The sequence below is a fragment of the Coregonus clupeaformis genome, chromosome 40, assembly GCF_020615455.1.
Source record: "Coregonus clupeaformis isolate EN_2021a chromosome 40, ASM2061545v1, whole genome shotgun sequence".
Lineage (NCBI taxonomy): Eukaryota > Metazoa > Chordata > Actinopteri > Salmoniformes > Salmonidae > Coregonus > Coregonus clupeaformis.
Window position 1 is genome coordinate 13,849,614 of NC_059231.1, and position 72,089 is coordinate 13,921,702.

Sequence of the window (72,089 nt, forward strand, 5' to 3'; positions counted from 1 at the left end):
GAGAGGATCTGTATATATATATATAAAAAACGGAAATATCACATTTGCATAAGTATTCAGACCCTTTACTCAGTCCTTTGTTGAAGCACATTTGGCAGCGATTACAGCCTCGAGTCGTCTTGGGTATGACGCTACAAGCTTGGCACACCTGTATTTGGGGAATTTCTCCCATTCTTCTCTGCAGATCCTCTCAAGCTCGATCAGGTTGGATGGTGTTCTAAACACCTGTTTTGCTTTGTCATTATTGGGTATTGTGTATAGATTGATGAGGGGAAAAAACAATTGAATCAATTTTAGAATAAGGCTGTAATGTAACAAAATGTAGAAAAACTCAAGGGGTCTGAATACTGTCTTTGGACAGTATTCAGACCCCTTGACTTTTTCTACATTTTGTATATATCGGCTGTTAGATGTAAACCAAGCTTACTTTTACTTTGCTGCTTTTGGGTAAAGTTTGTCGACTTGACTATGAAGTTGATACAAATATTATTTTAAATTGTATTTATTTTTTACAGTTATGACTGTTATTTTGTTTTCATGGCTGTCTTCATCCATAATCGTCAGTTACATGATTATATAATTACCGTGGCAAGCTGGACTAAACCCCTGGGTGACTGGCTGGCTGAAAGTGTCTCTGAAGGGTTCCAACAGAAAGTGACAACATAACCCCGTACTCAGTGACAGGAAGTGACAACATTAACCCGTAACCAGGGTTGACTGTCTGGGCATGGAGTTGCCACAGCTGCCAGGCTGCCATTCTCCCAACCTCTCAATGTTTGCATCCCAAATGTCACCCTATTCCCTAAATAGTGTACTACTTTTGACCAGAGCCTATGGGCCCTGGTAAAAAGTAGTGCTCTATAAAGTGGGCAGTGCCTGATTCTAACAGATTCTAACAGACTGTGTTAAATATGAATCACCCCTTTGAGGCGATGGTGTTTGTTTCTCCACTTTTTGGACTGGATGGATCCGAAGCAGTTGTAAGGTATGATTAATCTTTTAGCAGTCTCAGTAGTAGAACCCTAGACAGCTACTTAGAAACTGCTCTATTTGTGTTGGTAAGTGGTTAAATTGTTGGAGAAGCTAATTAATCATTTAGAAGACGACCAGACAGTTACTGGAATAGAGGGAGAAGTTGAGATTTTCTGCTCTTGGTGTCATTTACTATTCTTAATGTTATGAATTGTGGTAGGCTATTTCTTCTTCACTGTCTAAAAATATTTGAATTAAGAGGAATTTCTGGCTAGGATGGATAAGGGTAAACTAAACCCTTTTGTTTTAATTTCCTTCTTTTGTTGCCTGCACTGGTGTTGGCTACTGTTTTTTCTTTTAATTCACCTGATACCACCTCATGTTGTTACAGTGTTGCAAGCGGAACATATTGTTGTTATTACAAGCTGGGCTACCTTCAGCACTTGAAAGGGGCCTTGAAACCCTTTAAACACCAATACCGGCTATTTGCTTTCTCCTGTCTGCTGGTGTGTCCTCCATCTCAAGTGTGTCACCTTGTGTCTGGGAGTCTGTTGTTTTTGAGTGGCCATTGTTGCTCTTCTGAATTTCTCATATCATGTCTGTTCATCTCAGGGTTGTGGATCCTGCAGCCTTCCATCTTTATACAGTCTGTTCTAGGGAAAGATATACTGTATATAAAGCTATTTCTTCAATATTCAACTGAAAGACACCTTTCAGATACCTTTGGTTCTAACGACCACATAGACTTTACTCAGTGCTGCTGTCTAGGGATGCGTCCCAAATGGAACCCTATTCCCTATATAGTGCACTACTTTTGATCAGAGCCCTATGGAGACTGGTTAAAAGTTGTGTACTATAGAGGGTATAGGGCGCCATTTGGGATTGACTCTTACAGGATGCTATAGGGCCTTCAGTAGATCCTGATACATATACACAGCCCTATACAGTTCTTCCAACCAGCCCAGTAGTAGTAGCAGACCTACAGTATCCCAGTCCTGTAGCATAGCAGAACCTATACAGTACTTCCAACCAGCCCAGTAGCAGACCAAGTGTGCATCCCAAGTGGTACCCTATACCCTACATAGTGCACTACTTTTGACCAGAGCTTATATAGGAAATAGGTTGCCATTTGGGACACAGACAAGTCAGACCTACAGTATCCCATCCCTGAAGCATAGCAGAACTTATACAGTACTTCCAACCAGCCCAGTAGCAGTAACAAAACCTATACAGTATCCCATCTACAGTACAGTGACTCCCAATCTAGCTAGAACAATAATGTGTCTGCTTTTCTATCAGCAACACAGAGGCAGGGGCCAAACGGCCAACACAACAGAGCCCAAACGCAGCCCGTCGTGGATCTGGAGATTGCTCCTGCGCCTGGTCTCTCTCTCCTTATATCTGTCTGCTGCACACAGTGTGACGTGGGCCCCCATGCCAGCCAAAGACCCACTGGTATACAGTACCTTCATCTACCAAGTTCCCTCTTATTCCCTCACACACACACTGTCAAACACAAGAGACAAACACAAACAACCCACAGGGCACACACTGGTTGAATCAACGTTGTTTCTACGTCATTTCAATTGAATTACGTTAAACCAACGTGGAATAGACGTTGAATTGACGTCTGTGCCCAGTGGGACATGTCAAATCCTGCCAGGAAGTGAAGTCCCCCTTTGACCCAGAGGTAATTTCACAGTACTCTGGTTGCTGATTTATCAAAGGTCACTGTCCGATGCCCTATTCTACCACCCCTTTATGTAATGGTAGAAAGGGTCTTGAACTCCACCTACCTGCTGTGTGCTGTATCTACTGACATACTGTATCATCCCTATAAAGACATGTAGCCTTCTAGTGAATCTCCATCCAGTGCTCCTCTGATCATCATCAACAATTGTCCTGCCTTCATACAGAGCTATCTGTCTGTCCTCTTAATGCTGTGCCTATACGTCCCTTCCATAACATATAAGCTAAGCATCCATCCTCATCCTCATTTAAATAGCCACATTATATCTCTGTATTTCCTCTAGATTCAGATTTTAAACAAGAAGCTGGACTTCAGTCACGTACAGTCAAAATGCGGATCCAAGGATAACATGAAGCATTCTCCTCGTGGAGGCCATGTATGTACCTCTACCTACCGTTCTGTTCCCTCTCTCCCTTCTCCTCTCTCTGGCCTAGTAGGCTACACACTCATGTTGAACAATTGATGTACTTATGGAGACACCACTAGGCAGGGTTTAAAAAATCTGGTAACTTTCCCCAAATTCCCTGGTTTTCCCTGGAATCTGGGGGAAGTTACCAGAATTTTACAACCCTACCACCAACTGTTGTGCAAACTTTGTTTTGCGGACAAACTCATCAGAAAATTTGTCAGTTGTACGGCCTGAGTGTGTACTAGGCCTCATTTTCTCCTCTATTGGGAGATGAGTGGACTGTCTCCCCCTCTGGCACATGCCCGTACAGGGGCCACCCCTACCCTCAGCCAGGGTTCAAATTACAGGGGGGTGAGGAGGGGACTGGCACCCCCGTAATAAATCAGGGTCCTCCCCATAAGAATTGAAATATCAAGAACATTTAAAAATCAAGCCATTGTATAATTCCACCCCTGCTCCTATCCTTCTGTCCAACCCCAGCTTCCAGTCCTAGGTCAGCTTGTCTGCCGACATGCACAATCTGGCCCTCCTCTGTCCACTACAATGCAGCTAGCTCTGAGTTGTACCAACTCCCACCTTGGTATGTTTACAGAACTCTCTGATTAGCCTATAAGTGAAGATATATCCTTGTCTCTCCCTTGAAAAGCAAACTTTAGACTCAGTTCCATTAATCTCGGAACCCAGCACCACATCTAGCTAGCTACTGTAATGGGAGTACAGTTCCATTGATATGTGCACAAAACCAAAAACACTTAAATCACAGACTCCCTTTCCTGAGCACTTTGCTTCCTGTATGGTTCAGTATCTTATCTGAACAGCCTGATGATCAAAACTGAAGTCTCCTCTTCTTGTTCGTCATTCAGTTGTAATATATACCCACTCTAATGATGGAAGTATATATATTCACATGCAACAAAACAATGATGGTGTTGATGCAGTTTATCAACAACACATGTGCATCTACTGTATGTATCTTCCATGCAGAGTTAACATACTCAAACAATCATTTGTACCTCTCTGTACCTGTTATGACATGGAACACAATATGGAAGATTTAAACCTTTTCTATAGAGAGAAGCATTAAAATAACTATTCTTCACAGTATTGGCCTTAAAGTGGCGTAGGCCTATAGAGAATATGCATATATGTGTATGTGTGTAATAAGCATACTGTACATGGTGTATAGAGAAGTACAACATGAGGGGATTTATCAAAATGTTTGTGTTGTTGTGAGAGAAATGCAGTGGGAAGAAGAATGTTTTCTACTTGTTGTTTTTCTGTGAAGCTCCAGCAGTGACCTCCAACCAGATGACCTATTTGCCTATCTCTCTCTTCTTCCTCTGTTCTTTCTTTCTTTCTTTCTTTCTTTCTTTCTTTCTTTCTTTCTTTCTTTCTTTCTTTCTTTCTTTCTTTCTTTCTTTCTTTCTTTCTTTCTTTCTTTCTTTCTTTCTTTCTTTCTTTCTCACCACTTAAAACCACTTCAATCCACTGATCACAGTTTATCTTCCTCTCTCTACTATCTGCTGGCTTATGACTTTCTTCTCAATTTTCTTCCCCACTCTCTGCATGTCTAGCGTTATAATGTTATAAATGTGTTAAGATGTTTTATACTTTGCAGCGCGACCAATCCTGCTATTTTATGTTTGTGTCTCAATCAAACTTACTTTGTCTCTTTACAGCTACAGCAGACCCTGGCCCAATAACTGTGACTGTTTTAGAAATAAATCCTGTCCCTTAGCCATTCTAGTTTACATCCCATATTCACAGTCTATGGATGCATCCCAAATGGCACCATATTCCCCTAAATAGTACACTACTTTTGACCAGGACCTCTAGGGCTCTAGAAAAGACTGCCTGAATAGTTCTGGCAGATTCAGCACCCTGTGTCCCTGTTGACAGGCATGCAGTACATACAGCATTTCAGGGGATGTTACATTAGATTATATAATAATATAATAATATAATAATATAATATAATATAATATATTAATAATAATATAATATGCCATTTAGCAGACGCTTTTATCCAAAGCGACTTACAGTCATGTGCGCATACATTTTTACGTATGGGTGGTCCCGGGGATCGAACCCACTACCCTGGCGTTACAAGCGTCATGCTCTACCAATTGAGCTACAGAGGACCAAAGGATGGGAATTCTATCCCATCCTTTCAGCAAACAGTAGTGGGAAGGCGGGAAAGCAGATAAGTGAAGGAAGGAACCCACTGGGCACAGACGTCTATTCAACGTAATTTCATTGAAATGACGTGGAAACGTTGATTCAACCAGTGTGTGCCCAGTGGGAAGGAGGTGTAACAGAGTTGTAGGATACAGACAAAATCTAATGTGGAAAAACATTTAAAAAGACGAAGGTCTTGGCACAGTCCTTTATAAACTACACTGAACAAAAATATAAACACAAAATGTAAAGTGTTGGTTCCATGTTTCATGAGCTGGAATAACATATCCCAGAATTTTTCCAAACGCAGAAAAAGCTTATTTCTCTCAAATTTTGGCAACAAATATGTTTACATCCCTGTTAGTGAGGGGGTGAGGAGGAGGTTCGGTCAATAATAAAGCCCTTTTGTTAGGAAAAACTCATTCTGATTGGATGGGCCTCGCTCCCAAGTGGGTAGGCCTATGCCCTCCCAGAACCAACCCATTGCTGCGGCCCTGCCCAGTCATGTGAAATCAATAGATTAGGGCTTAATTAATTCATTTCAATTGGCTAATTTACTTATATGAACTTTAACGTAGCAAAAGCTTTGAAATTGTTGCATCTATATTTTTGTTCTGTGTACATGACCAAAAGTATGTGGACACCTGCTTGTCGAACATCTCATTACAAAAGAATGGGCATTAATATGGAGTTGGTCCCCCCTTTGCTGCTATGACAGCCTCCACTCTTCTGGGAAGGCTTTCCACTAGATGTTGGAACATTGCTGCGGGGACTTGCTTCCATTCAGCCACAAGAGCATTCGTGAGGTCGGGCACTGATGTTGGTCGGTTGGGCCTGGCTCGCAGTCGGCGTTCCAATTCATCCCAAAGGTGTTCGATGGGGTTGAGGTCAGGGCTCTGTGCAGGCCAGTCAAGTTCTTCCACACCGATCTCGACAAACCATTCCTGTATGGACCTCGCTTTGTGCACTGGGGCATTGTCATGCTGAAACAGGAAAGGGCCTTCCCCAAACTGTTGCCACAAAGTTGGAAGCACAGAATCATCTAGAATGTCATTGTATGCTGTAGCGTTTAGAGTTCCCTTCACTGGAACTAAGGGGCCTAGCCCGAACCATGAAAACAGCCCCAGACCATTATTCCTTCTCCACCAAACTTTACAGTTGGCACTATGCATTCGGGCAGGTAGCGTTCTCCTGGCATCCGCCAAACCCAGATTCGTCCGTCGGACTGCCAGATGGTGAAGCGTGATTCATCACTCCAGAGAACACGTTTCCACTGCTCCAGTGTCCAATGGCGGTGAGCTTTACACCACTCCAGCCGACGCTTGGCATTGCGCATGGTGATCTGAGGCGTGTGTGCGGCTGCTCGGCCATGGAAACCCATTTCATGAAGCTCCCGACGAACAGTTATTGTGCTGACGTTGCTTCCAGACGCAGTTTGGAACTCAGTAGTGAGTGTTGCAACCGAGGACAGACGATCTTTACACGCTACGCGCTTCAGCACTTGGCGGTCCCCTTCTGTGAGCTTGTGTGGCCTACCACTTCGTGGCTGAGCCGTTGTTGCTCCTAGACATTTCCACTTCACAATAACAGCACTTACAGTTGACCGGGGCAGCTCCAGCAGGGCAGAAATTTGATGAACTGACTTGTTGGAAAGGTGGCATCCTATGACGGTGCCACGTTGAAAGTCACTGAGCTCTTCAGTACGGACCATTCTACTGACAGTGTTTGTCTATGGAGATTGAATGGTGTGTGCTCGATTTTATACACCTGTCAGCAACGAGTGTGGCCGAAATAGCCGAATCCAATCATTTGAAGGGGTGTCCACATACACTACATGGCCAAAAGTATCAGGACCAGGGAAGAGGAGGTCCATCCCCATTCAAGTCAATTGCTGTGCTCTGAGGGGCTTTCCCTGTTCTACTCATTGTATGTCTATGTTTATTCTAGCTCTTGAGGATCACGACTAGCCTGCTCAGTTGTAGACCCAAGGCACGAAGGTCACCGTGGTTACATGAAGAAAGCAATCACAAAGTGTCATCTCAATTGCATACTCCTCACGTCCTCTCTCCTCTTCTCCTTCTCAAAACCCATTGGAGGAGAAGGTCAGAGAGAAGGAATCTGTGGCTTTCTCATCCAATGGGTTTTGAGAAGGAGACGAGGAGAGAGGATTCGAGGAGTATGCAATTGAGATCTTCCCAAGGTCTCTCTTTGCTGATATTTTCTACCTGTAAAGATGTAATGACCATGATTTTGGTAAAGATGTAATGACCATGATTTTGGTAGCCATGGGGAAGTAAGAAGTGTCTGATGTCAGAGATGATCAGTGGTGTGTTTAATTCCATTTCAATTCAATCAATTCGGAATTAAACTGACATTTTCCTCTTCGACAATTGACTGAATTAAAATGGAATTCAAAACCAAACTCTGGTACTAATGTTATGCCCTGAGGTGTTGAGAGGTTAGAAGTCAGGGAAGCTGTTTGTCGAGTCATCTGGATGAAGCTCTGTGTCACAACCCCAATCCCTCTCCCGCCCCTCACCTTCACGTCTATAGATATAAACATGATATAAACGTTATATAAACTATCTCCGACTCCTACAGGTGCTTATTCCCAGTGTTAAACTGGACTTTAGCCATGTTCAGTCTAGGTGTGGCTCCCTGGACAAAAGACAGTACTCTGCAGGAGGGGGAAATGTGAGTCTCTTATCCCTAATACACTTGACGTCTCTCCTCATCTCTCACACACACACACTCCTCTCTTCGTTTTGGTATGGTACCCCTTTCTCTCACACACATTCTACCTCCTCCTCTTCCTCTTCTTCCTTCTTTTCACTCTCTCTCTCTCTCTCTCTCTCTCTCTCTCTCTCTCTCTCTCTCTCTCTCTCTCTCTCTCTCTCTCTCTCTCTCATTCTCTCTCTCTTTCTCTCTCTCTGATTCTCTCTCTCATTCTCTCTCTCTCTCTGATTCTCTCTCTCTCTCTCTCTCTCTCTCTCTCTCTCTCTCTCTCTCTCTCTCTCTCTCTCTCTCTCTCTCTCTCTCTCTCTCTCTCTCTCTCTCTCTCTCTCTCTCTCTCTCTCTCTCTCTCTCACACACACACACACCACTCGCCAGTCAGAGTTCCAGGGAGACGCAGGACTGGGGACTGCATGGTTCCTATCCCAGTCCCAGACTGTGTATAACGTCTCAAATGACACCCTATTCCCTATTTAGTCCTTTATGGCTGTGCTTTCTGTTTCTTGGAGGGGAAAAAGGTTGAACTTGAACGTTGGCTATCTCTCTCACCTCCCTCTCTCTCAAACCCCACTTATGAAAATTAAAAGATAGATGGATAGATTAGTTATGGAGAGGCCACCCAATTCACAACCTTTTTTTCACTGACACAAACCACAGCTCCATCTTCATGTTCACTAGCATTCTGCATGGTTAGGGAGGGTATAGTTTCTATCAGATACTGTTACAAACCTAAGCATATACAGTTCCTTCAGAAAGTATTCACACCACTTCCATTTTGTTGTGTTATAGCCTGCATTTAAAATTGATTAAATTGAAATGTTGTGTTGCTGGCCTACACACAATACCCCAAAATGTCAAAGTGGAATTATATATTTATATATTTTTTCTCAAATTAAAAATGAGAAGCTGAAATGTCTTGGGTCAATAAGTATTCAACCCCTTTGTTATGGCAAGCCTAAATATGTTCAGGAGTAAACATGTGCTTAACAAGTCACATAATAAGTTGCATGGACTCACTCTGTGTGCAATAATAGGGTTTAACATGATTTTTGAATGACTACCTCATCTCTGTACACCACACATACAATTATCTGTACGGTCCCACAGTTGAGCAGTGAATTTCAAACACAGATTCAACGACAAAACCAGGAAGGTTTTCCAATGTCTCGCAAAGAAAACAGTTACAGAGTTTAATGACTGTGAAAGGAGAAAACTGAGGATGGATCAACAACATTGTAGTCACTCCACAATACTAACCTAATTGACAGAGTGAAAAGAAAGAAGCCTGTACAGAATAAAAATATTCCAAAACATGCATCTTGTTTGCAATAAGGCACTAAAGTAAAACTGCAAAGAATGTGGCAAAGAAATTAACTTTAAGTCCTGAATACAAACCATTATGTTTGGGGAAAGTCCAGCACATCACTGAGTACCACTCTTCATATTTTCAAGCATGGTGGTGGTTGCATCATTTTATGGGTATGCTCGTCATCGGCAAGGACTATGGAGTTTTTTAGGATAAAAAGACACGGAATAGAGCTAAGCACAGGCAAAATCTTAGAGGAAAACCTGGTTCAGTCTGCTTTACACCAGACACTGGAAGACAAATTCACCTTTCAGCAGGACAATAACCTAAAACACAAGGCCAAATATACAGTGCATTCGGAAAGTATTCAGACCCCTTTACTTTTTCTACATTTTGTTACGTTACAGCCTTATACTATTTTTATTTGTAACTTTTTTTATCCTCGTCAATCTACACACAATACCCCATAATGACAAAGCGAGAACAGGTTTTTAGACATTTTTGTACATGTATTACAAATTAAAAACAGAAATACCTTATTTACATAAATATTCAGACCCTTTGCTATGAGACTCGAAATTGAGCTCAGGTGCATCCTGTTTACATTGATCATCCTTGAGATGTTTCTACAACTTGACTGGAGTCCACCTGTGGTAAATTCAACTGATTGGACATGATTTGGAAAGGCACACACCTGTCTATGTAAGGTCCCACAGTTGACAGTGCATGTCAGAGCAAAAACAAAGCCGTAGAGCTCCAAAACAGGATTGTGTTGAGGCACAGATCTGGGGAAGGTTATCAAAACATTTCTGCAGGATTGAAGGTCCATCATTCTTAAATGGAAGAAGTTTGGAACCACCAAGACTCTTCCTAGAGCTTGCCGCCCAGCCAAACTGAGCAATTGGGGGAGAAAGGCCTTGGTGAGGGAGGTGACCAAGAACCCGATGGTCACTCTGACAGAGCTCCAGAGTTCCTCTGTGGAGATGGCAGAACCTTCCAGAAGGACAACCATCTCTTCAGCGCTCCACCAATCAGGCCTTTATGGTAGAGTGGCCAGAGGAAACCACTCCTCAGTAAAAGGCACATAGCCCGCTTGGAGTTTGCCAAAAGGCACCTAAAGGACTCTCAGACAATGAGAAACAAGTTTATCTGGTCTGATGAAACCAAGATTGAACTCTTTGGCCTGAATGCCCAGCGTCACGTCTGGAGGAAACCTGGCACCATCCCTACGGTGAAGCATGGTCGTGGCAGCATCAATTTGTTGGGATGTTTTTCAGAGGCAGGGACTGGGAGACTAGTCAGGATCGAGGGAAAGACGAACGGAGCGAAGTACAGAGAGATCCTTGATGAAAACCTGCTCCAGGTTGCTCTGGACCTCAGACTGGGGCGATGGTACACCTTCCAACAGGACAACGACCCTAAGCACACAGCCAAGACAACGCAGGAGTGGCTTCAGGACAAGTCTCTGAATGTTCTTGAGTAGTCCAGCCAAAGCCCGGACTGGAACCTGGTCGAACATCTCTGGAGAGACCTGAAAATAGCTGTGCAGCGACACTCCCCATCCAACCTGACAGAGCTTGAGAAGATCAGCAGAGAAGAATAGGAGAAACTCCCCAAATATAGGTGTGCCAAGCTTGTAGCATCATACCCAAGAAGACGATGCTTTAATCCCTGCCAAAGGTGCTTCAACAAAGTACTGAGTAAAGGGTCTGAATACTTATATAAATGTGATATTTAACATCTTTTTTTTTTTTCAAACAATTCTAAAAACCTGTTTTTGCTTTGTCATTATGGGGTATTGTGTGTAGATTGATGAGGAAAAATAACTATTTAATCAATTTTAGAATAAGGCTGTAACATAAAAAAATGTGGAAAAAGCCAAGGTGTCTTAAAACTTTCCGAATGCACTGTACTCTGGAGTTGCTTACCAAGACAACATTGAATGTTCCTGAGTGGCCTAGTTACAATTTTGACTTAAATCAGCTTGAAAATCTATGGCAAGACTTGAAAATGGCTGTCTAGCAATGATCAACAAGCAACTTGACAGCGCTTGAATCATTTTTGGAAGAATAATGTGCAAATATTGTACAATCCAGGTGTGCAAAGCTCTTAGAGACTTACCCAGAAAGACTCACATCTGTAATCACTGCCAAAGGTGATTCTAACATGTATTGACTCAGGGGGTTGAATACTTATATAATCAAGATATATTCTTTTTTAGTTTTTTGTTTTTACAAATGTTAAACATTACAGTGTTTTGTGTAGATCGTTGACAAAAAACATGACAATTAAATCAAATTTAATTCCACTTTGTAACACAACAAAATGTGGAAAAAGTCAAAGGGTGTGAATACTTTCTGAAGGCACTGTACACGATTATAAAACATTTACATTGATGGTAGACCACACAGTAGGCATGTTCTATTAAATAATCTTGACGGATAAATCTCTTATTTTTCCTATGTTTCTTGATTTGTCACTGTCAGTTGTCTAATGCATATGCTTCTGTTGTACTTGCTTCCCACTCACTCACTCACTCACTCCATCACTCACTCACTCAATCACTCACTCACTCACTTACTTACTCAGTCTGTAGTTGCTGTGCCTTTTGGTTGTTTGCATAATTTATTCCTTCTGTCTTTCTCTCTTTCTCGCTAATTCTGAATGTGTATTTCTATTGGCTAATATTCTATGGCTAATATTCTGAATGTGCATTTTTATTGGCTAATATTCTATGGCTAATATTCTGAATGTGTGTTTTTATTGGCCAATATTCTATGGCTAATATTCTGAATGTGTGTTTTTATTGGCTAATATTCTGAATGTGCACTTTTATTGTCTTTTCAGATCTTCATAACTGAACCTGAGGGTTCTCGTTAGGCATAATAACAGTAGATGTTGTACTTCATATTAGCAGTAGATATTAGATATTGCTAGGATTGTGGAGAGCAACACACCATGATTCTGAGTTATTGACTCTCAGCCTATTGATCCTCCTTGGTTGGACAATGGGTTAATGGGTAGAAATGACCAGACTGGGCAAACTAAAACAGATCATACCCACAGGTGCAGATTCAGACCAAGAAGATTGACCTGAGTCACGTGACCTCCAAGTGTGGATCGCTGGACAACATCCGCCACCGGCCAGGTAACCTACCCAAACTTCCTGTAGACTGTGTGTACGGAGGTGGCTTGGCAATCTGATTCCGGCGTCTGATTTGATGCCAGCTGCAGATATGTCTCTTTACACTACAAAAATATGTGTAGTCGAGGGCAAGACGTCTCTTCGACAACGGTTTCAAACTAGCTGTGTGTAAAAAGGCTCAAAGTTGATCTCAATCATAATCTACCTGGGTCACCCCACACTGACAATTGAGAGATATGGGAGCTTACAGTGTATCCACAACACACTAGGACCATGGTGGGCTTGTATAGGAATTAGACCTTTACCTTACTGTAGATAAAGGAAACGAGTGAGAGAGCATCATAGGATATGTCCCAAATGCCACCCTATTCCCTGAATAATGCACTACTTTTGACCAGAGACCTATGGGTATGGGCTCTAGTCAAAATGTGTGCACTATAGGGAATAAGGAGCCATTTGGGATGCTTCCATACAGTGAGAGGATCTCATGTGTGCTGTGTGATGCGGAAAAATCCCCCCTGCTTTGAGATAGTGGTGATGACTACTGCGTCAGAGTCCTACACCGCCATCTCGTGGTCATACTGATTATCAGCTTCTGTCCAATAATACATTCACACTGCGACACTCACCCTGCATCCTAGAGGTAATGATACATTTCCAAAGCAACTATTACATTACATTTTAAACGACAGATATATCTGCAGGGTATGGACCCCAGGAAGACTAGCTGTAGTCATGGCAACAGCTAATGGGGCTCTTGATAAGGAATAAGGGTCTTCCTAGTCAGTCTTATAATCGGTTTGACTAATTATTGATAATAAATTATAATGATGTATTGGAACAAATGAGTGGGAGGATATCCAAGAGGATATTGCACTTCACTTACCGGTTAATACATTCCTGTCTTGAAGTCTCTTCTTCTTCTTCTTCTTCTTCTTCTTCTTCTTCTTCTTCTTCTTCTTCTTCTTCTTCTTCTTCTTCTTCTTCTTCTTCTTCTTTTCTCTCTCTCTCATTCACTCACTCACTCACTCACACTACCCCCCTCTCCCTCCACTAGGGGGAGGTAACGTGCGCATAGAGAGTGTGAAGCTGGACTTTAAAGACAAGGCCCAGCCCAAGGTGGGTTCCCTGGATAATGCACACCACACCCCTGGTGGAGGCCACATTATGGTAAGTCCCATCATACTGTAAACTCATCACAACGAAGATTGCTTGCGTCCCAAATGACAGCATATTCCCTTTAAAGGGCCCCATGTGCCCTGGTCAAAATTAGTGCTTGTTAAAGGGAATAAGGTGCCTTTTGGGATGCACACCTGATCAGTCGGACATCCGTCTCAGACAGACTCCTCCAAGGTTAGCACCCCTCGAACCATCCATATGACGTTTGTGTACAGTATGAATCACCCACCTGTGTGTGATTGTGCGTGTGTGTGTGTGTATCCCCCACCTGTGTATGTGTATGTGTACCCCTCGCCTATCTCACCCACCCTAACTCCCTGTAGATCGAAAGCCACAAGCTGTTGTTCCGTGATACGGCCAAGGCCCGGGTGGACCATGGGGCGGAGATCATCGTGACCCAGTCTCCGGAAACGGGCATGTCAGGGACGGTGTCTCCCCACCGCGACAGCCACCTGTCCTCCTCTGGCAGCATCAACTTGCTGGAGTCTCCACAGCTAGCCACTCTAGCTGAAGACGTCACCGCCGCCCTGGCCAAGCAGGGCTTGTGAGCGCCTTGACCCCCCTCAGCCCAGGCACCGGATCTCTTGACCCCCACCCTGCCTCCAGTCTCCCTCCAGTCCACCCCAGCCCCGGACACCTTCCCCCTTCCCCCTGCCTCCAGTCCACCCCAGCCCCGGACACCTTCCCCCTGCCTCCAGTCCACCCCAGCCCCGGACACCTTCCCCCTGCCTCCAGACGACTGATCCCAGACTCCTGACACCCTCAGCTTGCCTCCAGTTCAACCTGACCCCAAGCCTTGGACTCCCTCACTTGTCTTTAGTCCAGCCCAGGCTCCCTCATCATGCCTCCACCCAGCCTCCAATCTCCCTCCAGTCCACCCCCAGCCTTGGGTACCAGACAGCCCACACAAATCTCTGCCTCAACCCCACCCTGCCTCAACCCCACCCTGCCTCAACCCCACTCTGCCCCTGGACACCTTTCTTCTGCCTCCACCCAGCCTCTACCCTTCCCTGCTACCTACCATGCGGTCCATCCCAAACATGCCTCTCGTCTATCCCAGGCCCTGGACACCCTTACCCCACCCTGCCTCCACCCTAGCTCCTGTCAATCCCAGACCCTGGACAACCTGATCCCACCCTGCCTCCTGTCCATTCCAGGCCCTGGACACTCTCTTCCCATCCTGCCTTCAGTCCACCCACCCAGACTCCCTCACCCTGTCCCAGGCCTCTCGTCAACCCCAGCCCAGACACCAAGACCCCCCATCCTACAGCAGCCTCATACTCACCGCCTGATGGAGCTGCCTACCCCACCCTATGTCAACAAAACAAATTAAGAAAAAACAACAACCCTAATGGAACTAGAGACTATTTAGAAGGTACTTTTGGTCAATTGTTTGTTGATATTTCCATTCCAAGTACCTGTACTTTTTTTCTCCATCTTTTATCTGGTGTATTTCTTTAATGCTGCGTATAGATAGATAGATAGATAGATAGATAGATAGATAGATAGATAGATAGATAGATAGATAGATAGATAGATAGATAGATAGATAGATAGATAGATAGATAGATAGATAGATAGATAGATAGATAGATAGATAGATAGATAGATAGATAGATAGATAGATAGATAGTGTCCAAGCACTGACCCAAGATCAGCTTTTTGCACAACATAATCTGGGTATGGCCAGGTACAGGGTGGGCTGGTCTCTGTTCAGTTCTTAGGAGCAGCCTTTTCTTACACTAGGTAGGAAGTTACGTGGCCATGCCGATACAGTACTCTACCCATGCCATGCCGCCAGCACATCTTGTTTTGCTCAGTAAAGTGCATGGACGCCAGACTCAACATTCACCATACTTCAAGCATCCTTGCAGCTAGTCCCACATCCAATATATAATAAATATATAAACAATATATATTGAACATATGTATAAATATACCAGCTCTTTGTCTGCAACATCTCTTCAAAAAAACAATTTAAAAAAAGTGATTAGTCCTATAAGTATAACTTATACCTGTAAAATTGCATTATTTCAAGAACTAGATAATGGTATGATGAGCATGTATTGATTCTAGTTACAAAAAGAGGCTATTTTCTATTTCAAATAAAATGATTTTAGTAAGTTATTTCCTGAATCATTGGCTAGAAATATTAACACTTCATGTTTTTGTAGATATTAGTTGACTGGTATGTTATGCTTGTTGAAGTTGACTTCAGACAACCGTGCTGGTATTGCTAAGGAGTGCATCTTCCATGCCTGCAACAGAGTACTAAAGGCCCTGCGAATGACTAGCGCCCTGTCCTGGGGGTGTACATCAAGCTGCCTCCCATTACAGAAACAGGAGATAAGGTCCTGCCCCTATGGGCCATTCTGGCTCGGACAAGGCTTATTTTAATTACAGATTACTAACCAATGCTACTCTCTCTCTCTGGGAGTTGTTCTTCTAAAAGTCTGGTTAGCCAGTCCTAGTTTAGTTTAAGAGGATGCTGCTTTGATTCTCATCTCAAATATCTCAGTCCAAAAGAAACTTTGATATAGCTAGGAGCTCACAGAAGCTGTGATCCCCATCCATTCACCATGCTAGCAATAGGCATTGGATGGCTGTAAGATCTTTTAGTCCATAGTGTTCGATGAACAACCTAAGGCTCTCAGAGCAGGCTGAGAATGAACACAAGAGGGCTTGCAGTTGTCTGAACCATATTGTGGATAAAGCTATGACTATTATTTAAAGATTACATTTAGGAAGCAGCTGTGGAACTCTGGACCCTGTGTCTCTACAGTTCACTTCTGGATGCTAGGTTTGTTTTGTGTAAAACATTTAGGGGGGAAAAAGAAAGGGGGAAAATGAATAAAACTACATTTCATAAAAACAAACTTTAAAAAAAGGAAACTCAACAAGTCATGTTGCATCTGTTTGATAATGTGTTCCTCTATATTTTTTCTGTCGCCATTTTGTGGTATGTATTCCTCCTTCTTTTAGGATTAATGTTTGCTTCTGTGTTCTTTCTGCATCCCCCTATCCCCTACCCACTAACCCCCTATCCTATACCCCTATCCTCTACCCCTATCCCCTATCCCCTATCCCCTATCCCCTATCCCCTATCCCCTATCCTCTACCCCTATCCCCTATCCCCTATCCCCTATCCCCTATCCTCTACCCCTATCCCCTATCCCCTATCCCCTATCCCCTATCCTCTAACCCTATCCCCTATCCCTATCTCCTATCCCCTATGCTCTACCAACTAACCCCCTATCATCTACCCTATCCCTATCCCCTATCCCCTATCCCCTATCCCCTATCCCCTATCCCCTATCCCCTACCCCTATCCCCTATCCCCTATCCCCTATCCCCTATCCCTATCCTCTACCCCTATCCCCTATCCCTATCTCCTATCCCCTATTCCCTATCCCCTACCCCCTATCCCCTATCCTCTACCCCTATCCCCTATCCCCTATCCCCTATCCCCTATCCTCTAACCCTATCCCCTATCCCTATCTCCTATCCCCTATGCTCTACCAACTAACCCCCTATCATCTACCCCTATCCCCTATCCCCTATCCCCTATCCCCTATCCCCTATCCCCTATCCCCTATCCCCTATCCCTACCCCCTATCCCTATCCCTATCCCCTATCCCCTATCCCCTATCCTCTATCCCCTATCTCCCTATCTCCTATCCCTATTCCCTATCCCCCTACCCCCTATCCCCTATCCTCTACCCCTATCCCCTATCCCCCTATCCCCTATCCCCTATCCCTATCCCCTATCCTCTACCCCTATCCCCTATCCTCTACCCCTATCCCCTATCCCCTATCCCCTATCCTCTAACCCTATCCCCTATCCCTATCTCCTATCCCCTATGCTCTACCAACTAACCCCCTATCATCTACCCCTATCCCCTATCCCCTACCCCTATCCCCTATCTTCTCCCCCATCCCCTATCCCTTATCCCTATCCCCTATCCCCATCCTCTACCCACTAACCCCCTATCCTCTACCCCTATCCCCTACCCCTTATCCCCTACCCCCTACCCCCTATCCCCTAACCTTATCCCCTACCCCTATCCCCTATCCTCTATCCCAACCTACAGCAACTGTAAATGTAATTAAAAGTAGATGTACGCAGTTTTTCTCCTGTTGATATGATACTGATAACAAAATGCTCTTAACAATTAAAGACAATAAAAACAATGAAAACACTCTCGTCGTGAGTATTTCCAAACTTTTTGGAATTCATAGTTACCACCTATAATGTTGTGTGGGGGATTATACTTAAAGAAAGAGATTTAAGCATGTTTTAAGGCAACAAGAATACAATCATTTAGGCTGCTAGGCCACCATCAGTGTTTGTCTGTTTTCACCTCTCCCCTATAGCTACACTCAGGTTGGGTCCCAAATGGCACCCTATTGGGCTCTAGTCAAAGGTGGTGCACTATATAGGGATTAGAGTGCCATTTGGGATGCAGCCTCACTCTCCGCACTCTCCCGCAGAGCAAAGAATAAGAGCCGCGACACCGGAGGGTTTTTGAAAAGTTTATTATGTGAAATAGCAGAGGAGAAAAATTAATTAAGACTTAGGGGATAGATAGGGGAGAGTGAGTTTTGATGGCCAGTCCTGAGCAAAGCCAGTCACCTCTACTGGCCCAATCCAGGCAGCAAGTAAGGGATGGAATGGGTAGCTCATCCCTACCTTCTTTCCCTCACCGACCCACGGTGGAGAGGCATCCACCAACCCACGGTGGAGAGGCATACCCCGCCAAGATGGTGGGGGACAAGACAACAAGAGCATCTGCCGGTTGGCTGGAGAAAAAAAAGGACAGCTTCTAATGGAGGAGAATAGAGAGCAGAGAGTCGAAGGTCGGAGTCGGACCAAAAAAAAAGAATGAAAAAAAAAAAAACGGTTTAGAAATGACATCTCATAGTCCTTTATCCCCCTGTCTGTTTCTCAGGTGGTGGTTGACTAACAGTGGGGACTGGATGTCCTGACACCATTGGGTCTGCAGATAACATGTTAGCTTCCTCGTTAGCCACTGCAGCCGGAGGATCCTTAAATAGACATGATGTGCTTGACAAAGGCTGTAGGGGTGAGGAGGAGGGGGAGCGGAGAGCAGGGAGGGGAGAGGGAGGGGTGTGGAGGGAGAGTGAGGGAGGTGTGAGGGGAGGTAGAGGGAGGATGAGGGAGGGGAGAGGGAGGAGGAAGGGGGAGTGAGGGGAGGTAGAGGAGAGAGGAGGGGGAGGTAGAGGGGCGATGTGGAAGAAGGAAGGGGTAGGACGGAGGGGAGAGGGATGGGTGAGAATGGGGAGGGAGGGAGGGGTGAGGATTGGAAGGGAGGGGTGAGGAGGAGGTAGGCAGGGGGTCACAAGGGAATTAAAAAGGAGAGAAACAGAGGAGTGAGTGAGATAGTGAAGCGTTTTGATCTAAATTAAAAACAAAAACATCATACAATACAAATCTAGAACTACAGTATAATCTGAAATATGGCTCTATCTTATGTATAATATATCATAAGACCTGTATGATGTAAGACTATATTTGCTTCCCAAACTGGACCCTATTACCTACGGGCCCGATTAAGACCTAGGACATTTATGCCTTTCCCATGCACACCTTTCCTATGCACTTCTCAGTAGTTGGTATTTGCTCTACAGGTGTGTCTACCTTGAGCACACTGAATACATGTAATTCAACTGCTGAAAACCCTCCCACTTGCTGGACAGATTTTTTTGTGGAATTTTCATTCAATAGGGTTTACAGTACATTTATCTTAAGCCATCCCTTTAAATACGGTGTACCTTTAATTGGAATTTTGTCGACAGACTGAACAGAATAAATAAATTGAGAGAACAGGTTCAGAATATAGGGATCAATGAAAGAAAGCCATCTAAATATATGCATATTTGTCTCCGTTTCAGCACCAACTGGTAGATTTTAAAATACTGTAATCTTGTAGATTATTTAGGCACATTTTAGGGTTAGGAAAGTATGTATGAATCATAAAAAACTGGTTTGGAGAGCCTTTACGCACAAAATATATTGATTAATAAAAAATACAGTGGTTTGATTCATCCTGAAACTTCAATCCATGAAATATTGGAACGTGAGAAAAGTGTACAATAGGGTTTGAACAGTAGTCCTATGAATCTACCCTAATAATCCTCACTAATCATGGAACTGTGATGACAACGGTCCAGTCATGGTGAACCGTGTGCCAGGCTCCAGGTTTAAACTGCTATCTAGGGTCTACGTTCCACAGTGATTCAAATAGGCTACATGTCCCAAGGTATTGCACAACTTGTAATAAGTTAGCCTAAGATGATCCACTATTGCTAGCGATCCTCAGGAACAACCACACAAACGTGACAGAGGAAAAAATGTAAACTAATGGAATGATGCAAAATGTAAGGAAACTAACACTAAAGTGCCAGTTATAAATGTATGTGGGTTTGACTGATGGTGGCTAATATTTAACACGATACAAATTGTAAAATATACAGTGAAAAGTCTGGGCATATAATTAAAACCTTTGGTAACACTTTACTTGACACCCAGTGTCATAACACGTTATGACACGGTCATAATCATGTCATAATATGTCATAACGGGGTGACATAAAATGCCTTAACCTATCATAATATGGTCATAACACTGTCATGACCCATATATTTACACCTGTTGTGATATATATGGCATTATTTTATGACTGGTTATGTCAAGTTTCCTTTAGTTTGAAAGCTGTTTCTTAAATCCTTTGTTGTTGTAATGAATTCTTTACAGTCTTTTTTTTCATCATATTTTAAATAACTTGTAGAAAATACACTTTATGACACTGTCATGAAGCATTATGACCATCCTGTGTCACTTTACTTGGACTAAGAAAATACACTTTATGACACTGTCAAGAAGCATTATGACCATCCTGTGTCACTTTACTTGGACTAAGAAAATACACTTTATGACACTGTCAAGAAGCCTTATGACCATCCTATGTCACTTTACTAGGACTAAGAAAATACACTTTATGACACTGTTAAGAAGCATTATGACCATCCTGTGTCACTTTACTTGGACTAAGAAAATACACTTTATGACACTGTCAAGAAGCCTTATGACCATCCTATGTCACTTTACTTGGACTAAGAAAATACACTTTATGACAGTGTCAATAAGCCTTATGACCATCCTATGTCACTTTACTTGGACTAAGAAAATACACTTTATGACAGTGTCAATAAGCCTTATGACCATCCTATGTCACTTTACTTGGACTAAGAAAATACACTATATGACACTGTCAAGAAGCATTATGACCATCATAATCATATAAGCCAGATTGGCCTTTCATGTACAGTACATGCCCTTCTACCAGTCATCAGTCAAAAACAGGGTGTCTTGTCCTGCTCCTGAAATCTGCTTCTGAATTCATCCCAGTCATCAGCAACAGAGCATTGGGGTAGGTGCATGTCTGACATCACTGTGTGCGCAATTACAATGATAATTTAATATGGTCACAATAAATATATATATATATACAACATAAACATACTTTTGACATGTAGGCTATGGTGTAATGGAATGTTTTGCCTTGTGTGATAGGTTTTGTGGGTTTTCACACTCTTATGTAGGTCATAACTAGCCATAAAATAACTACCGTGGTAGGTTTTGTGGGTTTTTATAATAATAATAATAATATGCCATTTAGCAGACGCTTTTATCCAAAGCGACTTACAGTCATGCGTGCATAAATTTTTTTTTTTTTGTGTATGGGTGGTCCCGGGGATCGAACCCACTACCTTGGCGTTACAAGCGCCGTGCTCTACCAGCTGAGCTACAGAGGACCCTTTTTACCCTCTTACAGTATTTAGGTGTCATTTACAGCCATAAAATAATGCAATATATAACAGGTCTAAATATGTGTCATGACAGTGTTATGACCATATTATGACAGGTTATGACAAGTTATGTCAGCTGTTATGACATATTATGACATGGTTATGACTGTGTCATAACGTGTAATGATGATGGGTGTCAAGTGAATTGTTACCAAACATTCTACAAATCATAAATCAACTCGGTAGGTTTGGCGCTATGCTGTCATTTGCACATGGCTACAGAAGCCTATAGCTTCGGTCTCCTCCAAATTTCATCCCTGCAAGTTATAAGGCCAGCATTTCATAAACTTCAGTGTGGAAAAGGCGATATGCTGATATGCTTCAGTTTGCTGCCATATGACTGGTTTCACATTTGTCTCTAGTGATCATAAGGTAAAATAGATCTAAAACAATTGTCATTTATATTTACAATCCTCTTATCCAAACAGCTTACTCATTTACCTAGCTCTTATCAATAGCTCTTATCAATTTGTAAATGCATGGAGAATGGTGTTACAGAATGTGCACGGAGAATGGTGTTACAGAATGTGCAAGGAGAATGGTGTTACAGAATGTGCAAGGAGAATGGTGTTACAGAATGTGCAAGGAGAATGGTGTTACAGAATGTGCAAGGAGAATGGTGTTACAGAATGTGCAAGGAGAATGGTGTTACAGAATGTGCAAGGAGAATGGTGTTACAGAATGTGCAAGGAGAATGGTGTTACAGAATGTGCACGGAGAATGGTGTTACAGAATGTGCATGGAGAATGGTGTTACAGAATGTGCATGGAGAATGGTGTTACAGAATGTGCATGGAGAATGGTGTTACAGAATGTGCATGGAGAATGGTGTTATTTCTATCAACAACAAAAGAAAGTAGATGCTGTTCCACTTATTTGAACCGACAGGTTGCTGGACCTTATTCATCGCGCGTAAAGGTGGTGGAATTATGGTCAGAATATGGCGTATCTGTAGACACACCTCCGCCACGCCTTCATTTCTTTGGTCTCCACCCCAAATGAATAACAGGTGAATAGCATGCTATTCTCATGCTGAAATTCAAGGTCATAATATGCGTAGAGAGAAAAGTGCATAAAAATGAAATTACGTTTCAGTTATGCGTGCTTAACTCAGGTCGGAATTCCACCTATTGGCCCTGGTATCAAGTAGTACACTATGAGCGATTCTTATATGGCAAAAGCAATGTTCAAAGTGCAAAAATTACTATAGACCTATCAGCGGGATTTAATTTGAAACTTTCATCAATAATCTGCTTCATAAGGTGACGATTACTTAACTAGAGTTTAGTAAACTGAGCAATACATAAATAGTCACCTACCGGTACTTATAATGCACATTGTTGAATACAAGTTTCAAATCAAATCAAGCTGCCAGATTATAATGAGGTTTATGGTAATATTTGTCTCCCGATAGGGAATAGGGTGCCATTTGGGTCGTGACCTAAGACTTAGAAGACTTGAAGGCTTACCCTCGAAGTTAATACTGCCGTTCTCGTCCTCCTGTCCTTGCATGAGGGCATCAATCTCAGCCTCGGTCATCTTCTCACCTAGAGGGAGGGAGAGGTGAGAGAGGCCAGGTCATCAGCTGGTCTGCTGTCATACACAAACACACACATACCACAAGCACACACACACACACACTCGCGGCCACTCACCCAGTGTTCCAAGGACGATACGCAGCTCAGCCCCCATCACGGTGCCGTTGCCCTCCTTGTCAAATACGCGCAGACCCTCAACGTAGTCATCAAAGGTTCCCTTGTTTGGGTCATTGACGATGTGCTGGAGCATGGGAAGGAAGGCCTCGAACTCCAATCTCTTGGCGGCCATATCTGTGGGCAGCCAGAGTGAGAGGAAATGCATTATAAGGATACAGTACGCTCCGGGGTGAAGTTTCCCCTAGGTACAGATCTAGGATCAGCTTTTCCCTCTCCCAATCCTAACCTTAACCATTAGTCAGGAATATGCTAAATTGACCCCAGATCAGTGTGTAGGGTCAACTTCACCCTGGCCCACACCATACAGTACACAACTAATACATAATAATAATGATAATACTAGCTCCTGTATACACAGATTTACCATTGAAAATGGCCGTGTGTGTGTCAAAATATAACTACATACAGTGCATTTATAGACATACATAGTGAAATAACAGAAAGGTATATCACGTTTCACAATGGCAGGCTTTGTAACCCAAAATACTTCAAAGGCCTCTTGCAGCTACTCAGGCTTAACACCACCGATGGAGGGATATGTCCTTCATGACAGGTGCTGAATTGTTACAATGTGCTATAAAAGGGATCAGACAAATGCCAAGGTGTGGTCACTTACGTGTATATGTCCTCTCCCCTAGCGTGCTATAGTAGGACAAACTCAACTATGAAGGACTGAGGGTCTAAGGTGGAGAGGATAGAGCACACAGAGTCAGTATGAAGGGAAGTGTGTGTGTCTGTGTGTGTGTGTGTACGTGTGTGTATGTGTGCGCTTGTGCGTCCTTGTATCCGTTTGCGTATGTGTGTGTGCGTGTGCCTGTGCTTGTATGTCCTTGTATCCGTTTGCGTGTGTGTGTGTGTGTGTGTGTGTGTGTGTGTGTGTGTGCGTGTGTGTCTTACCCTCATCGGAAGGGTTGCCCAGGACTTTGCGCACCTCCTTGTTGGTGGGGTTCTGTCCCAGGGCGCGCATGATATCAGCAACCTGGTTGTAAGCCACCTTCGAGTCACCCACCCTGTCGAAGAGACCGAAAGCCTCCTTGTAGTCTGTGGTGAGGTGAGGTGAGGTGAGGTGAGGGAGAGAGAGAGAGAGAGAGAGAGAGAGAGAGAGAGAGAGAGAGAGAGAGAGAGAGAGAGAGAGAGAGAGAGAGAGAGAGAGAGAGAGAGAGAGAGAGAGAGAGAGAGAGAGAGAGAGAGAGAGAGAGAGAGAGAGAGTTGTATTATCCTCAGAATGCCGAAAGGTCGCTGGTTCTAATCCCCGAGCCGACTAGGTGAAAAATCTGTCGATGTGCCCTTGAGCAAGGCACTTAACCCTAATTGCTCCTGTAAGTCGCTCTGGATAAGAGCGTCTGCTAAATGACTAAAAATGTAAAATGTAAAAGACGGTGGGGTTTAAACTGCATCCCTGTCTCACCCCACGGCCCTGTGGAAAGAAATGTGTGTGTTTTTTGCCAATTTTAACCGCACACTTGTTGTTTGTGTACATGGATTTCATAATGTCGTATGTTTTTCACCCAACCCCACTTTCCATCAATTTGTATAGCAGACCCTCATGCCAAATTGAGTCAAAAGCTTTTTTGAAATCAACAAAGCATGAGAAGACTTTGCCTTTGTTTTGGTTTGTTTGTTTGTCAATTAGGGTGTGCAGGGTGAATACGTGGTCTGTCATACGGTAATTTGGTGAAAAACCAATTTGACATTTGCTCAGTACATTGTTTTCACTGAGGAAATGAACTAGTCTGCTGTTAATGATAATGCAGTCGCTCTGGATAAGAGCGTCTGCTAAATGACTAAAATGTAAATGTAAATATCCCACGGTAGTTATTGGGGTCAAATTTGTCTCCACTTTTGTGGATTGGGGTGATCAGTCCTTGGTTCCAAATATTGGGGAAGATGCCAGAGCTAATTGGAATTTGTGGTCTGTATATTTTATCATTTAATTGAGGATACCATCAACACCACAGGCCTTTTTGTGTTGGAGGTTTTGCATTCAATGTAATTGGAGAATCCAGTGGGTTCTGGTAGTCTTTAATAGTTGATTCTAAGATTTGCATTTGATCATGTATATTTTTTCGCTGTTTGTTCTTTGTTATAGGGCCAAAAAGATCTCTCTCTCTCTCTCTCTCTCTCTGCCTCTCTATCTCTCTCTCTCGCTGTCTCCCTCTCTCTCTCTCGCCGCCAAGGAGCCGACTTGGAATCGATACTGAAGAGAGAATATGAGCTCCGGTCATTTATAAGGCAATGCTGTGAGTGGACTGACACGAATAAACCAAGAGAATGCTGACCACGGCTTAATCAACTCCCGGCCGGCGCGATGACTGTGTGGCCTATCGCTTGCTTGTAACGAGCTAGACTTTATCAAAGGGTGACAATATAAGATATGGATGCGTTGAATTTTTGGACATTTAAAATGTCCATGAGAATGGAATTAAAAATGGAATTCCTATGTGTGTTATTAGACCTACGGATAAAAGTGTTTTAGATGTTCCATATTCCCTAACAACTTTAAAGACCTATGCCAGTCATCTGTCCACATGATGTTGTCAATCAGTGAATGCGTTCAATGAATGCTATGTAATCCTAGGATATCATCATCATCCTCTGGGTTATGTTAGCTATGGGTTCACTTTAACAGCAGCTAACTAGACTTTATGTTATAACATTAGAACTCATTGTGACAGATTATAACATTTTATAACAGGTCAAGTTGTGTCCTAATCTGTGGTCCAAACAGATTTCAGATTTCATTGAATCGTTTTCTTGTTTGTTCATATAGGCTAGCAGATGTATCAGTCTTTCTTGACCAATGTTCATTTAGCCATAATGCTTTTGCATTAGGGTTCATACGGAGGGGTGAACTGTGTCCTAAGAACCTTAGAGGCTTGACCAATGCAATTTTGAAAAATTTATTGAAAATGGCTACAGGTGCATGTAATTTGAGAATGTTCACCTCTATAGGAAATATTAAATTATAAATGCACTTCCGAGGTTGTTTAATGTTACAAGTTCTTTGGGTTATTCAGATCAGAAGTAAGCTGAAATGGTGCTATTGCATTTTTTCACCCATCTTTGTATTTGTTACCTTTGTAAACACTACTTAGTCTGGGTTTAGTAACAGTAGGCCTAACATTGAGATAGAATTCAGAGTGGCAGCTAATCCATGTTGGGTAAATACGATGTAAAAAGACCTAGAGTAGATTTATTTTACTGGTTGTGCAGTACTATTCAAAATCTTTCAAATACTTTGAGTGTTTGCTCTAGTCTGCCTGGAGTGCCAGGTGAGCGAGGTTTGCGGATTGCAGTTCCGCGATTATTCTATCGGTCCATTAAACCAGGCAGATAAAGTATTTGAAATTATTTCAAATAGTATTTGAGCCCAGGTCTGCGAAGGTGCAATGATAGTGATCTGTTTTACAGTAATGTTAGTGCTAATTTTTTGATAGAGATATAATAATAAGCCATTTAGCAGACGCTTTTATCCAAAGCGACTTACAGTCATGCGTGCATACATGTTTAGGTATGGGTGGTCCCGGGGATCGAACCCACTACCCTGGCGTTACAAGCACCATGCTCTACCAATTGAGCTACAGAGGACCGCAGATATCTGATATCTTTTTTTTTTTTACAGGAAATATTAATATGAACGTTTTCCCAGACACAGATTTTGCCTGGTCTTGGCCTAAGCAACACTTTCAATGGAGAATCTCCATTGATCATGGTTTTTAGACTAGGACTAGGCTTAATCTGTGTCCGGGAAACTGGCCCTTAATAATTTGGTTTAGTGAACTTACCCTCCTGCTGGTCGGGAGTGAACTCCACCTATAGAGGGCAGCAGAAAACAATAGTCAGAACATTGAAAGAAAGTGGGGCCCACTTTCGAACATTTACAGCCAGTGCAGCAATTCCATTTAGCAGCCCCTGTCTGCTATCCGATCTGAGACTTTCTATGGATTTAAACCCTGCTGTTACACTGTCTAGGGAAATTGTTTAGTAGTCTCGACTACAGCCTTTCTATTTCACCCCAGCACAGTTTCTCTCCTAAGCCTGATTCTGGAATGAGAGTCTTGGTCCCACAAGACTACCAGTGTAGTAGGCTACCTTCACCTAGACTACTTCTAGGTCCAGATAATAACTCGCATGGTGTTTGGGACGACTCCTTACTATTTTACAGTCCATCTCTCACACTAATGAAACAGAGTGCCATAAGAAGGGGATGAGGTTTTGGGGGACCTGTCAGCAATAGTCTCCCAGTTTTACTTTAGCTCAAATACTGCCTAAACTGTAAGGACATGTACTGTTGTGGTAGGCCTAGCTATACACAAGAGACTCACTACCTTAAGAGCAAGCAGGTACAACTTTGAAGTGATTATGTACCAGTGGATTTTCTCCAGACTCCTCACAATGTAGAACAAATTAGACAGTCATTTTGCAAATGAGAAAGTGAAGAAGGGATATATAGCCTAATATGCATATATCTCTTTGTATCATGTATAATGGACCAATACGGGTTATATTGTAGCCTACTTTATAATTTCTATCTTTATTTTGACAATTGGATTTTGATTTAAAATAACACAGTCAATTGGATTCAAAATTGGCCGTTTACAACAAAAACACCACATCAGATAGGCAAGTAAAAAAAAAAAGGTCAAACGTTTTGCTCCATCAGCTCATCAATCACGGAAGAAACACTACCCCCCCTACAAAACCTCGAGACAAAATTAGCTCCACAGCTATACTTCTACGATGGCACTCGATCTTGGAGGTCCATCTTTAGATACTTTAACATGTCCACATTTGGTGACAAGTTCCATTGCAGTTTCTCTTGTCACAAACTCCTTTAGCCTATCAAGGAAGCCGAGGGGCATATGGGGCGTGGCTTAGGTGAGCGAGCAGCGTCTCTCCGGAGCTATCCGAGGTGCTGATGTTTCAACACTTTCAAACCTGCTTCAGAACTAGGTCCGTGGGTCCAAGCGCGCTCTTGTCATTTCGCTATCGCTTGTATGTATGGTTACAATGATAGGCTACAGTATGCCAAAAATAATCCCAACCTAATGTTTTGTCCTAAAACAACACCACTTTTAGTTAAGCTATTCCAGTACTGTGGTAACTTCATAGGTTGAAATAGGTACCCTAGGCCTACTCATCAAACATAATAAGTAGCTTAACAGTTGGCTACGATATTTAAATTTTTTTACATTTTAGTCATTTAGCAGACGCTCTTATCCAGAGCGACTTACAGTTAGTGAGTGCATACATTTTCATACTGGCCCCCCGTGGGAAATGAACCCACAACCCTGGCGTTGCAAGCGCCATGCTCTACCAACTGAGCTACAGAGGACTACTGTCCAAACAGCACACAAATAGATAGGCAATCTTTCACATTTAAACTGAATAGAGTTTCACGTTCTCTTATAATGTAATATGATCTCTCAGCATGTATTGAGAATCGCCCTTCACTGACAACCATACCCTAACTTGTACCTAACTTCAGCAAAACACACTGAAACGACCAATCAGGCCAAATACCACGGAACATATACAACGGAAAGACTAAAGGAGCATAGCAAAGAATAAAGCTTAGTAGCCTAACTATTTACATTATATTGTGACTCAGGATAGAATAATTCAAACTTTGATTTTGCAGACAGACAAAGTAGCCAGGATAGAGAGATAGAGGGAGGATACAGGGCATAGGCTAGAGGAGGTAGGGAAATGCAGAACATAGTTACCTTGACTGTGGATAAGTCAAGTGGAGGGGGGGCAGCTACCACCTCAGGCTCGGGTGCTGGTGCTGGTGCAGCTGCCTTTGCGGGCTCGGCTTTCTTAGCGGGTGCCGCCTTAGCGTCCTTCTTGGGTGCCATTTTAGCAGAGAGTAAGTTAGTTAGCTACTTCACCGGTAATACAGGCAGACAGTTCCCGCATAAGCTTGGAGGAGACTCGGAGCATCAAGGATGGGTCTGGGCGTATATATATATGATATTATTTTACACAGCACCCTCGTCAAAGTAGCTCAAGTGACCAGATTGGACAGCGCCAGGAGATGGGTGGGGTGCTGTTCTATACATGGAATATAGGGACTCCCCATCTAAGTCGCGGCCGGGGCTGAGCGTCAGAATATGTTTATTTAAAACAGCGCCAGCTGTGAACAATTTTTAAACATGGGAAACGGTGATTGAGGTCGTCCGGGGTCACCCGGTAGCAAAACGGGCAGCCGCCCGGTAACGGTAGCCTGATTTCTACTTTCACTGTTTTATTTCGGCTGAGCCAAGGAATGCATCAGTCTTCTGTGAGTGTTGAGTGTGACGACACAACATCGCGCATCATCTTTCCCCTTTACTCTCGATATGAAGAAGTTTATCTATGGGGCTATCAGTGGCCGTGAGACAGTTCCGTTTTCAATATTCAGAAAATGTAGCCTAAGCTTTCTATTCTTCTAGTCAAATGTGGGTTAGCTGCATGCAGTGATATATAATAGGATATAATATAAGAAGTAGAGAATAACAGATCTCAGAAATACGACTGCTTCAAATTTGGTCTATTTCTGATGTCAATGCCCAGGTTATGTTATGACTTCTAGTGTAGCCTATGCTAGGCTACTTTCATGACTTCAAAATGTAAAACCGGAATGTAAATGTTTGGGCGGCAGGTAGCTTAGTGGTTAAGAGCGTTGTGCCAGTAACTGAAAGTTCGCTCGTTCTAATCCCCGAGCCGACTAGGTGAAAAATCTGTCGATGTGCCCTTGAGCAAGGCACTTAACACTAATTGCTCCTGTAAGTCGCTCTGGATAAGAGCGTCTGCTAAATGACTAAAATTTAAATACCCAGTTGCTCTCTCTCTCAGTCATGTCTAGATGGGATACAGCTTTTGTCAAATTGACATCAAAAGTAATTTTTTGTGTGTGCATTTTAGCTAACCCTAACCCTTTTCCTAACCTTAAACTAATTATCCTAAATCACTACGTTAATTATCCTAACCTGCTGCATAAGTTCTCCTAAACCTGCTACAATTTTGACAAAAACTGTAAACCTTCTAGACAAAACCCTCTCTCTCTCAGCACGCACAGAAACACGCACACACAGACATACTATCGCACAGTGGGTGACATCTTATACTGTATCTCTCTATGATGAATGACAGTGAAATCAGATCGTCACTCAGTCGAGATCCATGGGTTGTTGAAATGATCATGTGAAGGCGTTCACTCTACTTTGTAGAAATCACTTGAAGATCTTTTCTTTTTTTCTTCTTTTTTTTTTGGAACAGTTTCTATTTGTAGTAGGCCTAATGACAGTGGCATGACACTTCCTGCTGTTGACCTGAGGGGATGAGGGGTGGAATGGGGGAGTGGGTTATACAAGTAAGCTACCAGTATGTGCAAATTTAGATTTCCGACAGTTATGGTAGTATGTTTGTATGGACTAAGTATGGACTTCATAAACTGTGTCCTTTATCTTTATCATAGACTATTTGTTAATCTTTGAAGACAAACACACACACACACACACACACACACACACGGACGGGGGGGGGTGCAATTTCAAAATGTGGTTGTGCATCAGCAGTTTTTCTCTTGTTATGTCAGTCACTCAATTAGCCACGTCAGCGAACAATTAACTATCTAGGCACGTACACAGATAGGGCTCTACCTGTACAGACCACATGCCCCTTTGCCCTTCCAGTCTCCAAAGTGCCCGTTTGGGTGGTGGTATAATTTCCCCAAAAATATTTTATTTGCAGACATTTTTCGTCATTGTTGTTCGGAACCCACCGCCCGCAACTCATTTTCAAGTTCGCCACCCCCCAACCCGTCCAATGGTTGCGCCTGTTGATCTGCCCTGTAAGCTCGCACTAGCCCGGTTGAACCTTTTTCCCAGTCTGCCCGGCTTGAGAGATGTGGTCACCAGTCGAGTGTGTGTGGCTAGCTACCTAGTTTAAATATCAACAGTACTGCCACAGCAGCATAACATTTGATAAACACTTGATTAACACTTGATAACACTTGATTTAGCCTACATCATCATCAATATTGGGTCTGGTTGGCTGATACATGCAGCAGAGAGACAGAGAGCGGTAAATCACAATCAACAAAACAAATGGAGCTAGCTAACTAGAAGATTTACATCATCAACATCAATGATCAGCTGATAGCCCACCCTCTTTTCCCGATGTCTATCATGTCTTCAAGAGACACTGTAACTAGTTTGCTTACAATTTGTGATGATGAGTGAGTGTGTTGTTGCAGAAATAAATAGGCCTATGCAACAACAACAAAAATAAGATTTTCACTACAGAGGCATATGCCATGTTATGAATTTAGAGATTAATTATGTAAGAATACTTTTTTCATTTTGAGCACCTGCCCCCTGAAAGGTCTGTGCATAGCCCTGCAGCTATCTAAACTTGTAGTAATCATGGCCGAATACCAACCGGTCAAGCAGGGCACGTGCCCAGTGGCCCTGACCTCCAGGGTGCCCCCATTGATTTTGTTAATAATTCTCACTCAGATATCATATTAACATGACATAAGTCAATACAAAATGTATAGAATTTCAGGAAATTCCCTTTAAAACTGCAAAAATGTCTCTCAACTCCATGGCAAAATGGATAGAAATGCAAGAAATTAGCTGTAAAACTGCAAACATTTATCTCTGCCCCATGGCAAAATGTGTTGAATTGCAGAACAAATTGCAGGAAATTAACTTTAAAACTTAAATATTTCTCTCCACCGTTAAGAGGGGGGCCCTGCACACAGTAGATTCAAAACAAATAGTCATAGTGTCTGATTCATGAAAACATCCCTCTATTTCAACCCAACATCATCTCTGTACCTCTTCTCATTCAGATTGAGTAATACATTTTTCAGAGACTCTCTTACTGCACTGAAAGAAGGTTTCATCAATACATTTTAACTGGCTGTGAATGGAGTGATGATCCACCTCACTGATCTGTGCTCTGGTGTTGAAAGTTAGGAGAGTGGACCGGGGTAGTAATCTTGGAACCCAGAACCAAGACTAGGGATGCATCCCAAATGGCACCTGTATATAGTGCACTGCTTTTGACCAGGGCCATAGTCACCCAAGACTAGAGCTCTCTTTGAATGACCCCACATGGGGTGGCGAGGCCAGTGTGGGGGTCAGAGTGAGTGACCACCATAGAGAATGATAGAAGCCTCTAGTGGCCAAAAGGCAATTTTAGCATGGGCAGCGCCATTGAGGGTGTCCACCATTTTTAATGTAGTCAACTGGGTGGGACTTCCAACTTCATTGGCTGATCCCTCATGTCCAACTGGGTCATCAGGAGGCAGTAGCCAATTGTGAAGAAGAAAATTGACTACTTAAAAATGGAGATAGCCTCAATGGCGCTGCCCTTGCTATCACAGATGCTAAAATGGCACAGATATATAGATTTACATTTCATTTACATTTTAGTCATTTAGCAGACGCTCTTATCCAGAGATGAGTCCTCTATCTATCTTTATGGTGACCACTGAGTCTTGGGTATCCTCCATGTCTGGGGGATGTGTGAGGTATTGGGAGTAGGAGATGGGAGATCAAGGGGGCCTGAGCCTCAGCTGCCGATGCCAGTAACCAGGCAGGGCCAACAGAGCAAATTCTAGCTCCTTCCTCTTGTCTATATCGGTCTCAAGAGGCCGACCATGGCACTAACTCCACCCCCCACTCCCACCTCTGACAAGGGCCTCATAAAGACGCGACCAGAGAAATACCTCCACCCTCCGCCCTCAGCTCACTGCCCACCCGCTTCAGGTTTACAGCAACCAGGGTTGAGGTCAGTCAATTCCATTTCTATTCAGTCAATTCAGGAAACAGACATCTCAAATTATATGGGAAAACATTGGAATTGGAATTTACTTCGTGAATTGACTGAATTGAAATGGAACTGACCCCAACCCTGACAGTAATACATCAGGTAGAGTAGCTAACACCAGCCTGTTATGAGAGGACACAAGGGGAACAGCAGGTTGAATGGCTTGGTAGCCCTGGTTGTCTCTCCTTCAGCTGTGGAATTGTCCACTAAAGTTGAATGGGTTTAAAAATAAACAGTCGTAATTAAACACCAAAACTATAGTGAGGAACACCTGCTATTTTGTTATTATGGGTGGAGTAGAAACAACAAATCAGTGCATACCTAAAATGGGGGCATGGAGACTAGAGCCTCCCAGACTTTTAATTGTATTCTGTGGACTGAGGTGGTTTTTTATGATTGTTGCTCAGACTGAATTGACTTATGTCTTTTTTTAAAGACCTGAAAATAATACAAAATGAGCTTACCATCTGTTAGGAAGTTAACTACTAATATGTAATACCTTCTAAGAATCAAGAAGCTGTAAATAAATATCACATTGGCTGGAGTAAATCATCAATAAACATCTTATAAGTAGTAAACATGGATTATTTTAGATACATATTTATAAGCAGCGTTGACTCCTCCTCCTTCTTCCTCCTTCTTGGCAGCCATACTGAAGACGTGAGGTCAGTTGTCCAAAGGGGTGTGGTGATTTACTCTGTACCTATGTACAGTAAAGGGCAAGTGGGCTCTGTTCCTCTCCCTTGCTGTACGCTGGGGTGACGCACACCTTGGGATCAAATTCAACCCCAAGGCCTTGGAGCCAAGGACTCTGAGAGGACTGAGGAGAGAGTGGATCCTTCCCACAGTGGGAGAGAGGAATCAGGTTCCGATTCATTAGGCAGCAAACAGAAGAAAATTGACTGTAATAGGGAGTGACTACTTGGACCAATTGTCCAATAAACATTTTTAGTTTTTATATTTTAGTTGCAAAATGTTTGAAAAACATTTTCCATTGCATGCCATAATGAATATGATTCTGGCCTGGAGCCTCCTCAGAGTACGAGAGAGGAAGCAGGAAACAGCAGGAGCACCTTTGAAGGTTACGAAGTCAACACGTAGCTTCTTAATCCAAATCCCAGGCAGCGTTACGATTCTCTACTCTTCTCCCAAAGTGTGTACTTGTACACTCACGCTCATGTGTTTAAAAGGAGTGGACTGGTATAAGGAGTGTGGTGGAAACTCATTCCAGCCATGCTTGAAGCAATCCACTGATTTTAAATGCATGATGAGGAGTGAACGAGTGCACACTTCTGGATAAAGTGTAGAGAATTGGAACCCAGACGCAAAAACCTTTGCTAAAGCAGTATTGGGCGGATGTTTTTCTTACGAACGATAAGTCTAAGTTATTTGAGTAAGATGAAGAAAGAAAACAGGTGAAAAGAACCCTAGCACTGTCTGGAAATGAGGAATTATCCCCCCTCCACGAGTCAACAATGCAGGTTTAATCTGAAGGACTGACTACCGCTTGGCAAAGCCCACGTCCACTCTATAAACTTCGCAACTTAACACCGACAGACTAAGTCACGTATCCCTGTCATCCCAACCCAAAGAAAGAGTTTGTTTGTCATTCTCTGCAATCCCATAACTAAACAATCATTTAATTGGCAGCAACTTGGCTGCTCTTTTGAGCACACTATCTGTCAATACACTGAGCTTTCTTGATTACACGCTGCTATTGACATCTTTAAGCCTGAATAGAGACATAAGTGATCTGTTACAAGGCACACAAAATACCTACCTTGACATCTGTCAGAAAATACACAATACACAATACACAAAAGCCTATTGTCTGTTGGTTACTTCAGGCAGGTAGTATAGCCCGCAGAGACCTTAAAGGGGCAATCTGGAATTAAAAAGACAACAAAGCGGTTAATTTGTTAATTTGCCCCTTCTTTTGGTAAACAGCTGAGGGACAATAAAAGGTGGATAGGGTTTCAGACCACGAGTAGTAGGGTGAACACTTAAAAGGAAGTCTGAGAGGGAAGTTCAGGTCAGGCTCTCTAGTGTGTCCCCCCTTTAGGAAAGCAGAGAAGGGGTTGTTTAGGGTTGTTGGTTGGGGGCTAGAATGCCTGTAGTCTCTTTCATCAGACTCAGGGTGCTGCAGAGATACAGTGCTGTGAAAAGAGACTAGAATGCCCAGGTCTCTGTTTCGCTGGGTGGTCAGTGGTGGGTGGTGAGTGGTGGGCGTATTGCTGTATTGCTTTTGGACTCTGGCTCCGTGGTGGGTGGTGGGTGGTGGGCGCATTGCTGTATTGCTTTTGGACTCTGGTGCTGTTCTCCCCCCCCTACCCCCACCTCCTTCCATGTCCCCCATCAACCCCCAACCCCCATCCCCAAGCCATGCAATGCTCCAAAAGGAATGAGGCTGTAAATGAGCCTAGGGGACAGATGGGACCTATTTATAGGGCACTGCGGAGAGGTGTGAAGTTTCTTGGGATTTCTAAGAGAGGGGGCATGACTCCTTAAGGGGGATGAATGATGCAGTCTCTCTGGCCCACTGTAGAGTTGGTGGGCTGGTGGCTCACTTTGACAGTCACTCACACTGGCCAGACAGGGATTAGACAGGGTCAAGCTAAACAAAGCACTGCTCTGTCCTGTGACTGAGAGAGAGAGAGAGAGAGAGAGAGAGAGAGAGAGAGAGAGAGAGAGAGAGAGAGAGAGAGAGAGAGAGAGAGAGAGAGAGAGAGAGAGAGAGAGAGAGAGAGAGAGAGAGAGAGAGAGTGACAGAGAGAGAGAGAGACCATAAGACAGGGGGGACAGCGGTAACCTGACACTAAGCTGAGGGATGGAGGGATGGAGGGATGGAGGGATGGTCGGAGGGAGGGAGATCCTCCACCACCACAAGGGACTTTATTATCTTTCACTCCAAGAATGAACTGAGTTCCTTTGGGTATAAAGGATGCCCTCGAGATGCTTCTCATGACATTGTCCTCCAGTCACCAGACAGGGCTGGGTCCTAACTTGACGTTGGCTCATGTACAACTCTGACTTCATGTAAAACTCAGACTTTAACGGAAATCCTGTGTTGTTTTTCGTGGGGCTTACATACACAGTCACAAGTTTGAAGATAAGAGAGGCTCTCCGTCCAATCAAATAATATTCTCTTCATTTTCTTTTCTAGAGCCTTAACACTCATGAAAAACAAACAATGAAAATAAATCAAGAGGAGCATGTATCAGTTGCTGGATACATTGATAAACTATTGCAACAAGTATGTAATAATAATAAATAATAATATGCCATTTAGCAGACGCTTTTATCCAAAGCGACTTACAGTCATGCGTGCATACATTTTTGTGTATGGGTGGTCCCGGGGATCGAACCCACTACCTTGGCGTTACAAGCGCCGTGCTCTACCAGCTGAGCTACAGAGGACCTATGTAAGTACAACTAGGCCCAACAGTGTGACATTAGAATGTTGAGTACCTTATTTCAGTCATGTTAAAGTCACACTGGATCTTTACAGGATGCTCAAAGAGGTGTAATGTGTTCACACTCAAAAATATGTAGCATAAAGCTTACCTCATTATTCAATGTTTTTATTTATTTATTACTGCATCAGGGATATTTACAGGATGCTGCCTGCTTTTGCGCTGGTCTCACCTGTTGTGGTGCAGTCAAACCAACCCTCGCAGACAACAGGCCTAACCTCAGTGCTGCCATCTAGTGCTGTGTATCAGATGGTTTCAGCACCTTAGAGAAGTCAAAGTTACGCACTTTCCCACACCAGATATGAACATTGTGGAAATGTGTAAAGTTCATAGAAAAGTTCTGTGAAACTTTAACTTTTATTGTGTATTATACTTTAATACCTGCTGTTTTGTCTATTGGCGAAATGTCCTATCTCTGAGTTTGTATGATTTCAGCCTAACCCAGCAGCAAAAAGGTCAATGAGGGAGGAAGACGGGGATAGAAGGGGTTAAAGAGCTTATTGAGAGGAGAGCAGAACATACCAGAACATACCATAGGCTAATGAAGCCTCTGTTCTCTTCTCTCTGGTGGGTCCCTGTTGCTGTTACTATTCTCAGAGAAGCACTGTCGCTGTACCCCCCGTCTGTATCACTTCTCTGCATCCCAAATGGCATATTTTGACCAGGGTTTTGACCAAAAGTAGTGCACTACATAGGGAATAGGGTGCTATTTGGGACGCAACCATTCTCTAGCAGCAGATGCAAGGCTAGCCATAATGCCGCTCATAAGATGGAAAATTGCTTAGTGATTGAATGGAGAACATGAGAAGGCTGAGAGCTGAAATTCATACAGCCTTTATTTATTGTTGGACTTACATTTACATTTACGTCATTTAGCAGACGCTCTTATCCAGAGCGACTTACAAATTGGTGCATTCACCTTATAGCCAGTGGGATAACCACTTTTTTTTTGGGGGGGGGGGGGTTAGAAGGATTACTTTATCCTATCCCAGGTGACTTGTGTCCCAAATGGTATCCTATTCCCTACAAAGTGCACTACTTTTGAACAGGGCCCATATATAGTGCACTGGTCAAAAGTAGTGCACTATGTAGGGAATAAGGTGCCATTTGGGGCACAACCTAGCTGTGATTAGCAACTCTTAGCAACGGACTGATCCCCATGTGTTGATTGGTTGGCCTCCCTAATGAGGGTCCAGTGTCTTATTGGAGGCCCCTTCACATTGTCTGCAAGCTGAAGTTACAGATTTCAGACGTCTGTCATGCTTGAGTGACTGCAAATAAACCAGGTTAGGCTTGATCCTCGTTGCCAGATTTGCAAGCACTGTCAGCACAGCCTTCTCTGGTGTTGGAGAAATTATAGACGACACACTAGATTTATGAATGTTTTGCGATGGTTTAGTATTGTCTCAAGATAGTAAAACATAATGTTAATTCAACATGTAGATGAAGGTTTATTCAACATAAACTTTTATTATCAGAAATACGTTTTTATATGCATACTGTACATGTATCATAATTTAGGACTCTATTCAATCTGCATCGCAGAAGTTCAGCTTTGATTGAAATTTAAAGGCTATGTTCCTGCTTTAGCGGAGACAACATTCACTGTAAACACTGCATATGTCGGCTCAATTGGAAATTACTTTAAAATCTGTAACGCAGAATCTGTAACGCTTACAGATTGAATAGAGCTCTTACACAAAACTTACGGTCATACTGTATGTATGATATAACATACAGTCTTCTTACATATGTGAGAGTATGAATGGGAGGTCCATGTGCACATCTGACATAGTGACAAGCTGGCATCTAAATCATTGGCCTCTTAGTTTGGACCTTCTCTGTACAGTACACTGTGCTCACTGTGGTTGTGGGTTCGTTTCCCACGGGGGACCAGTATGAAAAAAAACAATTATGCACTCATTAACTGTAAGTCGCTCTGGATAAGAGCGTCTGCTAAATGACTAAAATGTAAAATGAGTGTATTGAGATGTATTTATTATCTAATACCAAATAGTAGTGGTGAATGAAATCTTTCTTAGTCCTCTTTTATTCACTCAAAGTAGGTGTGAGAGAAAAACATGGAGGATTTTATAGGTGAGTCGCTCAGATTTAATTTGAATGTTCGTTATCGGTCTTTTGGAGTGGATCTGAATGATTGGAGGAGGGAGCAACTTTGGAATCTGGAATTGGAATTCCGGAACTTTGGAACTTGTTTCTCATCATCATGAGGTCTAGCTAAGGGTCACAGGTCAGGTGATCTGGATTACACTGAAGGTCACTGACCACTCATTGTCCTGAGTGTCTCTCCCTTTTTCTTTCTTTCTCTCTGTCTCTCGCTTTCTCCATTTCTGCCTCTCTACCTCCCCCTCTCTGTCTTTCTCTCTCTCTCACTTTTCTCTTTCTCTGTCTTGCTTGCTCTCCTCTCCTCTCTTTCTCTCCCTCCCTCTCTCTATGTCTCTCTTTCTCTCCCTCTCCCTCTCCCTTTCTCTCTCTCTCTCTCTCTCTCTCTCTCTCTCTCTCTCTCTCTCTCTCTCTCTCTCTCTCTCTCGCTCTCTCTCTCTCTCTCGCTCTCTCTCAATTCAATTTAAATTAATTTCAAAGGGCTTTATTGGCATGGGAAACATATGTTTACATTGCCAAAGCAAGTGAAATCAATAAACAATAAAAGTGAACAGTAAATATTACACTCACACAAGTTCCAAAATAATAGAAACATTTCAAATGTTGTAACGATGTGCAAATAGATAAAGTACAAAAGGGAAAATAAATAAACATAAATATTGGTTGTATTTACAATGGTGTTTGTTCTTCACTGGTTGCCCTTTTCTTGTGGCAACAGGTCACAAATCTTGCTGCTGTGATTGCACACTGTGGTATTTCACCCAGTAGGTATGGGAGTTTATCAAAATTGGATTTGTTTTCGAATTCTTTGTGGGTCTGTGTAATCTGAGGGATATATGTGTCTCTAAGATGGTCATACATTTGGCGGGAGGTCAGGAAGTGCAGCTCTCTCTCTCTCTGAACACAGTAGGGGTGTCTGATTTCTACGCTGCAGTACTGAGGGCCTGGCAGTTGCTGAGGCCCACATGAGAGGGGTGTGTGGCGCCTGGGCCGTAGGCATGGGAGGAGCACATCTTCCACAAGCAGGCATCAAGAGACAAGCTGACCTACGGCTGCAGGGGATGGGGTGTGGAAAACCCCCCAAGAGTTAGCACAGAAGGCGGGACTAATGTCTCTTAGGCTGCTGGAGAGAGTCATGGGGTAGGTCCATGAGGTGCTGCCTGAGCCAGTGAGGAGGGGTGCTCGAGCAGCCTCGGGGGGATGGGCCAACACTGTTTCCGCCATTGCAAGTGACAGCAGAGACTGGGGATTGGCAGGACTGACTTTTAACACTCCGAGCCTGGGGGAGTTTGAAGAGGTGGGGGGTAAGGCGCTGTGCACCCTCAGTGTCAAGGTTAGACACATCAGGAGTGTAACGGAAGTGAAGGGGATCAGTGGCGTTACTGTCGCTTTTGGACTCGCTGTGTGTGAGGTTGGGGGTGGTCTTCTCTGTGGGGATGTTTGTGATGGGGCCGAGGTATTCAAGAAGTGAAAGGGTAATATGTGTTTTGTTTAACTTTTTGTTTGGCCATATGGCTAGCAAGGAGAAACAGGGTCAACAGAGCCGGTCCTATTATTCCAAGGGTCTCTGCACGCCTTAGGGTTGAATTATAAAATGATTAATACGTAAAAATGTATGCGCACATGACTTAAGTCGCTTTGGATAAAAGCGTCTGCTAAATTGCATATTATTATTATTATTATTATTATTATTATTATTAACGGTGTGGAGATGTTTCAGGAGGTATGGGGGCTCAGGGGGGCTGTCTGTACAGCTGGAGAGGAGGGGTTGGATGGACGGTTGGAATGTGGGGCTGGAGGGTATATTGTACTGTGTGGTTGTGTACTGTGTAACTGGACTGTGTGGAGTTTATGGTGGCACGCAATGCATTTTTATGGAGGCATGGTGGCACCCTATCCCCCCCGTCTCTCTTTGCTGACTTGCACCAGCCAGGTCGCATTACTCACGCCCTGCCTGTTCAGCTGGTCTCTCTCTCTCTCTCTCTCTCTCTCTCTCTCTCTCTCTCTCTCTCTCTCTCTCTCTCTCTCTCTCTCTCTCTCTCTCTCTCTCTCTCTCTCTCTCTCTCTCTCTCTCTCTCTCTCTCTCTCTCTCTCTCTCTCTCTCTCTCTCTCTCTCTCTCTCTCTCTCTCTCTCTCTCTCTCTCTCTCTCTCTCTCTCTCACACACACAAACACACACACACTCGCACGCACGCACACACACACACACACATATCACACACACAAACACACACAGCGAAAGAGAGAGAGCGACTGCTGAACCCAGCAGTGGCAGGCAGAGGCAGCATTCTCTAGTGACTGACTGACTGATTGACTAACTGGCTGGCTGGCTGGCTGGCTGACTGATTGACTGGCTGACTGGCTGGCTGACTAACTGGCTGGCTGGCTGATTGGCTGACTGGCTGGCTGACTGACTAACTAGCTGACTGACTGACTGGCTGGCTGACAAGCCCACCTGCTTTAGGCCAGTGGTTATGGATGGTGGCTCTCCATTGTCAGACAGGAGCTGGGGGCTATTGAGAAATGGCCAAAGGTTGGTGGAGAAAAAAAAGAAGCAATTTTTGTCAAAGTACCAAGGCAGTGATTAAATTATATTATATATGGCTCATTTGACTTAAACTACATGACCAAAGGTATGTGGACACCTGCTTGTCAAACATCTCATTCCAAAATCATGGGCATTAATATGGAGTTGGTCCCCCCTTTGCTGCTATAACAGCCTCCACTCTTCTGGGAAGGCTTTCCACTAGATGTTGGAACATTACTGCGGGGACTTGCTTCCATTCGGCCACAAGAGCATTAGTGAGGTCGGGTACCGATGTTGGGCGATTAGGCCTGGCTCGCAGTTGGCATTCCTATTCATCCCAAAGGTATTCGATGGGGTTGAGGTCAGGGCTCTTTGCAGGCCAGTCAAGTTCTTCCACTCCGATCTCGACAAACCATTTCTGTATGGACCTCGCTTTGTGCACAGGGGCATTGTCATGCTGAAACAGGAAAGGGCCTTCCCAAAACTGTTGCCACAAAGTTGGAAGCACAGAATCATCTAGAACGTCATTGTATGCTGTAGCGTTAAGATTTCCCTTCACTGGAACTAAGGGGCCTAGCCTGAACCATGAAACAGCCCCAGACTATTACTCCTCCTCCACCAAACTTTGCAGTTGGCACTATGCATTGGGGCAGGTAGCGTTCTCCTGGCATCCGCCAAACACAGATTTGTCAGTCGGACTCCCAGATAGTGAAGCGATGTAAATGGTCCAAAATAATCAAAAATAGCTTCTTATCGAAGAGCAATTTCTGAAGCAATAACTGTGCTAGGACTGTCTGGGATTGGTCTGAATGGGGAGGGTTTGAACTCTCTTTCTTATTGGTCTATTTACTAATCTACCACCTGATGATGTCACCAAGCAGGCCAAGGAACATGGATACTAGGAACATGTTGGAAGGTAGCTTATAATGTTGATATGTAAAACAACATATATAATGCAAAGATTTTTGACTGTGAAATATACATCATGCACCATGCAATGCATGATAGTAAAGTTTTCTGATACTGCTAACTACTACTGCTACTTGATGATGGTGATACTGCTGTTGCTGATATCCTCTCCTTGTCCTTGTATGTTCCAAGGAGACCAGAATGTTTGGGAAAAGCAACCCCATCAAAGTGGCTGCTGTTGATTTTGGCATTAGATTTTAGTCATTTAGCAGACACTCTTATACAGAGCAACTTACAGTAGTGAATGCATACATTTTCTTATTTTCTCGTACTGGTCCCCCGTGGGAATTGAACCCACAACCCTGGCATCTACCAGCTGAGCATCAAACACAACATCATCAGACTGCTGGTTAAGGTGAGGGGAGGATCTGGAGGAGCATGGACCCCTCACCTCATATCGTCTGGTTCGTAGATGATACAACTTAGACTACAGGATGACCCTGTGGGTTTTAGTGTGAAATAAGAACTGAAATATGTTATTTTAGAGTATCCTAAATACTGACCCTGGGTTAGTCACTGATAGCAGCATGAATTAAATGTATTTAAAAAATGATTGCTCTTCTTTGGTCTACTCCCCATCACCCTCCCAACTCCCTGGCTGTGTTGTTCATCCCAAGGTCCTGGAGAGCGACAGGCCACAGCTTTGCTGCAGAGCATGGACTCAGCCCACAACGGAAGCCAGACAATACTATCCTTTCTGTGATTCATAGTTAACATTCACTGTCTGTTTTTTTCTGGTCCTATTTGATGCGTTCATATCCCTGATAAAGAAGGGGGAGGAGGCCAACATTGTGTCAGTCATGCCCCAGAAACCTGCCATCCCACCCAGAACTCAGGTAAGATACTAATGAAATGTTCAACACTCCAGTCAAAAATCATCCACTTCATCAAGATAAAAGGCCAAAAATAATTTTTCACACACACACACACACACACACACACACACACACACACTGTCTTGTACAGCTAACCTTGTTGGGACACACAATTCAGTCCCACTCAAAATCCTATTTTCCCAAACCCTAAACCTAACCCTAACCCGTACTCTTACCCTAACCCTAATCCTAAACCTAACCCTAGCTCCTAACCCTAACCCTAAACCTAATTCTAACCTTAACCTTAAACCCCCTGGAAATAGCATTTGACCTTGTGGGGACCAACAAAATGTCTCCAGTTGGTCAAATTGTTGTTTGTTTACTATTCTTGTGGTTACTTCTGGTCCCCACAATAATAGTTAAACATGTCCACACACACACACACACACACACACACACACACACACACACACACACACACACACACACACACACACACACACACACACACACACACACACACACACACACACACACACACACACACACACACACACACACAATATATACAGAGCATTCGGAAAGTATTAAGACACCTTGACATTTTCCACATTTTGTTACGTTACAGCCTTATTCTAAAATTGATTAAATCGTTTTTTTCTTCTTCTCATCAATCTACACACAATACCCCATAATGACAAAGCAAAAACAGGTTTTTATTATTTTTGTACATTTATAAAAATAATAAAAACTGAAATATACATTTACATAAGTATTAAGACCCTTTACTCAGTACTTTGTTTAAGCACCTTTGGCAGAGGTTACCTCGAGTCTTCTTGGGTATGACACTACAAGCTTGGCACAATTGTATTTGGGGAGTTTCTCCCATTCTTCTCTGCAGATCCTCTCAAGCTCTGTCAGGTTGGATGGGGAGCATTGCTGCACAGCTATTTTCAGGTCTCTACAGAGATGTTCGATCGGGTTCAAGTCCGGGCTCTGGCTGGGCCACTCAAGGACATTCAGAGACTTGTCCCGAAGCCATCCTGCGTTGTCTTGGCTGTGTGCTTAGGGTTGTTGTCCTGTTGGAAGGTGAACCTTCACCCCAGTCTGAGGTCCAGAGCAGGTTTTCATCAAGGAACTCTCTGTACTTTGCTCCATTCATCTTTCCCTCGATCCTGACTAGTCTCCCAGTCCCTGCCGCTGAAAAACATCCTATTTTCGCTTTGTAATTATGGGGTATTGTGTGTAGATTGATGAGGGGAAAAAATAATTTTATCAATTTTAGAATAACTCTGTAACGTAACAAAATGTGGAAAAAGTCAAGGGGTCTGAATACTTTCCGAATGCACTGTATACAATACATAAACATATTAACATGTATGTACTCATACTGCATTAATAATCTATCCTCGTGTTTTTCTTGATGCAGGTTTCCAAGGTACTGGTGCTGGGGTCTGGAGGTCTGTCCAATGGTCAGGCTGGGGAGTTTGACTACTCTGGATCACAGGCTGTCATAGTGATGAAGGTGAGAGGGCCTGGGAGAGCCAGTCAGGAGAGGCTGAACCAGATCAATGTAGTCTAAAAGTGACTTACAAAGTAACTTACAAAGAAAATAGTTACAAAGAATCGGAGGCTCAAATGTATTTGGCTTGTTTTTTTAGCATGGTCCCAGACCTTTTTGTGCTGTTATTGGCATGATAGCAGAGAATACGATCTGGGACCAGGTTATGTGTGTATGACAATCTCCACAATGTCTTCATTCAAAACCAACATCAGCATTTCATTTATGTGCGTCCCTTGTGTGTGTGTGTGTGTGTGTTCCTTGCGTGCGTGTCTTTCCTCCCTGCGTATGTGTGTTCCAGGAGAAGAATGTGAGGAAGGTCCTGATGAATCCTAACATATTGTCGGTCCAGACCAATGAGGTGGGTACTAAACAGGCTGACTCTGTCTACTTCCTGCCCGTCATGCCTCAGTTTGACACATACTGTAGGTCATTAAGACTGAATGACCAAACGGCATCCTGCTGTCTATGGGGGACATACTGCTCTCAGCTGTGGACAGTTGGGGGATGGGGTGGGGGGTGGAGGTGTCACACACACACACACACACATGCACACAAGCACACACGCACACACGCACACACACATTTTCCCTTTTGTTTGCTGAAATGTGTGTGTATGTTTTTCCCTGTATGTGTGCATGTTTCCCTGTGTGTATGTGTGTCTGTCAGTCAGTGAGTCAGTGTGTGCATGCGTGCATCAGTGTGTGTGTGTAGGGGTGGAGCTGTTCCAGAGTAGTGTACTGCAGCAGTATGGGGTAAAGGTGTTGGGGACCCCTGTAGAGTCCATCATGGCTACTGAGGACAGACAGCTGTTTGCTGACAAACTCAATGAGATCAATGATTAGATCGCTCCCAGCTTCGCTGTCAAGACAGTGAGGCTGCTGGATAAATAACAACAACAACAACAACTGCTTTTTGATTTGATGTTACTCTCGCAACCTCACATGAGGGGTAGATCTCAAAAGTCTTCCCTCTTTCCTTGCGTCCTCTCTCCTTAAATCCTATCCTCAAATCTCCTCCTTGCATCCCTCTGACATTTTGAAAAGGAGATGGGTAGAGGATGGAGGAAAGGATATGAGGAAAGACAGTTGTAAGCATCGATAGGTGAAAGGTGCAGGCCTGGGTTCAAAACTGTTTAAAATATTTGCAGTGCCAGATGGGCAGCGTTTGCCGTTTCACGACTTGGCTATTGGTCCGGTAAGCCTGGCAAGCTCAATCAAGCACAGCCAAAGTATTTAAAAATGATTTTGAATAGTATTTAAACCCAGGTCTGATAAATTGCAGAGTTTAGTAGTGTAATGTAATGACGTTGTCTCCTGTAGGTGGTAGATGCCCTGAAGGCAGCGTCACACTGCATTCTGCCTAAGCCTTGACTGGACCTGGCTCAGCACTGTGTACCAACAAGGACAAGCTGGAGGAGACCACTAGGAAGGTGGATAAAATACTATGCATGACAGTGTCCAAGACATGCCATTCAGGCCTCTTAGACATTTATCTTTTTGACAAGCAGGCTAGGCCGGGTCATATAAATGGCAAACCGTCTACTTAATCTAGTCAGTATCGGTGTGAGGAAGTGGATCTATGCCCACTCGTCACGAACGCACACACTGTCTAATCTGCCATTCTATTAAAATAGCACATTGTATTTCCGTTATGCATTTTGACACATTTCTTTCTACAAACATTATACTGCACATTACTATATCATTATTTAGTTCCTTTGTTAGCAGTAAGCTACAGTTTATAGTTCATGCCCAGTTCGGTAGGAAAATGTTTGTATCACAGAAGGACGGCTCATAATAATGGACAGAATGGAACAAATGGAATGGCATCAAACATGGAAACCATGTGTTTGAGGTATTTGATACCATTCCACCTATTCTGCACAAGCCTTTACTACGAGCCCATCCTGCCCATGAAGGTGCACCAACCTCCTGTGGTTTGTATGGATAGGCATTTTCATATAATCTGTTCCAGACATAAATGCGGTTATTTACCTGTCTCTAGCCTACCAGAGTAAAACGTTGTTTCGGTGCACAGAATCATTGTGTCACGCCCTGGCTCTGGGGACTCTTGTATGTTGAGCCAGGGTGTTAGTTTCTTGGTGTAGTGTCTATGTTTCGTTTCCTATGTTCTGTTCTAGGTTATGTGTTTCTATGTTGGCCGGGGTGGTTCTCAATCAGAGGCAACGAGAATCAGCTGTTGCTTGTTGTCTCTGATTGGGAACCATACTTAGGCAGCCTTTTGTGCACTTGTGATTCGTGGGATCTTGTTCTGTGTAGGTTTGTGTATGACCGAGGACTTCACATTTCGTTTTGTTATTTTGTTATTTGTATCGTGTTGCTAAGTACACTATTAAAGAGATGTACGCATATCACGCTGCGCCTTGGTCCACTCATTATGACGATTGTGACACATTGCGACACTCACAAGCTAGAAACTCTGTTAATTTCATTCTGTTAAGGGACATATCAAAATTTACTGGGGTTTTGGGGTGGTCCAAAATAGGAGAGGGCTGTGTTTTTTTGGGGGGGCACAGGGGAGGGTAGTGAGTATTTTCCCTGTTTACATTCACTCTTCTGCTCATATTTTCCCTATAAACAATGGCTTAACTTACTTTTGCCATTACCCTAGTAAAGTTTAGAAACATTTGTGAAGGTTTGGTCTGGTGTGAGTATTATTAAGCTTTAGCTACTGCAGGCCTATGATATGAAGGCAGTGCGCCCGGCACTTCAACTGACTCCGACAGTTGAACTTGAGGTGAGGAAGACTGTTTCAGGCCTACCAGAGTTACTCCTATAATCTAACAATATAATGCTTATCTTTATACAAAATATTCGGATAGAAAATTTACAAATTACCCTCTTTCTGTATGTCTATATCTGTATAACAGGCGCAGTAGCCATTTGACATAAAGAAATACATGTCAGTGTCATAGCATGCCACCGTCATATCTCTATCTCTCTGGGGATAGGCCTAAGCTTCTCTTCCTTTATATAGGCATATATATATATATATATATATATATATATATATATATATATATATATATATATATATATATATATATATATATATATACAGTACCAGTCAAAAGTTTGGACACACCTACTCATTCAACGGTTTTTCTTTATTTTTACTACTTTCTACATTGTAGAATAATAGTGAACACATCAAAACTATTAAATAACACATATGGAATCATGTAGTAACCGAAGAAGTGTTAAACAATTCAAAATATATTTTAGATTTGAGAGTCTTCAAAGTAGCCACCATTTGCTTTGATGACAGCTTTGCACACTCTTGGCATTCTCTCAACCAGCTTCATGAGGAATGCCTTTCCAACATTCTTGAAGGAGTTCCCACATTTGCTGAGCACTTGTTGGCTGCTTCTCCTTCACTCTGAGGTCCAACTCATCCCAAACCATCTCAATTGGGTTGACGTCTGGTGATTGTGGAGGCCAGGTCATCTGATGCAGCACTCCATCACTCTCCTTGGTCAAATAGCCCTTACACAGCCTGGTGTTTTGGGTCATTGTCTTGTTGAAAAACAAATGATAGTCCCACTAAGCGCAAACCAGATGGAATGGCGTATCGTTGCAGAATGCTGTGGTAGCCATGCTGGTTAAGTGTGCCTTGAATTCTAAATAAATCACTGACAGTGTCATCAGCAAAGTACCCCCACACCATCACACCTCCTCCTCCATGCTTCACAGTGGGAACCACACATGCGGAGATCATCCGTTCACCTACTCTGCGTCTCACAAAGACACGGCGGTTGGAACCAAACATTTGGACTCATCAGACGAAAGGACAGATTTCCACCGGTCTAATGTCAATTGCTCGTGTTTCTTGGCCCAAGCAAGTCTCTTCTTCTTATTGGTGTCCTTTAGTAGTGGTTTCTTTGCAGCAATTTGACCATGAAGGCCTGATTCACGCAGTCTCCTCTGAACAGTTGATGTTGAGATGTCTATGTTACTTGAACTCTGTGAAGCAATTATTTTGGCTGCAATCTGAGGTGCAGTTAACTCTAATGAACTTATCCTCTGCAGTAGAGGTAACTCTGGGTCTTCCCTTCCTGTGGCGGTCCTCATGAGAGCCCGTTTCATTTGATGGTTTTTGTGACTGCACTTGAAGAAACTTTCAAAGTTCTTGAAATGTCTTAAAGTAATGATGGTCTGTCGTTCTCTTTGTTTATTTGAGCTGTTCTTGCAATAAAATGGAATTGGTATTTTACCAAATAGGGCTATCTTCTGTATACCACCCCTACCTTGTCACAACACAATTGATTGGCTCAAACGCATTAAGAAGGAAAGAAATTCCACAAATTAACTTTTAACAAGGCACACCTGTTAATTGAAATGCATTCCAGGTGACTACCTCATGAAGCTGGTTGAGAGAATGCCAAGAGTGTGCAAATACTTACCTTTTTTTTCTTCTTTTTTTTTTCTAAAATTTCAAAGAAACTGTTCTTGCTTTGTCATTATGGTGTATTGTGTGTAGATTGACGAGGGGGAAAAAAACAATTTCATCCATTTTAGAATAAGGCTGTAACGTAACAAAATGTGGAAAAAGTGAAGTGGTCTGAATACTTTCCGAATGTACTGTGTATATACATAAAATATTAATATCATACAGTGGACACCTAAGCCTTTGCATGCAATGCCCTGATACATTCAGTGCTTAAATCTCTGACAGCTGAACCGTAAGGAGGACAATTATTGTTTTAGGAAAGTAGCCCCCAACACCCAAAAAAAGCGTATAAAGTTTTGCATATGCTACATATCGAAACACAAGAATGTGTTTTTGTAATTGTTATAGGCTGTTTTTAAGGACACGTAAATGTGGCTCATTTGGCCAACATCCCTCGTTTATTGATGACGCTGGCTGGGTCAGGTTACATCTGAATGCATATGGATGTCCGTAAAATTTCTAAAATGTCCGGTAAATTAAAATCTTCCCTGTCATTATTTCTGGCGGCAGATTTTCCTAAACGAAACTCTGAAATGACATATTGTTTTAGAAAACCTAGCTATAGACACCCTAAAGACTATGGAAGGTGTGCTAGTCCAGGTGGGGTGGCAGGTAGCTTAGTGGTTAAGAGCGTTGTGCCAGTAATCAAAAGGTCACTGGTTCTAATCCCCGAGCCGACTAGGTGAAAAATCTGTCGATGTGCCCTTGAGCAAGGCACTTAACCCTAATTGCTCTGGATAAGAGCGTCTGCTAAATGACTAAAATGTAAATGTCTCTTTGATTATGCCTGCAACACATTGTTCACCCGCAGCCCCAAACACCTAAAGAATAAGTTACCAGCCAAACAAGCTTGTAAGAATTGTACTTACACTCACACTGAAGGTTGAGCATTCTTTTGTCTCTATGTAATGTGTCTGTATCTATGACATTGTATATATATATTTATGTTAAAATTGGGACCACAATGGAAATGTGCAGTCACTTGAAAAAATCATTGTGTATATATGTATTATGTTTTACTGACAAATAAAATCAATCAATCCAGACTGTGCAGCGGCCAATTGATGAATGGAAAGAAACATCCGTTACAAGTTGAATGACATTCGGAGATTGTCAAGCCAAGCCTTCGATACTGGGTAAGCCTACAAGGTAGGGAGGGAGGTATTTTCTGTTTGTTGAGATTTACAGTCTATTTATTGTGGTGTCGAAAATGCAAACCATGAGATTGAAGTGCCTGAAGTCGGTATGCTTTGTTTATTGGTTGGGTGGTGCATTGGCACAGAAACCTGTTGGTGGAAAATAAGTTGCATATATTTTATATAATTATAAATATGGCATCAAAATGTTGAAAATCTAATTTCCCGCTAGCTGATCATTGTCTGCAGCCTTATTTTTTAAAAATTGCCAAGCTGTGGATTGTGTGTAGCCCAATAACAAGGCATAGCCTGCAGTTGGGAACGCCGGCAAATTTGTCAGTGAACAGCATGCAGACAAAACAGACATTTCGCAATATATCAAATGCAATCGTGAGAAAACACAGGTTGGAAAGCAAATGGCTCCTGCTGAAAAGAGAAGACTCTAATCCGTATGCTGTAGGCTACCAAAATATTTGATTAACTTCCAAATATTGTTTTACATAGTAAAACAAGAGAGAGATCTGCTTTTGGCAGAAACGTGTAGGCCATCACCTGCGAGGGAGGCAATTTCTTTATCTTTGCAAAGGCACAGTCATTGAATTTTAGTGTATTGTCTATTTCGATTCCCCAGGTAATTATATGTGGTCACTCTATCGACTGATTCCCCATTGATCTTCGTAGAAGGTAGTGGAGCTTTGTTCTTTCTGAAATCAATTTCCATCTCTTTTGTTTTCTTAATGTTTATTTCAAGAAAGTTATCTGCGCACCACTGGACGAATGTTGCCGTTTCTCTGTCAAAACCCTGCCAGTCTCCAGTCATGTAAATTGATGTAGAATTGCATGAAATGCGTTTATAAAAGCTCACTCCGGGATCCTAGCCTACTAAAAATGTTCCCCATTTGTGCAACTTCTGTAAGTGCCTCAACTCTACTGCTCTTTGCCACTACGTAAATGTGATGATACCTTTATTATAAAGGTGATTTTTTTTCTCATGCTTTCTGGTACCTCAGAGCTCCCCAGGTCACCCCCCTCTAGCACTCACTTTTTGTTCCGGTACCTCTCGATTTACAAAATAAACACGGGCTGTAACCTGTATTTGTCGCGCATGCTGCCCAAACTGCAACCTTCCTTGGTCACTGCCAAAATAAAGGAAAGACTTGAGTAAACAAGGGATACAAAGTATATGTTATGGTGTGGGGTGTATTTTCATGGCATGGTTTAGGTCCACTTGTAGAATCTATGCCAAGGCGCATTGAAAGTGTTCTGGAAGCTCGTGGTGGTGCAACACCCTTTTAAGACACTTTATGTTGATGTTTCCTTAATTTTGGAAGATACCTGTATGTGCTTTTTACTATTGATCCTATGTGGCTCAATTATGCTCTCTGGTGTATTTTGAACATACAGAGCTGGCTCCTGTGGTTGGATAAAAAAATATGTTTAAAAATTGGACCGCATATGGGCTTTGGCCCAGTCCGACTCACACAATTAACTAGTCACATGTCTTTATTGTGCAGTAAAAAAAATTAAAAATCAGTTACCCAATCAAGGCAGGGCCCCCCAGTTACCCACGTGCGCCCCCTACCTCCTCTTCTCCCCCATCTGATGATTAGCAGAGCGGCAGCAGGCAGCAGCAGGCTGTCTACACTCATTGAGAGCGGGCTCCTGAGTCTTCCTGTGGTTGGTGGTTGCAGTTAAAAAATAAAAAATATATACTACATACATAATATATACTGTATATACAGTATATGCCTCTTGGGCCCCCCACTAGCCTGGGCCCAGGGGCTTCAGCCCCGGTAAGCCCCTGCATTAAACCGGCCCTGGTTGCCGACAATCGCTGGTTCCATTCAAGTAACAATTCATGATTAATTTTGTTTAACGTGTGCCCAATTTAAAGTGTACATAGAAGTGGTCATCACCTTAGAAAGCACTATCACTATCATCACCTTAGAAAGCACTATCCATTTCGTTGTTAGGATTTGAAACAACATCCACAACGACCATGTTTTCCACTCAGTTTCAACCTGTTGTTGAACTTCTTTCTTCGAATTGATCAATCACTGTGAGGTGAGTTTTAAAAGCACATACTGTTTTGATGATAAGTGTTTGATGTGATTTTCGATCGCATTTGCATTGATGTCAGAGTGGTTAGAGGTATAAGAGAGTCCTACTTTTGTCTTTTTGATCACAACAGTATCTCTTCTCTCTCTTCTTACCCAATCTTTTCCCGCTCTGCTCCCTCCAGGTATCAAGAATGTGGCCTGTTTCGAACGCAGCCTGGATTACGTCGTCACTAAAATCCCTTGCCGGGACCTCAATCGCTTTCAGGGCATATCCGGAGAGTTAGGCAGCTCCATGAATTGTGTCGGAGAGGTACGGGAAAGGGACGCACACACGCATGCACACACACACCGCTTTAAGAGGGCAAGGTGCAGCTACAACCATATTGCTTTCACACCCATGTTATCCTCTCAGATCTACACCTAATGCCTAGGGCTGTCTGAACAGTGACATGATCAGCCTGAAAGCCTGAGGGAATTGAATTTGAATTTGTGGAATTGTTGGGGTTAATATTCAATTGGGAATTGAATTATTGGAATTTACCTAAGATTGGAATTGAGAGGTTTTCAATTATCTCTGAATTCAAAGACATTGGCCGAGAAGATGCCTTGGTCAATCAAGGTAACCTTTACATGGCTAATTACAATATCTAATGTGGTTATTGAGTAGAAATGTATTTGTAAAAGTATACTTGAAACACATTATAAATACACTTAAAAAATTTATAAATACAGGAATTCTAATTCAAATACCATTTTAGTATATTTCTAATTTGTGAGAAATATACATCAAATGTACTTAAGGTGTATTCAAATTATATTTGTTTTGCTCTTTATCTAATGTACTATGAATATAATTAAGAACAAAAAAAGTGTCCCAATTTAGATGATTTTAAATGTATTTAATATACTTAAATGCTAATAAAATACAAATAAAATGTACATTAAATGCATTAAATGTATTTAAAATTGTCCCAATTTATATAATTTTAAATATACTTAAAATATGTAAATGAAGTATGATTTAAGTATGTATATATATATATATATATATATATATATATATATATATAAATAAAATCCCACTTCGGACTAATGAGTATCGCGATACTGGTATCATCCCTGCCCTAATATGAGGTCGAAATGACACTCTGAAATTGTGAATTATGATAATGCCCTTTTTGTGTAAGAGCTGTTTGAAAAAAAAGCAGCGAATTTCAGCATGTTCAGGTGGGATGGAACTTTTGGCCCACATCATGACGTCACAATGTGATCTGATTATAATAGACCATATTTACAATGTGTAAGGATACTGGATTGATGGAGGTACACTACCGGTCAAAAGTTTTAGAACACCTACTCATTCAAAGGTTTTTCTTTATTTTTACTATTTTCTACATTCTAGAATAATAATGAAGACATCAAAACTATGAAATAACACATATGGAATCATGTAGTAACCAGAAAAGTGTTAAACAAATCAAAATATATTTTATATTTGAGATTCTTCAAATAGCCACCCTTTGCCTTGATGACAGCTTTGCACACTCTTGGCATTCTCTCAACCAGCTTCATGAGGTAGTCACCTGGAATGCATTTCAATTAACAAGTGTGCCTTCTTCAAAGTTAATTTGTGGAATTGATTTCCTTCTTAATGCGTTTGAGCCAATCAGTTGTGTTGTGACAAGGTGGGGGGGTATACAAAATATATCCCTATTTGGTAAAAGACCAAGTCCATATTATGGCAAGAACAGCTCAAATAAGCAAAGAGAAACGACAGTCCATCATTACTTTAAGACATGAAGGTCAATACGGAACATTTCAAGAAATGTGAACGTTTCTTCAAGTGCAGTCGCAAAAACCATCAAGCGCTATGATGAAACTAGCTCTCATCAGGACCGCCACAGGAATGGAAGACCCAGAGTTACCTCTGCTGCAGAGGATAAGTTCATTAGAGTTACCAGCCTCAGAAATTGCAGCCCAAATAAATGCTTCACAGAGTCCAAGTAACAGACACATCTCAACATCAACTGTTCAGAGGAGACTGTGTGAATCAGGCCTTCATGGTCGAATTGCTGCAAAGAAACCACTACTAAAGGACACCAATAAGAAGAAGAGACCTGCTTGGGCCAAGAAACACGAGCAATTGACATTAGACCGGTGGAAATCTATCCTTTCGTCTGGAGTCCAAATTGGAGATTTTTGTTAGAAACTGCCGTGTCTTTGTGAGACGTGATGTGGGTGAACGGATGATCTCCGCATGTGTAGTTCCCACCGTAAAGCATGGAGGAGGAAGTGTGATGGTGTGGGGGTGCTTTGCTGGTGACACTGTTTGTGATTTATTTAGAATTCAAGGCATTCTGCAGTGATATGCCATCCCATCTGGTTTGGGCTTAGTGGGACTATCATTTGTTTTTCAACAGGACAATGACGCAACATACCTCCAGGCTGTGTAAGGGCTATTTGACCAAGAAGGACAGTGATGGAGTGCTGCATCAGATGACCTGGCCTCCACAATCCCCCGACCTCAACCCAATTGACATGGTTTGGGATGAGTCGGACGGCAGAGGGAAGGAAAAGCAGCCAACAAGTGCTCAACATATGTGGGAACTCCTTCAAGACTGTTGGAAAAGCATTCCAGGTGAAGCTGGTTGAGAGAATGCCAAGAGTGTGCAGTGCTGTCATCAAGGCAAAGGGTGGCTACTTTGAAGAATCTCAAATATAAAATATATTTTGATTTGTTTAACACTTTTGTGGTTACTACATGATTCCATATGTGTCATAGTTTTGATGTCTTCACTATTATTCTACAATGTAAAAAATAGTAAAACTTAAGAGAAACCCTTGAATGACTAGGTGTGTCCAAACTTTTGACTGGTACTGTAGGTATTCATCTTATCTAGGTGGGTGAGGGCAGTGTGGAGAGCAGTTGGGTTTGTGTTATCTATGGACCTATTGGGGCAGTATGGAAATTGGAGTGGGTCTAGGGTGTCTGGGATGGTGGAGTTAATGTGTGCCATAACCAGCCTTTCAAAGCATTAGAGTTCTTGGGGACAGGAATGATGGTGGTCATCTTAAAACTTGTGGAGATTACAGACTGGGACAAGGAGAGGTACAAATATCAGTGAATATGCTTGCCAGCTGTTCTGTGCATGCTCTGATAATGCTCCCTGGAATACAGTCGGGCCCTGCAGCCTTGCGGGTGTTGACCTGATTAAAGACATTTCTCATGTCGGCCTCGGAGAGCGAGATCACCCAATCCCTGGGTCAGTAACGGCCCTCACACCCGGCTCTACAGTAACATATAGAATAGAGGCATTGATTGCATGGACAGTTACATGTCATATATTCATTATGACAGTGGTCATTATTCTCAGATTAATGTTAGATATAGTATAATGAAATAAACATATATATTGAATTTAACCCACAATCTTGGCGCTGCTAGCCTAGCACCACCCAACCTCTTACCCACGAGTCACAAATCCAGGACACAATCACCTCATCATGCAGTTACCACACTCTCAGCCTCATAGACTGTAATCTCACAACACCGGGTTTGAGATGAAAGGAGGGAGGAATCCTTCATTAAACAAATTAAAAATAAGGATGAAATTATTGATGCTGGTAGGATGTATTAAGAAGAAATGGGCCAAATCGTATCAAGCTATGAGACATCAATAGCACTCAAGGTTAGCCTGGCAGCAGAACAGAGTCACACTGTTTAGAGACGAGAGACCCTTTGTGTATGTGTGTGTTTGCGTGGTGTGTGCGTGTGGTTGTGTGTGTGTGGTGTATGTGGTGTGTGTGTGTGTAATTTCAGCGTTTTGTTCTCTCTGTGCCTAATATCATTGTGAGCTGGTTATGTCTTCTACTAGAGAGACAGGCAGGCTGTCTCTGTGTATCACACATGGCTGATAGACACCAGTTAATGCTGTGTGTGTCCTGCTGCCTTGTGCTGCATCCCACACATAGCCTGGAAGCAGACAGAGGGCTGGAGTGAGTGTGTGTGGTGTGTGTGGCGTGTGTGTGATTCAGCATCTGTGCGTGCGTGTGTGTGTGTGTGTGTGTGTGTGTGCGTGTGTGTGCGTGTGTGTGCGTGTGTGTGTGTTGGAAAAGGGCCCGTCATGGCTCATTGGGACCTGCTTTATATTCAGAAGGCACAGCAGCAGACACACTGCTCACAATTACACTGCATCATTGCCTTGAGAACGACTCCACTCAACAATGCCTGATTACTCCATCACACAACTCAACTGAATAGGTTTTCTTATCATGTTCTGAATAGGCAGTTTTTTTTTTATCATCATGGTTTTTATGCAATTTACTTTGTCAGTCGTGAAACTTGAAAGTCTCATCATCAAGATCATCAAGATCTTAACAGCAGGTGGTAGCTACTTGTTCATTTAAAAGCAAAGGCATTAGAACAAACAAGGTTGCATTGTGTTATTATTATAAGAGTGTTTAGAATGATTTTGTTCTGAACGTGTGTTAGTGTGTGAGTTGAGAGTAAAGCAAAAGTTAAGTTGAGACGAGTCAAGGTGTATTGTATATCTCAACTTAAGTTATGAGTGTGAACAGTGATACTAGGGCCCAATCCCAAATGAACCCCTAGACCCTACACCCTATGCACTTGTTCAGATCTGAGATGATTTGTCAGGTGCAATAAATATGGTAATAGCTCCACCTTGGCCTCTGATAGGCTAGGTGGAAGTTTCTACATATTGCTTATACCAATCAAGTCCTCTCAGATCTGCATAGGGCGTAGGGTCTGGGGGTTCATTTGGGATTGGGCTTGGGCTTAATGACTGACCCGCTCTCTCCCTGCCATCTCTCTCTAGGCCCTCCGCAGTGGTGTGAATGTAGACCAGATCCACCATCTTACTGCCACAAACAAATGCTTCCTACACAAGCTACAACACAACACAGAGCTGGAGCAGCACCTGATCCAGTTCAACAGGTAGGAACACACAGATGCAGGCACAGAGGCACACACAAACACTCACACATGTATGCACAGTGCCATTCAGTGACTCCACCTCGTCACTGTTATGAAAATAAACTTGATGCAGTGAACACTTCCACCACTAGGTGGTGATATGAGAACATAGTTGAACTGAGACTGTCAGCCCAATGGGGAGGTCTTCCTTCTTTTTCTTTTTGTATAGCCATTTTATTTCTTTTTTTCATCTTTAGCACAAAAAAACCAACGCATTAAATAAAACCAACACATTAAACACAAATACATAGGACGTTTTTTTTTCCTGATAAATGATATTATTGATATTATTTGATGTGCCCTTAAGGAAACACAAGAATCATTCCCATATCTTTTTGGAGTCTGTATTATATTTCTCCAGCCTCTTTGCTAACATGATTTCATGCGATGTTGTTTTGATCAACATATTCATCCACTCCGTGAACACTGGGTCATTAGAGCTTTTCCAATGTTTCAGGACCAGCCTTAACAAAAACACAATACCTCAACAGAATATTTACAATTCTGTCTGGTTAATCCCTCTTATTTTATACTTGTCACTCAACAGACACAGTCTTGGTGACCTAGGTACTTGCAATCCAAGGCCGTCTCCCATGTACTGTAAGGCTTTGTCCTGTAGGGGGTGCACAACGGCATTCCCATAGTACAGTCGTGGTCCAAAGTTTTGAGAATGACACAAGTATTGGTCTTCACAAAGTTTGCTGCTTCAGTGTTTTTAGATATTTTCGTCAGATGTTACTATGGTATGCTGAAGTATAATTACAAGCATTCCATAAGTGTCAAAGGCTTTTATTGACAGTTACATTAAGTTTATGCAAAGAGTCAATTTTTGCAGTGTTGACCCTTCTTTTTCAAGACCTCTGCAATCTGCCCTGGCATGCTGTCAATTCACTTCTGGGCCACATCCTGACTGATGGCAGCCCATTCTTGCATAATCAATGCTTGGAGTTTGTTAGAATTTGTGGGGTTTTGTTTGTCCACCCGCCTCTTGAGGATTGACCACAAGTTCTCAATGAGATTAAGGTCTGGGGAGTTTCCTGACCATGTAGCCAAAACTTCGATATTTTGTTCCCCGAGCCACTTAGTTATCACTTTTGCCTTATGGCAAGGTGCTCCATCATGCTGGAAAAGGCATTGTTCGTCACCAAACTGTTCTTGGATGGTTGGGAGAAGTTGCTCTCGGAGGATGGGTTGGTACCATTCTTTATTCATGGCTGTGTTCTTAGGCAAAATTGTGAGTGAGCCCACTCCCTTGGCTGAGAAGCAACCCCACACATGAATGGTCTCAGAATGCTTTACTGTTGGCATGACACAGGACTGATGGTAGCGCTCACTATGTCTTCTCCAAACAAGCTTTTTTCCGGATGCCCCAAACAAAATGACTTTACCCCAGTCCTCAGCAGTCCAATCCCTGTACCTTTTGCACAATATCAGTCTGTCCCTGATGTTTTTCCTGGAGAGAAGTGGCTTCCTCGCTGCCCTTCTTGACACCATCCTCCAAAAGTCTTTGCCTCACTGTGCGTGCAGATGCACTCACACCTGCCTGCTGCCATTCCTGAGCAAGCTCTGCACTGGTGGTGCCCCGATCCCGCAGCTGAATCAACTTTAGGAGACGGTCCTGGCACTTGCTGGACTTTCTTGGGCGCCCTGAAGCCTTCTTCACAACAATTGAACCTCTCTCCTTGAAGTTGTTGATGATCCGATAAATGGTTGATTTAGGTGCAATCTTACTAGCAGCAATATCCTTGCCTGTGAAGCCCATTTTGTGCAAAGCAATGATGACGGCACGTGTTTCCTTGCAGGTAACCATGGTTAACAGAGGAAGAACAATGATTTCAAGCACCACCCTGCTTTTAAAGCTTCCATTCTGTTATTCTAACTCAATCAGCATGACAGATTGATCTCCAGCCTTGTCCTCAACACTCTCACCTGTGTTAACGAGAGAATCACTGACATGATGTCAGCTGGTCCTTTTGTGGCAGGGCTGAAATGAGGTGGAAATGTTTTTTTGGGGGATTAAGTTCATTTTCATGGCAAAGAGGACTTTGCAATTCATTGCAATTCATCTGATCACTCTTCATAACTGGAGTGTATGCAAATTGCCATAATAAAAACTGAAGCAGCAGACTTTGTGAAAATTAATATTTGTGTCATTCTCAAAACTTTTGACCACGACTGTACATATAGGAGGGTTCCTTTTGCCCCTTCACATCGCCAACACACATTATGATGTGAGAAACCCATCCTATGTAACCTTAAGAGATTGTATACATTTCCCTTCGGATTCTCAAACATTTTACACAATATTGGAAATAATATACAACCATGTTTTCTTCTCTATCTTTGCCACACAATTGTCAAGTTTTCAGAGGCATCATTATTAACCTGTAATAGCATTTTGTATCATAAAGAAGCTGACATTGAAAATAAATATTTTACAACATTGTTGCCTTTTGACATAATAGCACCACCTAGTGTTGACACATCTTTTAACGTGTATAAAGGATCTCCATACATCATTATCCATACTTCAAATAAAAAAATTAAAACGGATTATTGTGCAGTTCTCCCAGAATAGGAACCCCTTTTCTTACCCATGTTCCCCAAACTATTGACTGCTTTCCAACACAAATAGCAGGATTTAGCTCAGTTGGTAGAGCATGGCTCTTGCAACGCCAGGGTTGTGGGTTCGATTCCCACGGGGGGCCAGTATGAAAATGTATGCACTCACTAACTGTAAGTCGCTCTGGATAAGAGCGTCTGCTATATGACTAAAATGTAAATATCATACAGAAGCATATCTTTGTCTACAGTATGTGGAGACTATTTGATCCTTCTATGTATTTACAACCACACTGCCCTAGAATGGCATTGGATTGATGCCCTGAATATCTCTATCATTGGCTCTTTCTTGAGATAGAATGCACTATATATATAAAAGTATGTGGACACCCCTTCAAATTACTGGATTCGGCTATTTCATACACACCCATTGTTGACAGGTGTATAAACTCGAGCACACCGCCATGAAATCACCATAGACAAACATTGGCAGTAGAATGACCTTACTGAAGAGCTCAGTGACTTTCAACGTGACACCGTCATAGGATGTCACCTTTCCAACAAGTCAGTTCATCACATTTCTGCCTTGCTAGAGCTACCCCGGTCAACTGTGCTGTTATTGTGAAGTGGAAATGTCTAGGAGTAACAATGGCTCAGCGCGAAGTGGTACGCCACACAAGCGTAAAAATCGTCTGTCCTCAGTTGCAACACTCACTACGGTGTACCAAATTGCCTCTGGAAGCAATGTCAGCACAATAAATGTTTGTTGGGAGCTTCATGAAATGGGTTTCCATGGCTGAGCAGCCACACCCAAGCCTAAGATCACCATGCGCAATACTAAGTGTCGGCCGGAGTGGTGTAAAGCTCGCCGCCATCAGACTCTGGAGAAGTGGAAACGCGTTCTCTGGAGTGATGAATCACGCTTCATCATCTGTTAGTCCGACAGACTAATCTGGGTTTGGCGGATGCCAGGAGAACGCTACCTGCCCCAATGTAAAGTGACAACTGTAAAGATTGATGGAGGAGGAATATTGGTCTGGGGCTGTTTTTCATGGTTCCAGTGAAGGGAAATCTTAACGGTACAGCATGCAATGACATTCTAGACGATTCTGTGCTTCCAACTTTGTGGCAACAGTTTGGTGAAGGCCCTTTCCTGTTTCAGCATGATAATGCCCCTGTGCACAAAGTGAGTTCCATATAGAAATGGTTTGTCGAGATTGGTGTGGAAGAACTTGACTGGCCTGCACAGAGCACTGACCTCAACCCCATCGAACACCTTTGGGATGAATTGGAACGCCGACTGTGAGCCAGGCCTAATCGCCCAACATCAGTGCCCGACCTCACTAATGCTCTTGTGGCTGAATGGAAGCAAGTCCCCGCAGCAATGTTCTAACATCTAGTAGATAGCCTTCCCAGAAGAGTGGAGGCTGTTATAGCAGCAAATGGGGGACCAACTCCATATTAATGCCCATGATTTTGGAATGAGATGTTCGACGAGCAGGTGTCCACATACTTTTGGTCATGTAGTGTATGTAACTGTCAAACCACTTTCCAACGTAACCCATCTCTCCTCAACTTCATCTCTCCTCCTTTACTTAGCCATTCTGGATAGCTCCAAAGCCACATTGTACAGTTCCACATCTGGGAGTCCTAACCCCCCTCTTTCTTTAGGGGTATTAATTGTCTGCGTACTGATGCGTGGTCTTTTTAATACCAATTTACTGCTTAAAAATGTATGATGGAAGGCATATCGGTAGCATCATTGAAATATAATTAAACTTAGGAAGAGCCATCATTTTAATTGATTTTTTTCCCCATAAACTAAGATTTAACGACTTCCACTGGTCCATGTTTTGTCAAATACATTTGAGGACTGGAAGCATATTCATATCCACTGACTTGTCTAACTCTGATGTCAATAGAATCCCCAGATACTATGGGGATGTCTTCATGATGCCCTCTAGTGGCTCACCACTACCTGCAATAGTAATACACTCCACCTCCCTCCATTCTCCTCCCTCCATCCCTCTAAGCCAGTCCTCCTCTTCTCCTCCAGTGTTTTAGCACATCTCTCTCCACTCACTTTCTCTCTCTTTCTTTCTCTTTCTCTCTTTCTCTCTCTCTCCTCCAGTCTCTCTCACTCTATTCATCCACCACTCCTCTCTTCTCATGTTTTATTATGACCCTCTTGCCATGTCTCTGCCCAGGTTGTTACTATAGGGGGATGGAGAGATGGAGCAGCTGATGCAGAGCAGACACAGGTGTGCTTCAGGCATGTCAATTACCTGAGTCACACAACCCATGGCCTGGCTGTGTCGTGTGTGTGTGTGTGTGTGTGTGTGTGTGGTTGTCTGTACTCTACCAGCAGAGAGCCCCTACCTGCACACACCCAAAAGAAACACACACACACACACACACACACACACACCACTATACCACATCGTCTACTCTTAAACATGTCTTGTGATTCAGTCTTACTGTTTTCTTTTCCTTTTTAGACCTTTTTTCTCAAGTAAGACAAACTGCAGTGGAATTTAAAACACTCTTGACATTTTCAACATGATTATACTGTGAGCTCTTTAATAATTCAGCCGTGAAGAAAAAGAAAAGCACAAGCAAGGTTTTCTTTCCTGTTTTTTGCTTTCTCAGTCTTGGTGGACCCTCACACCCTTCTCACATAAAACTTTTATCGATTAGAATGAGTTTTTAAACGGCTCCACTCACTTACCTGGTGCAGAGGGAGGGGCTCTGGGATGGTTTATTGATGTGTTATTGATTAGCTCTCCGGCTCACCTCTCTGGATGAGCCAGCCATGTCTGACCTCACTAGTTTGACTTCTATTGCTGACCCTGCAAGATAATACAGACACAAAACATGCACAAACTCACACACAACGTCTGACCTTGGTTTCTCTCCTCAGTGCCACATTACCCCAGCCCCTGCTGCTGAAGGCTAAACAGGACAGCTTCTCAGACCGCTAGGTGGGCCAAGCCTTAGGCTCCAGTGAGGGGGAGGCCAGAGCGCTGAGGCTGGGCCCGAATATCAAACCCTGGGTCAAACAGGTGAGCAGCCCCCCATGGGTCTTGGTCCTCTGGCCATTAGTCAGTATCTTCTTACCAAATGGCACCCTATCCTTTTATATTCGGTATATGCATAGGCATTGGTCAAAAATAGTCTACTATGTGTGGAATAGGGTGCCATTTGGAAAGCGTCCAGGATCTCCCTACGAAGCTGACGTAAACTTAGCTTAGCTAACATCTCATCTTTATGTTGTGTGAAGTCCAGGATACATTACAGAGTCAACTCCAACAAACAGGTCTTAATGCCCAGGTTTATTTTTGGGGAGAAGATTTTTATTTAGTGAGTTTAGTTTTTGAGACGGTCAGCATTGACTTTGACGAACCTTGGAACGAGAGGTAAGCGGTCAACACACACACACACACACACACACACACACGTACAAATGCACACACCACATAGATGCACACACACACACGGAGAGACACATACATACACACATTATCAAGAGGTCACCAAACCTCTGTTCCATCATCCATAGAACATGAGAACACTCAGACCTTGTTTCTGTCACGAACAGAGACATAAATGATTAAATTATGACACACCCTATGGGTGGCTTCTAAGGAATAGGCTGCTATTTGGGATGCACCCTCTAACCCTATCTTCACGCTCTGGTCAAAAGTAGTGCACTATGTAGGGAATATGGTGCCATTTAGGATGCAGAGAGAGAACACTGTGAAACTAGGGATAGAGAATTAGTGACGGACGGAAGTAGACTACAACCATGGTCAGGAATGTCCAATATATTAACATCACTTCTTCATGCAAGGCTTTCAATAATGTAGACTGTACTCTCAATAGTTGCAACCAGTGTGTGAGTGTGTGTGAGTGTGTGCACATGTGAGTGTGTGTGTTTGTGCTTGCGTGCGTGCCTTCCTTCATGCATGTGCATACACGTGTGATAATATACAATTTCACAATCACTTTTAAGATCGAAGCAATAGCAAATTGTATGGTTTCTCTCTAACTTACCTTTTGGATGTGTTTTGATGAGAATATGCTGCCTGAAAAATAACTTACTGAAAATGAACCTTCAGCAGAGGAATGAAATGTTAGAGAGAAACAGAGAGAGAGAGGGGTGGAGAGAGAAAGAAAGAGATAGAGGAAGAGAGGGAGAGAGAGCGAGAGAGAAATGGTTGCAGCTTATTACCAAGTTAGTTTTCATGGAGGTATGGTAGACCCTAAGCTATTCATCCCCAAGCCCAGGGAAATGTAATTAATTCACCAATCATACTGATGCACGCACACATTGATTGCATAAATTCACTGCTCACCGACTCCACTCTTCCATGGATGAAACATCTTCCCAGTCCCGCTGTTGACTACCATTTATACAAAACACTGAAAACTGCAAGCATTCCTGCTTTCCACCCTCAACTAATGCTGTGAAAAGTAGCCAAGACTCACTCTCTCTCTCTCTCTCTCTCTCTCTCTCTCTCTCTCTCTCTCTCTCTCTCTCTCTCTCTCTCTCTCTCTCTCTCTCTCTCTCTCTCTCTCTCTCTCTCTCTCTCCTATCCATCTCTCTCCCTCTCCCTCTCTCCTTATATATATATATATATATACAGTTGAAGTTGGAAGTTTACATACACCGTAGCCAAATACATTTAAACTCAGTTTTTCACAATTCCTGACATTTAATCCTAGAACAAATTCCCTGTCTTAGGTCAGTTACAGTTTTTCTCAATTGCTAAAACACAATTTCTGAAACCTTGCTCCATTTCCTGAAAACATTAAACACAAAACCCCATCTTCAAGCACTATTTACAAAACCTCTGACTCCTCTCGCAAAATGAAACATTCGCCTCAAAACAGTTTTACCTGTGTTCAAAATCAAACACTACTCTCAAATCATAAACAAAGTGACCAAAATGATATACACTCTCAAGCAGTCAGTAAACAATACACCGAAAAATAGAAAACACATTGTTCAAAACATACAGTTCTCAGGGAGAAGTACATTTTTAATCTCAAAACAAAATTCATATGTTTCCGTCATTGTCTTTTGATGAACGAAAACATGTTCTATCATAGTAGCTCAAAATTGATCAGAAATTACTACTTTTGTTTTTTGTTCTTCCTCCTCCTTGTACCCCTATTTTTTCAGTACTGTACCCTGCATCTCACAAACTTGTCATTTGTCTCTGTGATACTGTAATTCTTGTTCCTTGTTGATATGAACCTGCAACCAGTCAAAATCTATTGAGCAGTCAGTTCTGTTAACAAATGGAAAGCACAATGTTCAGGGCCATACAATTTGTCTATTGTACAGTATACAGCCTACAATGCACTGTACTACAGTATACAATACTAAAAGGGACAAAAATCAAAGGAGTAAACATGTGATCAATGTGCTTCTTCTTGTCTTTGGGCTGGGTCAGGCCAGAGCACTTCGTCGACATCACAAGCAATATTGTCCCTCCTGAGGCAACGGGGGAAGAATGCCGTATATGCCGTATCCAGCCCTGACATGATTCCTCACCTATATCACCACAGGTTAAATCCATGGCTTGCAGCAGATTTACTCTGGTGTAGGGTTGTCTATCATACACTTTCCATCTCCAAGAGGAGAAAAACTCCTCAATCGGATTCAGGAAAGGCGAGTATAGAGGGAGGTACAAGGTCATAAACTGCCCATTGATGTTAAACCATTTCCTTACCTGAGCAGCTCGGTGGAAACTGACATTGTCCCACACTATCACATAGGTGGGAATGGGATTCTCATTTAGCTCTTGACCCTGCTGCTCTTGAACCTGCTGCTCAAATAAAATATATCTTAGATTGGCAATAAATCTTAGAAGGTGCTGGGTGTTATATGGCCCGAGTGTAACATGGTGATGTAGAACACCATGGTTGCTGATAGCAGCACAGATTGTGACATCGCCACCTCGTTGACCAGGGACTTCAACAATGGCCCGCTGTCCAATCATGTTTCGGCCTCTCCTTCTTCTCTTTGTTAGATTGAAGCTTGCTTCATCGACAAAGATGAACTCATGGGGTCTGTCCAAGGATTCCAAGTCAAATATTGTCTGTGTAGAAATACAATATACTGTATGTAGGATTTTGTAAGTCGTACAGAGACTATATGCTATACTGTAGAGTACAATTAGGCCTACTGTATGCACTTCTGATTCACATACATCGTATGTACTGAAGAGTAATGTCATTCACATAGTATGTGTTAGTACTGTAGACAATCTGGATAACAGTAAATGTTTCTGAATTTACACTTACTTGCACATACTGAGCTCACAGTTCTTTCACCCTTGGTGAGTTGCGCTCAAAAGGTACTCTGTATACTTGTTTCATTCGCATCCTGTTACGATGGAGGACACGGTCAATTGTGGAAATGCTCACACTGTCGATTCCCTGGAAGTGTGTGTTGTCTTGTATCACTCGTTCCTGGATTTCTCTGAGTCGTATTGCATTATCTTGAAGGACCATGCCAACTATAATGGCCTCTTGCTCCCGAGTGAATATAGCTGTCCTTCCACCTGCATGTGGCAGCCTTGCAATTCTACAAAAAGTAGTTGTGCAGTTACAAAACATATTCATGCAGTACAATACATACAGTGATTAACTTTACAAATGTCTATTGAAACAGCTGCATATAGTGTAGTACAGTAAATTTGCAATTACAAAAATACAGTAGTATACTGTACCTGTTCTCTTCTCTGAATGTCCTTACTATGGTGGAGACAGAAAATCGGCTCAAATTGGGTTGCACTCTAAGTCCTGCTTCCCTCATTGTCAGTCCATGGACAAGAACATGGTCTATGACTGTTGCTTGAATTTCATCAGATATTTCCACTCTTTGTCTTCCTCTTCCTCTTCGTCCTCCTCTTCCTCTTTCTTGCCCTCCTCCTCCTCTTCCTCCTCGTCGCCCACCTCGCATACGCACTCGTCCTCATCCTCTCACATTGTTTCTTCTATCCATTCTCAGACTTTCTCCTTCCCACCTTCAACAACCTGTTTGCTCTCTGAACTGGCTTATATTGGTAGTGTCGCATCATTTGAAACAGGTTAAATCAATTTTGAGTGGTTGTGTTCAATCAATGGCATGTGTTCTCTATTTGTATTTGATTGTTGCCACTTGTGTTTACCAGTATGGATGACATGTGCATTAGAGTGCAGAATGTGTTTTGAGAATGAGAATGTGTTTAGAGTTTTGCTGAAAAGTCTAAGTGAGATCTGCAAATTGTGTTTTACCATGTGAAATGGTTTAAGGTATTGACAACAGACTGCATAATTAGCTAAATGAGTCCAGGCAACTGAGAACTTTGTTCAGCCAATGGGTTTTAGTGTTTTAGCAATTGAGAAAAACTGTAATATCACCTCTTTATTTTAAGAATGTGAAATGTCAGAATAATAGTAGAGAGAATGATTTATTTCATGTTTTATTTCTTTCATCAAATTCCCAGTGGGTCAGAAGTTTACATACACTCAATTAGTATTTGGTAGCATTGCCTTTAAATTGTTTAACTTGGGTCAAACGTTTTGGGTAGTCTTCCACAAGCTTCCCATAATAAGTTGGATGAATTCTGGCCCATTCCTCCTGACAGAGCTGGTGTAACTGAGTCAGGTTTGTAGGCCTCCTTGCTCGCAAAAGCTTTTTCAGTTCTGCACACACATTTTCTATAGGTTTGAGGTCAGGGCTTTGTGATGGCCACTCCAATGACCTTGACTTTGTTGTCCTTAAGCCATTTTGCCACAACTTTGGAAGTATGCTTGGGGTCATTATCCATTTGGAAGACCCATTTGAGACCAAGCTTTAACTTCCTGACTGATGTCTTGAGATGTTGCTTCAATATATCCACATAATTGTCCTTCATCATGATGCCATCTATTTTGTGAAGTGCACCAGTCCCTCCTGCAGCAAAGCACCCCCACAGCATGATGCTGCCACCCCCGTGCTTCACGGTTGGGATGGTGTTCTTTGGCTTGCAAGTTCCCCCTTTGTCCTCCAAACATAACGATGGTCATTATGGCCAAACAGTTCTACTTTTGTTTCATCAGACCAGAGGACATTTCTCCAAAAGTACGATATTTGTCCCCATGTGCAGTTGCAAACCATAGTCTGGCCTTTTTATGGCGGTTTTGGAGCAGTGGCTTCTTCCTTCTGAGCGGGCTTTCAGGTTATGTCGATATAGGACTCGTTTTACAGTGGATATAGATACTTTTGTACCTGTTTCCTCCAGCATATTCACAAGGTCCTTTGCTGTTGTTCTGGGATTGATTTGCACTTTTCGCACCAAAGTACGTTCATCTCTAGGAGACAGAACGCATCTCCTTCCTGAGCGGTATGACGGCTGCGTGGTCCCATGGTGTTTATACTTGCGTACTATTGTTTGTACAGATGAACGTGGTACCTTCAGGCGTTTGGAAAATGCTCCCAAGGATGAACCAGACTTGTGGAGGTCTACCATTTTTTTTCTGAGGTCTTGGCTGATTAATTTTGATTTTCCCATGATGTCAAGCAAAGAGGCACTGTGTTTGAAGGTAGGCCTTGAAATACATCCACAGGTATACCTCCAATTGACTCAAATGTCAATTAGCCTATCAGAAGCTTCTAAAGCCATGATATCATTTTCTGGAATTTTCCAAGCTGTTTAAAGGCACAGTCAAGTTAGTGTATGTAAACTTCTGACCTACTGGAATTGTGATACAGTGAATTATAAGGGAAATAATCTGTCTGTAAACAATTGTTGGAAAAATTACTTGTGTCATGCACAAAGTAGATGTCCTAACCGACTTGCCAAAACTATAGTTTGTTAACAAGAAATGTGTGGAGTGGTTGAAAAACAAGTTTGATTGACTCCAACCTTCCGACTTCAACTCTATATATGTCTCTCTCTCTCTCTCTCACTCTCTCTCTCTCTCTCTCTCTCTCTCTCTCTCTCTCTCTCTCTCTCTCTCTCTCTCTCTCTCTCTCTCTCTCTCTCTCTCTCTCTCTCTCTCTCGCTCTCTCTCTCGCTCTCTCCCTCCCTCCCTCCCTCCCTCCCTCCAAGCAGTGAGATGAAGGAAAGGAATTGTCAAGTCCTCTTAATGATCACAGTGTTGTGTTGACACAGTAGAAAGTTCTTCCTTACACACACAAATACACACACAAAACATTTCTTAGTTGGATGTCCTGACTTAAAGATGTATTTATCGGCTCTTTGTCCTAATGCCTCATTATATTAAATACGTTTTTAGATGTATTTTAAAGTGCTATCAAAACAAATATTCGGACCCATTGTTTTGATAGCACATTCGCTGTATAATGCACTACTTGTCACCAGAGCCCATAGGAAATAGGGTGCCATTTGTGACGCTCTGTGTCTGGCTGTCTGTAGCGTTGGCCGTGGCGGTGCATGCTTAGTTCGTAGCCGAACTGTATTGGAGCCCAGAGGAGAATGTGCTCACAGCGTTAAACCAAAGCCTTGTAGCCTGGTTTAAGTGAGCGGATGTAATACCCGTTGGATGAGTCCCAAATGCCACCCTATTCACTATATAGATTTTTCCCTCCAGAGGAATGTAATCCAGTTAAAGTGGAGATGGGATCATCCTGGTGATTAACTGGTTGTTGATTCAGAGAGATCTCCTCTCCTCTCCTCTCCTCTCCTCTCCTCTCCTCTCCTCTCCTCTCCTCTCCTCTCCTCTCCTCTCCTCTCCTCTCCTCTCCTCTCCTCTCCTCTCCTCTCCTCTCCTCTCCTCTCCTCTCCTCCCCTCCCCTCCCCTCTCCGGGTGTGCGGCTGTTTCTGATGTTGAAATTCATGATGAAACCTTTCTGAACCTTTCAGGTCGATTTCATAAAAGTGTTCTCAATAACTTACCTGGTTTAATGAACCACCCAATAGCCTATTCACAACCAATAGTTATCTTATTTCACCTCATTATAAAAGTAAAATAACTTTTTATGTGTGATTCCAGAGACATTCCCCCCAGATTTCTGGATATAAATCATGTTGTAAACTGACTGCAGTCCTACTTCTCTACCGTGAGTCTCCAGGGCGTTACAGGCAGCATTGTATCTGTAGGTGGTCAAATACCTAATAACCTGGCCATGCCTCTGCACCTGAACGGGGCCAAGATCCTAGGAACCAAACCCCCTGCAGACTGACTGGGCCGAGGAGAGATCAGTGTTCTCCACCATCCTGGATGAACTGGGGGTTGCCCAGGCCCCATGGAAGGCCTGGTGAGACACACAAACACACACAATCAAACTGGCCACTTAGTATCAGAAGTGCAGAGACGTGTGGACAGAGACTGTAGTGCTGAAACGTGTCTGACTATCCGCTCCATTAGTGTTGCACTGTTGCTGGCTCTCAGCTGGGCCAACAGGGAGAAAAGTGGAGAGGGGATAGGCTGCCTCGGCTTAGACAGGCCTACTGTAGAAGAGAGAGGGAGAGAGGGGGGAAAAGGGAAAGAGAGAGAGAGAGAGAGAGGGGTTGGGGGGGGGCAGACAGAGAGAGAGAGGACAAGTCTTCCCCCTAGATATTTCCATCTTTCTCTCTCTACCTCCATTTCTCTCACTCTCCTTCCATCTCTCTCTTTCTAGCTGTCTCTCTCTCTCTCTCTCTCTCTCTCTCTCTCTCTCTCTACTTCTCTCTTGTATTTTAATGGGCCTCGTTTTAGACTTCAGAATAATCCAGGACAGCCGACGGAGTCCAGACTCCCTAGGAACCAATCTGTGTCACTGTTCTGCTCATCTGCTGTGTAATGATGGAGAAAACGGAGTTAGACAGAGAGGGAGAGAGAGAGAGCGCGAGAGAGAGATGGAGAAAACAGAGAGAGAGAGAGAGAGAGAGAGAGAGAGAGAGAGAGAGAGAGAGAGAGAGAGAGAGAGAGAGAGAGAGAGAGAGAGAGAGAGAGAGAGAGAGAGAGAGAGAGAGAGAGAGAGAGAGAGAGAGAGGCGCTGCACTTGATGCTATAATATAAGTTGTAATAGGAACCAATGCTTTAACCCTCATATCCCCTGTCTCCTGCGGCCCTCTTACGAACTGAGGTAAGTGTTGGGGACAGCACTCTCATAACCAGGGTTGAGGTCAATTCCATTTCAAATCAGTAATTGGAATTTCGGTTTACATCCTGTATGGACTGAATTGAAATGGAATGGACCGCAACTGTGCTCATAACCAATCTTGCCTCATTTACGTTGGCCAGGCCTCTACAGTATGTCCACAGTAATGTGATGTAATATCATACATTGTTTGTACAGCCACTCCAAATGTCCAAATAGAAAACAAATGTTAGAGTAATTGAGTGCATCTCAGAAGAATAAATAAATACCACAGTCAGCATGAAGAAACACAAAATGAAATGCAAATTGAAATATGAAGGAGAGGGTATAAAAAGCAGCGAGAGACTGATTAGCTAAAGAGGAGGCTCAATTTAGCTTTTAATATTTTAACACGGCTACCACTGTGATGCTAATCAATTACCAGAAAAGATGCATCCTGGGAAGAACACAGCTCAACATTGCTGGTATTGGAGAGATCTGGATTGCTAATTTACACATAATCAAGCAACAGCAGGCGTTGGTTTTAATAGGCATTGGAAGCGTATTGGGCATAGATCTCCATTATCTATGCTGCAATAGTCTATGTGCCGGGGGGCTAGGTTCAGCCTGTCCTATCTGGTGTAATTCTCCTGTCTTATCTGGTGTCCTGTGTGATCTTAAGTATGCTCCCCCCCTCTCTCTCTCTCTCTCTCTCTCTCTCTCTCTCTCTCTCTCTCTCTCTCTCTCTCTCTCTCTCTCTCTCTCTCTCTCTCTCCAGGAGGACCTGTTCCCTAGGACCATGCCTCAGGACTACCTGGCCTGATGACTCCTGGCTGTTCCCGTCCCCAGTCCACCTGGTTGTGCTGCTGATCAAGGTTCTGCTGTTATGCCTGCGGCTTTGGAACTCTGAACCCTGTGCTACCTTGTCCCTGACCTACTGTTTTCGACCCTATCTCTCTCTCATATTCCCTTTATAATGCTTTACATTGGACCAGGGCCTATAGGGAAACCCATTGGGTTCTGGTCAAAAGTATGGCACTATGTAGGGAATAGGGTGCTGTTTGGGACGCAGACTATCCCCTCTCCCCCTGGCTGTGTTCAGCAGCAGCAGGATGCCCAACTAGTCGGACAACAGAAGAAGGGAGAAAAACGTAAATACAACCAAATGCTTATTATACATTCTAAAGAGCCTGGAGTATTTGCAGACCTAATCTCTTTTCTCTGTTTATTTTTCTTT

The 72,089-nt window shown here is 42.9% G+C and overlaps 3 protein-coding genes across 10 annotated transcripts in view; 2 read left to right on the top strand and 1 right to left on the bottom strand.

Annotated features, from left to right (window-relative positions):
• Positions 1 to 15,214, top strand: part of LOC121555138 (microtubule-associated protein 2-like) — a 127,237-nt gene extending 112,023 nt beyond the window's left edge. For 3 of the 7 annotated variants that reach the window (XM_045212086.1, XM_041868942.2, XM_045212089.1), the window contains 4 exons: positions 3,006 to 3,098; positions 12,415 to 12,496; positions 13,551 to 13,663; positions 13,996 to 15,214. In XM_045212086.1, the coding sequence (XP_045068021.1) occupies positions 3,006 to 3,098; positions 12,415 to 12,496; positions 13,551 to 13,663; positions 13,996 to 14,220 (513 nt within the window). In that variant the 3' untranslated portion in view covers positions 14,221 to 15,214. Of the gene's footprint in view, positions 1 to 2,271; positions 2,428 to 3,005; positions 3,099 to 12,414; positions 12,497 to 13,550; positions 13,664 to 13,995 lie in introns of all 7 variants that reach the window. The other 4 variants (XM_045212087.1, XM_045212088.1, XM_045212090.1 and 1 more) reach the window with 2 other exon arrangements.
• A 2,978-nt stretch (positions 15,215 to 18,192) lies between these two features.
• Positions 18,193 to 29,224, bottom strand: LOC121555136 (myosin light chain 1, skeletal muscle isoform). The gene is made up of 6 exons (XM_041868938.2): positions 29,003 to 29,224; positions 27,062 to 27,089; positions 24,174 to 24,317; positions 23,217 to 23,390; positions 23,031 to 23,108; positions 18,193 to 18,748 (listed from the first exon to the last, which is right to left on the bottom strand). Exons 1-6 carry the CDS (start codon positions 29,132 to 29,134, stop codon positions 18,720 to 18,722), a joined length of 585 nt encoding a protein of 194 aa, XP_041724872.1. The 5' UTR covers positions 29,135 to 29,224; the 3' UTR covers positions 18,193 to 18,719.
• Positions 29,225 to 29,339: 115 nt separating this feature from the next.
• Positions 29,340 to 46,683, top strand: LOC121555137 (carbamoyl-phosphate synthase [ammonia], mitochondrial-like). 2 transcript variants are annotated; one of them, XM_041868941.2, is made up of 5 exons: positions 29,340 to 29,559; positions 42,961 to 43,026; positions 44,435 to 44,530; positions 44,868 to 44,927; positions 45,889 to 46,683. In XM_041868941.2, exons 1-5 carry the CDS (start codon positions 29,545 to 29,547, stop codon positions 45,937 to 45,939), a joined length of 288 nt encoding a protein of 95 aa, XP_041724875.1. In that variant the 5' UTR covers positions 29,340 to 29,544; the 3' UTR covers positions 45,940 to 46,683. The 2 variants fall into 2 exon arrangements, with proteins under 2 accessions (XP_041724875.1, XP_041724874.1); XM_041868940.2 differs by lacking the exon at positions 29,340 to 29,559 and adding an exon at positions 39,886 to 40,170.
• The last annotated feature ends 25,406 nt before the right edge of the window (positions 46,684 to 72,089 follow it).

Bases quoted from the DNA above. Each gene is read 5' to 3' on its own strand.
- LOC121555136 (XM_041868938.2), bottom strand. From the start codon at position 29,134: ATGGCACCCAAGAAGGACGCTAAGGCGGCACCCGCTAAGAAAGCCGAG. The intron at 23,391-24,173 runs GTAAGACACACA...GGCTGCCCACAG, and splicing joins GGGCAACCCTTCCGATGAGG to ATATGGCCGCCAAGAGATTG. The intron at 18,749-23,030 runs GTAAGCCTTCAA...TCACCCCTACAG, and splicing joins CGGCAGTATTAACTTCGAGG to CCTTTGTCAAGCACATCATG.
- LOC121555137 (XM_041868940.2), top strand. From the start codon at position 40,132: ATGTTTGTGATGGGGCCGAGGTATTCAAGAAGTGAAAGG. The intron at 43,027-44,434 runs GTAAGATACTAA...TTCTTGATGCAG, and splicing joins CCATCCCACCCAGAACTCAG to GTTTCCAAGGTACTGGTGCT. The intron at 44,928-45,888 runs GTGGGTACTAAA...TGTCTCCTGTAG, and splicing joins TGTCGGTCCAGACCAATGAG to GTGGTAGATGCCCTGAAGGC.